At 29.7% G+C, this 72,089-nt stretch overlaps 4 protein-coding genes and 1 pseudogene across 8 annotated transcripts in view; 3 read left to right on the forward strand and 2 right to left on the reverse strand.

Moving 5' to 3' along the window:
• Window positions 1–7,055: 7,055 nt before the first annotated feature.
• TBL2 (trichome birefringence-like protein (DUF828)) lies at window positions 7,056–11,708 on the forward strand. The gene is made up of 5 exons (XM_028056308.2): window positions 7,056–8,378; window positions 10,091–10,283; window positions 10,368–10,558; window positions 10,822–10,980; window positions 11,176–11,708. The coding sequence occupies exons 1-5, from the start codon at window positions 7,708–7,710 to the stop codon at window positions 11,519–11,521; spliced, it is 1,560 nt and encodes a 519-aa protein (XP_027912109.1). The 5' UTR covers window positions 7,056–7,707; the 3' UTR covers window positions 11,522–11,708.
• Window positions 11,709–12,100: 392 nt separating this feature from the next.
• On the reverse strand, window positions 12,101–12,867 carry LOC146888480 (early nodulin-36A-like; annotated as a pseudogene).
• A 36,306-nt stretch (window positions 12,868–49,173) lies between these two features.
• Window positions 49,174–58,219, forward strand: LOC114171568 (homeobox protein knotted-1-like 6). 3 transcript variants are annotated; one of them, XM_028056514.2, is made up of 6 exons: window positions 49,174–49,696; window positions 49,816–49,935; window positions 50,048–50,183; window positions 57,231–57,469; window positions 57,573–57,735; window positions 58,011–58,219. In XM_028056514.2, the coding sequence occupies exons 1-5, from the start codon at window positions 49,415–49,417 to the stop codon at window positions 57,729–57,731; spliced, it is 936 nt and encodes a 311-aa protein (XP_027912315.1). In that variant the 5' UTR covers window positions 49,174–49,414; the 3' UTR covers window positions 57,732–57,735; window positions 58,011–58,219. The 3 variants fall into 3 exon arrangements, with proteins under 3 accessions (XP_027912315.1, XP_027912318.1, XP_085526065.1); XM_028056517.2 differs by having other exon boundaries at window positions 58,035–58,218; XM_085669939.1 differs by lacking the exon at window positions 58,011–58,219 and having other exon boundaries at window positions 49,176–49,696; window positions 57,573–57,922.
• Window positions 58,220–63,504: 5,285 nt separating this feature from the next.
• MENG (S-adenosyl-L-methionine-dependent methyltransferases superfamily protein) lies at window positions 63,505–67,573 on the forward strand. Its single transcript, XM_028057834.2, has 8 exons — window positions 63,505–63,729; window positions 63,809–63,873; window positions 63,975–64,065; window positions 64,923–65,011; window positions 65,230–65,363; window positions 65,449–65,510; window positions 65,852–65,951; window positions 67,277–67,573. The coding sequence occupies exons 1-8, from the start codon at window positions 63,625–63,627 to the stop codon at window positions 67,375–67,377; spliced, it is 747 nt and encodes a 248-aa protein (XP_027913635.1). The 5' UTR covers window positions 63,505–63,624; the 3' UTR covers window positions 67,378–67,573.
• A 261-nt stretch (window positions 67,574–67,834) lies between these two features.
• The window catches only part of LOC114173431 (cysteine-rich receptor-like protein kinase 2), a 5,218-nt gene continuing 963 nt past the window's right edge, over window positions 67,835–72,089 (reverse strand). The window contains exons 1-8 of one of the 3 annotated variants that reach the window (XM_028057833.2): window positions 71,364–71,487; window positions 70,221–71,034; window positions 69,973–70,086; window positions 69,461–69,600; window positions 69,178–69,388; window positions 68,821–69,055; window positions 68,549–68,699; window positions 67,835–68,417 (exon numbers count right to left, since the gene is read on the reverse strand). In XM_028057833.2, coding sequence (XP_027913634.1) covers window positions 68,082–68,417; window positions 68,549–68,699; window positions 68,821–69,055; window positions 69,178–69,388; window positions 69,461–69,600; window positions 69,973–70,086; window positions 70,221–70,980 — 1,947 coding nt within the window. In that variant the 5' untranslated portion in view covers window positions 70,981–71,034; window positions 71,364–71,487 and the 3' untranslated portion in view covers window positions 67,835–68,081. Of the gene's footprint in view, window positions 68,418–68,548; window positions 68,700–68,820; window positions 69,056–69,177; window positions 69,389–69,460; window positions 69,601–69,972; window positions 70,087–70,220; window positions 71,488–72,089 lie in introns of those variants that run through there. The other 2 variants (XM_028057832.2, XM_085669940.1) reach the window with 2 other exon arrangements.

The following is a 72,089-nucleotide window of genomic DNA, read 5'->3' on the forward strand; positions in this document are numbered from 1 at the left end:
TATCAAATTTTGTTTTAGGCTAATCATAAAAAATTTAAATTTTTGTTAATAAAAAAATTACTTCATAGATCACAATATGTGATATCCTAAAAATTTCATTATCTATAGGACATATAATAAGTATTTTATAGATCTCATTAATATAAACATATGATCCAACATAATAGTTAAAATCATTACAGAATAATAGTCATAAGGTTTAAGGTTTTTCATAAGACTCAGACTTGTTTAAGTTCATTCAATCCCAAAATCTAGAAATGCTCCTAATAAAAATAATACTATTTAGTCTTTAAAAATCCTGATCCAGTTCCAGAGCTATTAGTCCTATCTACACCTCCCACTGCTCACGTATATATGACCATTGTAGGAAAAATTCCAACACAATATAGCAACAAAAGTGAACTAATATATTTAAAAGAGGAGTAGGAAAAGAATAAATCATATCATAACATGTCTAAAAAAGTTTAAATGTCAAACATATAATAAAACAGTAATTTGAACAAAAGAAAATAGTTTTCATACGTGAAGACTTAAAAATTTTTGTACAATTCAATTTTGTGCAACTATAAAAATTGTACGTTCAAATTTGTACACAATTAGTTTTATTAGATGTTTTAGACTAGTGTATTGAATTGAGTCGTGAAACTCTACAACTATCATGTTTGATTTCAAACTCTGGAGTGATGTTCTATTACTTATGACCAATATTTCTAACCAAGATATGATAAGATTAACCCCACTCGTTCTCTAAGTATAATCTTTCTCATACCATATAATCTGTCATGTGGAGATTCATTCTACTCACATCACCTAAATGTCCTACTCTATATGAGTTAAATACTAGTTGAGACAGGATAGTCTCATCCCAAAGTTCTCTTCAACCACACATCATTAGAGGCAGGGCACCCAACAACATCCACTATCAATTTTAAAATAATTCCAGATATCAATACTATATAACTTGTTATAACATATCATATTCACCTAAATATATGTATCTACATTACATGCACACAACTCACTCTTATAAAATACTGCTATTTAGTATAAAGTTTCACGAAATTAACTTCTAAGCATTAGAAACACTACAACCCACATTTAAACTATACACATTATTTCTTATCATCACAAACTCTTTCTCAATTCTGCATAACTTATTTTCACTAAACAATCATTATAGATTCACATACAATATTCATAGATTTTATTTTTTTCTCGTAATCACCCACAATTTACCATATTTTCAATCTCATCGGTCAATCCTCCCATACCCACATTAAAACACACTTCAAAACACATAAACCCCAATTCTACTTTCAAAACAGAGACCCAATATTTCAAGAAGAAATTAACCATTCATTCAATTCAATGTTAAAAAAGAAAATTTTTAAATGATTAATTTTCCTTACAAAAACTTATCAATGTTCTCTTTGAACACCACCGCTATACCACTTAAATTTGACCTATACACACACTTCAGAATCCCTAATGATAGTCAACTTACGATTCCAAGACCACCATATAATAAGAGTGTGTCTAGAACATAAAATAGAGTGGTTCTTAGTAAAGAGATAGATTATACTTACCTAAATATAACTGCATAAACAGATTGTAAGACTTGTTGGAAGAGGACTTCTATTACTTCGATATTTGAAAAGGATGATGAACAATATTAGATTCGTGAATAAACATGGAATAAGAAAAAGGAAACTTTTTATGAACAATATGGGCAAGAGGATTTTGTCTGCCCATGCCCACATTCTCTTCTAGTGAAGACTATATTTTTAGAGTTTTTAACTTAAAATAAATAAAATAAAAATAGCATATCAATAATTTTTGTTTTGTTTTATTTTTATAGCTAGGTATATCTATATCTGGGTCTCAACTATTAAAAACACTACCTAAACTATTGTTAGGACAACAAATAAAACTAAAAAGAATAAAGAAGATATGTTAGAGACTGAATGCAAAACTTCACAATTTATCACAAATTAAAGACATATTTAAATATTTCATTTATTATTTAAAGTCCCCAAATCGATCATTTCTTGTATTAATGAAATCTTATATAGTAAGAATCAATAAATATATATTTTAATTTTTAAAACTTATCTTTAGTAGCAATATTGGCATCACAATTGTGGATCCATCCTCTCCCGTAATCATGTTGATAAATCCTTTGAATTTCATTTTATTCAAGTTTTATTGAACCATTAACTCCTTTTTAAATAATCATAAAACATGTGAACCTAACACAATCATGAATCATCAACATTGATGTACCATGATGTGATGATCTTCTTCCCTTATGCTAAACCAACTTCCACACTCAAATAATTACCTAACCCACAATCCATTGCTAAACTGTCATAATCAATAAAACAACATATTAACCATAAAACATGTCCATAGAACCTTATCACTCAACTTGAAACTATCATCCAAATCTCAAACACCATAATTGTAAAGGGAATCAAATTAATGATGGCTTATAGATGAGAATATGTGAGTGTGGGAAGAAAAGATTTTATCATAATAAAATATATTTTTTTGTGATCCAATTAATGGTATTAAATATATCTCTCACTCACCTTACAATAATATTTCAAACACATTTTTTCTGTATTAATAAAATTTATTAAAAATTGCAATTTTGTGGGTCTCGCTTCATTTTATTAATATATATCATGTTTTACCCTGTTCAATAGATCTTAATTAATAGAAATTGTGTTAATAAGGGTGTGTTATGAGGTTGTATGTCTATTTGTAATACTCTTAATCTTTACTAACTTAAACGATGAATAGAGGAAAACATTGAAAGGGAAGTTCAAATTGGAGTGTATGAGTGAATCTAAATCAAACTTAGATGACGAAGATATTGTTTTTGTTATGTATTTGTTTAAAAAAATAGATTGAAATTTTGGGTTTAAGTTTTTATCATTTGAATATAATTTAATTAAATATAATATTTAGACTTGAATTGAACCTATCAATAAACAATGAAAATACATATTAACGTATAACTGGGAAATTGTATAAAATTAGGATTAGAATGGATAACAAATCATATTCGGTCCACTATCACACTTTTTCTCCCTGCACCTCCAACACTTTCTTTTGCACTCCCAATGCTTTACATTAGTTATCATAATGTCCCATGAGTAAAGTAGTAGACAGTAATTAATATAATTATCGAGATTTATTAGTTTGTTGGTGTTTGTATGTTTTAAAGTGAACCCTTGCACTTCCTAATTCACTTTCTCAAAATCACGAAGCACGCTAGGCTCTACGGCGTTTTATTTTGGAACTACGTTTCAACTTGTGGTCCTAAATTCTTCAGCTTTTTTCGTTACTTTGTACTGTTTTGCACACTTCATTGAACCTTTTTTATTTTCAGGTACCAAGTTATACTTTCTTTTGCATTATATGGGTTTTATTTTTGATTATGATGCTAAGTATGTTGTTTTGTTGTGTTATGTTCGTGTTGTATATGATTTTGTTATATATGATTTTATTGTTGTGTTATGTTGGTTTTTTGATGGTTTTATTAGTTATGTGTTTCGGATTTTGACATTGATTTTTGTAATCGTCATATTTAGACATTTGGTAGTGGAAATCAGCGTATTTGGATATGAACGATATTTCAAAATTTGTTTTTGAAAGCACCGGATTATGACATCGGGTAAAGAAAAATAACGGATATCGACGTCTAGTGAAAAAAATTAACTGGATTTAGACATTTAGCAATAAGGTAAACCAGATTTTGACGTATGGTGAAGAGTTTAACAATATTTTGACATCCGGGCAATTGGAAACAAATTTCACTTTTGTATACCGAATGTCAAAATCCAATTAAGCTATTCTTTTTGGGTCTCATTCATTCATGGAGGTTCTACCCCTTTAGGTTGGAGAGGATGATGAGCTATAAAATTTGAGGCAAAAATGCGAGTAGGAGACGCAATTGGAGAATGAAACAGTTATCAAAAATCTTGGGAGAAGGATCACTTATACTCTATGGTTCCATTTCTATTTGTTGAGATTAGATGTAAAACACTGAAGACCTGTGTAAAATTATGTTGTTAATATGTATATATATTAGGGTGACAATGTGGGTTTGACCCAGCAGGCCGGCCAAAAAAACACGGAGCAGGTCAAGATATTAAGCCCCTGGCCCGCAAAAGCTCGACCCACATAATTTGTATCCCATGGCCCGTGCGGGTTGGCCCGTGGCGTGTACAGGTTGGCTCGTAAACTGCATAAAAAAATTTGCACTTGTGTATATTGCTTACTTTGTCTCTGAATTTTTTGCATGAATGTTCCAAAATCTTGTATGAGTAGAAAAAATAAGTGTTATGTATTTTTTAATATGCTAAAATTTGAAGAGTACATCGTATATGTCAAAGTACGAATTTGAATATGATGAAAATGTTGAATTATCAATTTATCATCAAACTCCCCAAAGTCTTTGTTTACTTTTTAAAGTTTCCTAATTTGTTGAACATTGAAAACTTTATCATAAGTATTAAAAGAAAAAAAGAAAAAGAAGCGGACTCGCACTATGTGAGATGGGCCGAACTTTTCAACACGCATTTTCAATGCGGGGCAGGCCAGCTCGACCCACATTTTGTTGGCCAAGTGCGAGGCGAGCCTAAACGGGTCAGACCGACCTGCATTGCCACCCCTAATATATTTCCAATTCAAGTTAGTATTTGATTTTCATGTTTAATGCTTGATGTGGATTGTTATCATGCTTGATTTGTGATTCTTGAGGTGTTGAAAAATATCTTTAGAATCTAAACTTGAAATTGTATACTTAATGGATGCTTGTATCTAGGAATAGAACTTAGTTCATTAGTAGTCTTAGACTCTTGAAATTTAATGATTTCATTTGTTGGGGATTCAAGGGATTAAAATTTCATGAGTTATTATAGGCTTAAAGTCATTAGAGATAAGATTTGAATATATTTATGAGTTTTATTTTACCATGAATATGGAATTGAGATGATTGATGATGCATCAAAATAAAGTCTAGTATTTTGTAAATACACTATTTTAAATTCTTGTTACACACTAATTGTTTGATAAAAATACAAAAAACAATTTATGATGTTTTTGTGATCTTTGTTGTTTAATTAAGTTGTGAATGAAAAAATTGTCATATATTACATAAGTTGTATGGAAGAGAAAGATAAAATACTTATTACTTATTAGGTTGCGATCGTTATCGTGTTGATTTTTTTAATTAACACCATAATGCTAGGGTAAAAGTGACTAGGGTGAGGGTTGTGAGGATTAAATAAGGAGGGAGGAGTGATTAATTTTAGTTGGTAAAAAGTGGTAAAAGGTTGTTTTCGGAATTTAAGAAATATATGGGGGTGCACAATAAAGTGTTGGAGGTGGAGGTAGAAGAGCCAGGAATAAGTTTTCCTATATATATGAAATATAAAATTTAAATATGGTTTTAATCTTTAAGATATCATATAAGATTCTAATTGAGTTAATTATATTTTAAAGATTTCTCGACTATATCGAAGGCAATTAATTTGTTCAAAATATGTAAATTATTTTTTTAATTATCATATTAAATTATGATGGAGAGACTTGATTGTAGATGAGAAAAAGTATAACTAAACCTAATTCAGATTAAATTTTTCTATTTAGGAAATTGCATAGGAAAACGTTTTGTTGATGATAAAATATATTAAGTAGGTAACTTAGGTTTCGAATTAATGCTTATGTAAAATTCCCATTAGTAAGGACTTTTCACTTTTGTATTTGATTTTATATTTCAATAAACGTATAGCCGCATAAAGATGTTATAGTTGTTCCCCAGATATAATTAAATTAAATTTTAACATTTTAGTTTTTAAAAACATTATAAGTTTTACTTCTCAAATTAGTTTTTTCTTTTAAACAAACTGTCATTAATTTAACCCCGAAAAATAAACTAAAAAAAGTAACTAAAACTAAACTATAAAAACGGAACTATTTTCATTGAAAAAAAAACCAAACTATTTTGACATTTTTGTTTTTTAAAACTGAAATACTAAAATAATAGTTTAATATAATTTTAACTGTTATGAAAGTTAAAATAAATTGTTTTATATAATCATCCATCACCCATTCTTGAAATTACTTTTATTATTTTAGATGAACGTTAAATTATATATATTTTTTCAATATATTGTATATAAATTGTAAATTTTATTTGTTATAAAATAAAATAAAATTTAATTGATATATTTTAACAACTTCACTTTGACTTTAACTTTATCCACCTTTACTTTTGAAGAATCTAAGAGATCAATGCCACTAATATATTAATATAATTCTTTTATTTAAAAATTACTTTATTCATCTCAATATAAAAAAGATCAAATCTTATAGTTCGTTTAATACGCAACTAAAGAAAAATATCGTACATTCAGATAAAAAGTAATTCAGTTAAAAACCTATTAAATACCTATTACAAATTATTTCTATATATGGCTATTCAAATGTGCCTATATTTATTCCTACTCATTCAAATCTCAATCTTTACGAAAATTACAAAAAAAGTTGACATATATTTTTATTACAATTATAACTTTTTGCAGATTCATATCATGTCTAACATAATGCACTTAATTTTATTTTTTTTAATGTATTTTAACCATTAAAAACAATAATAATAATATATTTGTTAAAAATAATATGTGAAAGACAAAAGGCTATGAGGAAAAAGTTGGCATGTGCGTCCATGTTAGTGTGTTCCTGCACCCATCCCTAAACCATAAATCTCCACGCTCAATGTCCAACATTTGCCACGTGTCGTCATCGCATTTCATGTTCTTTGTCGGTGCTACCGTTACCCATCACAAATTTTTGTAGCCTTTCGGTCACGCCACGTCTCATACACTTCGTGTTCGTCACCGTTATTTCTTATACCTATTTTGCCCTTTTCTCTCTGCATCCACCGAACTACCCTTCCCTTCAAATCTCAACCTCTTTCTACATTAATGCACCCTCCAACCTACCATTTTGGATCAAAACCACACAACTTATCAACTTATTCATAAATTTCATCAAAAAGTGTTAACTTCACCTGGGGCTAGGTTTCAATATGGCAAGTTATACCTTCCAAATTCACTTTCCCAAACCAATTTAGTATTTATTTTGTGTTTTTACAAAAATAATATATTAAAGGATTATAGAAAAAGCAACATCTTTTTACTAATTAGAGAGATACTTTCCTAAGATTTAGAACTAAATCTAGAGAATTTCAATTCATCACATTTTAATTTGAGTTTAATTGAGTCAACCTCATTGTCACATTTTTATTTTGGTGTTTAAGGTAAGTTAATGGTGCAATGTACTCCAAAGAACACACACAGAAAACCCAAAATGAGGAGCATAATGCACAATGATGAAGGGACACTTCACAGTTACTAGTAACAGCAATAGTAACACACTCTCAAACTTGGTTCATTCTTTCATGTACACACATTGCACCCTACAAAGGTGCACACTTTACAACCCTCTTTCTCTCTGTCTATGCTCACGTTCACTCTAACTCTCACACCCTTTTTCTCTTTTCACCGCTTCATTCAAAACCGCTTTGATCGGTGAACCACCAAGCACTTTTTGTCATTGTAGTTCTTGTTGGTGGTGTTGCTCTTTTTGTTCTATGCCTTGGCTTTGTTTTTTCTTGTTCCTGTTATCTCCACCATGGATGCTTCTAAGAGGCTTGCATTCTCGGAACCCATTATGTCTCAGAGAAGAAAGGTGGTTTCAGGTTTCAGTTTAGGCGTTGGAGTTTCTCTTATTTTTCTTACCGTTATCTTGCTCAACAACACTTCACTCACTGTTCCCAAGGTTCAACTGTTTCTCCAAGGATCCGATTCCAATTCTTCCTTTTCTTGGCGTTTTCCCTTCTCGGCCCGTTATTCCAATGGTTCCGCGAGTTCTCTGCATAGGGCTGAAGTGAACGTGTCGAGTGAGGGTTCGGAGAAGAAGACCCTTTTGGGGAATCTCACTGGGGATCAGAAAAATGCAAGCTTGCATGATGGCCATGAGGAACATGAAGATTGTTGTTCTTTGAAGAATGTTACTATTTCAGGGAAGGAAAATGGGCACGTGGGAAATTCGTCATGCAGTGTTGATGATGCTTTGGGAAAGTGTGAAGAAGGGTTGGTTAAGGCAAGTAATGTCAGTGTTGGTAGTTTGTTTGAGGAGTGTGATATCTTTGACGGGAAATGGGTGAGGGATGAGTCGAAACCTTACTATCCCTTGGGGTCTTGTCCTCTCATTGATAGGGATTTTGATTGCCATCTTAATGGGAGGCCTGATAATGAGTATGTGAAGTGGAGATGGCAGCCCAATGGGTGTGACATTCCAAGGTATGATGATGCTCTTGCTGTTCTTTTCATCAACAATAATTAAGAAATGTTGATTTAGAATGGGGGAATGCAATTTATATGTGTTAATGTGTGAGTGTGAATGTGGAGTGAGGTAGGTTCTATGCGATTGCAATATTGATAACTGAAAGATGAATGAATCTTGCCAGCTAACAGTTTGTATGAAGGATTGAAAACATAAACTTGGTCTTCCTTAATTTGAATGTTAGATGGAAAGCTTTTAAGATAGGAAAATGTAGAGGAAAGGGAAAAGGATAACATAAAGAAGAACGAATAGAACGGAAAAAGAGTTCATTTTCATCAGTATGAATCATAGGTCTCAGGATGTGAAATAGTACTTTGGTCCATGGAAATGTGCCTCATTACATTGATGTGACCAATTCTGTGTTTATGCTATAAAGTCATTTGCCATTTTCATGATGAGAGATAGTTGAAGGAGTAAGTTAAACAAGTTGAACATTTAAGGATTGAACCATACTATATGTTATATAAGAGACGAAATTGTCAGTGCATGGTCTAGGACCACAATGGTATTTTGGTAGTAGGAAATTACAATATAAGTAATCGTTATTTTAAAAAGTAATTAAGTAGGTGAATTTATGGGTAATATAAGACAATTTTAAATTGAAAGAAAAGCTGTCACATAACCACCATTTTGAAGGGGAATAAAAATTAGTCTAAAGGGAAATTTTTCCCATACACTGCCTTTCCAGTTTTAAAGTAAATGAGGGTAATTGTTCCTTGACCATCTTCTACCTCACCCTCAGTCTAAAACTCTACTTTTGGAGTACTAATAATGGTGAGTAGGGTTTGGATTATATTGTTTAACAGGATTAAGAGATACAGGCTGATATAATATGGAATAATCTGCAATTATAGTCTGTGAAACTCGGGCAAGCATGGGTGATTAGGCATCTTTATAACCTAGTTTATTTTTCTTATATTTAGTGAAGTTTAGTGTTTTAGCCTTAGTTTTGGTTTGTAGTTACTTCAATTATCAAACTAGTGACACCCATTTTAAACCACCCATTTTAAACCATACAATATATAAATGCTTATTGCTTAGGTTTGTTAATTATTGGTGTCACCTCAGTTTCAATGCAAAGGATTATGGGTGTCAAATTGTGAAATGGTACTTTTACCACTTGAAATGTGCCTCATTAGAGTAATGTGTGCAATTCTTTCTGCATATTATAAAGTCATTTTGGTTTACTCCAGACAAGAGATAGAAAAAGGAGCAAGCTAAACAAGTTTGAATATTTATACTTTATGTTAGACAAGGGACACAGTTGTGGGCAAGGTACATTGTCGACGACCACAATTCTTGTTTACTTGTGTGAAACTACAATATAATCTTTACAAAATACTTTATCTAGTGATCTACAGGCAATGTTGAACAATCTGCAACTTGAAACTAAGGCAGGGGAGGGAGATTGATTAGGGATCTTTAAACCAAGTTTATTTTCTTATTTTTGGGGTAGTTTAGTGTTTTTAACTTAATATCAAACCTAGGACAGCCATTTTAAACCATACTATTTCAAAATCTCATTACCTGCGTCAATTTTTGGAATGCAGTTTATGTATTTGTTGAAAAACTTCACTTAATGCCAATTGGTTATAAGTTGAAATCTGGCACATACTACATATCAATACTTGTGCTAATGTTTTTTAACTAACTATTGATGTCACCTCAGTTTGAATGCCACTGATTTTCTGGAAAAGTTGCGAGGACAGAGGCTGGTTTTTGTGGGGGACTCCCTGAACAGGAACATGTGGGAGTCCATGGTGTGTATCCTGCGTCAAAGTGTCAGGGACAAGAAGCGTGTTTTTGAAATTTCAGGAAAAACAGAATTTAAGAAGAAAGATGTCTACGCTTTTAGATTTGAGGTAAGTTTATGTATTATCCATGAGATTTTCCCGAGTATGCATCTTGTAATGATATCTCATTGAATTTTTTTCCCATATTTATAGGATTATAATTGTTCAGTAGATTTTGTTAGCTCACCTTTCATTGTTCAAGAGTCAACTTTCAAGGGCACAAATGGGTCCTCCGAGACATTAAGATTGGATTTGATGGATCAGACAACTACCACGTACCATGATGCTGACATCATAGTCTTCAATACAGGCCATTGGTGGACTCATGAGAAAACATCTAGGGGGTGAGTTCAGTCCACTAATTAACATTGCCTTCACATTGTATATGCCTCTGTATGGTTTTATCCTTCCTTGAAATCTGTAGATTAGGTGGTGTTACTTGATGATGTATAACAACAAAGTTTTAACACGATCTCTGATTCAACATTGTGCATAAACATGCCTTGTAGTGCTTACATTTATCATATATTTTCAGCCTCAAAGTGCTTACCGTATGTAATCCTCATAATCACTAAGTAAGGTTTTTGATTTTTACGGTATTTTACAGAGAGGACTATTATCAAGAAGGCAACCATATATACCCAAGACTCAAAGTTCTGGATGCATATACAAGGGCATTGACCACTTGGGCTAGATGGATTGACAACAATATTGATGCCAATCGAACTCAAGTTTTCTTCAGAGGATACTCGGTCACCCATTTCAGGTATTGATGTTAGGAGTCTGAACTTGCTACTGTTTGAAATACAACATGCAATAAATGACGCTATAGTGGGATAAACAAACACAAAAAGAATTGCTTCAACAAATGTTTTACTAGTTATTGTATGAATTACAACTCTTTTATCTATACTGATTCATATTCATCAAAGTATTCTTATACTGGCTGATATGGTTTCAGGGGTGGGCAATGGAATTCAGGAGGACAGTGCCACAAAGAAACTGAGCCAATATCTGATAGAAAGCACTTGCGCAAGTATCCTTCGAAAATGAGGGCTTTGGAGCATGTGGTCATCCCAAAGATGAAAACTTCCGTGATATATATGAACATTAGTAGACTTACAGATTACAGAAAAGATGGGCACCCCTCTATATACAGAATGGAGTACAAGACAGCAGAGGAACAAGCTTCTGCTGAACTACACCAAGATTGCAGTCATTGGTGTTTGCCTGGAGTACCTGATACTTGGAATGAATTACTCTATGCTTCTCTGTTGAAATATGGTAAAGGCCATTGGAAAAGTTGAGCCTAACTCCTCAAATTCGTTATGATTTCTCATCCATTATACATATTCTTCAACACATGTATATCATTCACTTGCACAATTGTCATAGTGAAAACCACGAAAGCTGTAAAATTTGTAGATTGAAGAAAGCTTCATTTCATTCGCTTTGACTAGTTAAAGAAATAGAAGGATCAAATTTGTTCCCCTATTGAACCACCAAAATTTCGCTTGTAAACGTATAACAATAAATGCGAGGGATACATAACAAGAAACGTGGACTTGGTTGAATTGAAATGATTTCTACCATTGACTTAAACTTCAACAATTTTTAATCAATCATACAAATATATTTACTCTTGACATTACTCACTTGTATGTATCAGGTGTCTGTGTAAACCATTCCTACCAAGATTTATTTTTCTTTTCTAGTACTTTTGGGACATAAATATCTGTTTGTTAGGGAAGCCTTTTTTTTATATAAAGAAGGATAAGCTAGTTACCATTGAGTTGAGTCCCTTGAACAACAAATATTAGAAACAGCAGAAAATGCAGCAGTATAAAGGGAAAAAGGGTGAGGTGAGGGGTCATGGGACATTATCATAAGAAAAAGTACTATGAAGCTTTTCTAGTAAAGTTCAATAAAATACAATCCTAAACTTTGAGGAACTAGAATTGTACTCTTGTTTTATTTCTGATAAGGTGATAACTAACAACACAAACAAGCATGGAAAAGGAAACACACAGAATGGGAGGGGACAGAAATGGAGTGAAGTGATGACAACTATCTCTACCTACTCATCTGCAGAAACTGAAGAGAGAAAGGAAATCTAATCAGCTGCAAATTGAGCAATTGGGACAGCAAAAGTTGGTACCTTCTGAAAGGAAGGTCAACTTTGTTTATTACATTCTACAGCAAAGAAGAACTACATAATGAGCAATACACAGCCATAGAGACCCCAATGGAGTCCATTGCCTTTTTGTGACTTGCCGGTTTGCCTGAGTGTAGCCAAAGCCTCTCCTCCTTTGGAGAATGCATATCTGCTCCTGCCACTCACAGAATGATGATCAGAGAAGCCAAAGCTAAGCACAAGCAAACTGTTGAAAGTGGGGGAGTGTGAAGGGTAAGGACCCTCTCACACTCCTTTCTCCCCATGTTCTTCTTTAAGAACCATGGATGGATGCTTGCCAACAAAGCTTCATTCTCACCAGATTCAGGATTTGATAGATTTTGGTGAAGAGGGTCCAAAGGGCTCTATAGAAAACTAGTGGAGAACTTAGTCTCTGACCATTGTTTTAAATAGTTGATGATTGAGAACTAAGACCTGTTATCATCACATCATCTTTTCATTATCCATTTGCTTCTTACTTTTCTATTTTAAAACCATCAAAAGTTGCAATATAGAAACTCATTAAAAAAACAAAAAAACAAAAAATAGAACAGAACTGTGGTCATTAAAAAACTTCTCTTTGGTTTATTGAATCTCAACCTTAACCTAATTTTCTAACTTTTTCTTGAATCTCAATCTAACACTAACCTGGATAGACCTGACCTAACTGTATTTTTTTTACCCTCTTTTTCTTCTACTGGTTTACAATGGAAGGAAGTTTTCATGGCCTAACCTAATTTCATTATCTCATTCTTTTTCTCTACTATTAAGTTGTACTTGGTTTATAATATGCTCAAATTGAATTTGAGATTTCCATTTTGTCTTTCACCAAATATGACATTTTAGGGAATTTAAAATTCAGTACTAAATAGTGTCCACAGAAGATATCTGATTGAAATACAAAGGATATGAATGTGAAAGAGTCAATATAAACTTTAAAACATGGGCACCCACTCTTTACTTTTTCATTCGTGCTTGACTTTTGATGGTAGGAGGCTTTTATTGAATCTCTGGATCCACTTAGGAGACTCAAACCCCACTTTGCTTCCAAAAATTAATTCTATATCTTCTTAATGAACCAGTTAAATAATCCTTTAAGTACTTGAATAAAATATTATTTAACACATGCTTTGGCCTCCAAGATATTAAACACGTTTGCACTTTGAAATAATTGGAAATTTGTTACCAGGACTTGTGATAAGAAGAATTCATCACTGTTTCAAATTCCTAACTCTCTCACCCAAACCACTCTGTTTTCTTGTTCTGTAATTATATTTCTTAAAGTTTCCAAATACCATGATTTTGATTTCAGAGCTAAAAATAATCTTGGCCGTGTATGTAGCCATGCTGCACTGTTCACATCTTAGTTGTTAATTGATCCCTATCATGTGTCTTCTTTTCATAATTTCTAGGGGCCAATTCAACTTTTGAAATTAGAGTGATTAGTGACCTCTAAGAAGTGAAGTTCTGTATTTTATAGTGAGAAAAAAAAAAGTAGCAGTGAAAACTTAGCTTGAACTTGTGTCCAAGAGTCATTTCTCTTTCTATAGCTGGCTTTATAGATAACCCAAAATTCTTGAAACAATGTTGATGAATGATACAAAAAATGGCAGTGATCTCCTTCTCAGATATGCATACAATGATAGCAGGTAGATAATCCATTGAAGCTTTTGGTTTGCCTCTTCTTCAAGCAAGAAAACAAAATTGTTATCGCTTTTAAGTCAGTCCCCTTTTGGAATCTTTCTATGCTTTTTATTTATTACCTCCGTAGCCACTTATATTTGTATTTGCCATCAACATTGCCTGTTACACTGAATGATATCGCAATTCACAGCTTCTTTTAGTGAACCTTTATTTGTGGCCATTGGTATCAAACAACAAACCCATTTAATTAACTTGGTCAAAGAAAAGTAAATTCAAAAATCAAATCTTGTATCATATTTAATCTTAGAAATCTAAACAGGAGTTGAAAGTTTAGCATTCAATAAAATAATAAAATTGGGTAACATATGTTTAAATATGAGTGAAAAATCCCACATCGAGTATTGTATAAAAAGAAAGTCCTACAAATTCTTGAAAATACAAATATAAGTTTAAGTTTCACCTTCGTTAAAGATAAAGAAGAAAAGTTAATTATCATATAAGGATAAAAACCTATAATTAAAAAGAATTGAGTATCATACAAGGACGAAGATTCATAAACTTATTATTTGAAAATTTTTTATTGAAAATGGTGTTAGTTCTTTATGTGGATTAAACTCATGTTTCATTGGTGTTATATATCTTTATTGAATCTCCTTGAAAAGACTCATCAGTAGTATCAAAGACAAAAGTTTGTCTCAACAACCAACTCAGATGAGGTATAACATGAGTGAAGAATTCTAGAGGTGAGAATTTTTATATCGAAAGTTTTCTTGATAAGGTTTTGAGACAAATAGTCTCACGTTGAATAGAAATGAAAAATTGATCGTATAAAGACTAAGAAGTATAAAATATTCATAGTTACCTTACACACAATATGTATTTACATTTTACATTCACAAATTTCTTATTAACATGTCTATCCATCAATTACACAATTTAAATTCATGGTAGCATGAACTTGATTCTTCCCAATTTAACCTATCTAGTGTTAAATGAATTCAATTTTTCGGAAAAGTAAGTTGGATTGTTGTTGTTCCCTCATAAATCATAATACACACTATCATTGTTGTCCACCACTTAAAATTAGACAAACCAAGCCCAATGGAAGATGATTAGTAGTATCTCTAAGCTGGTTCCAATTTTGCAATCAATTTTTGGGTCCCTTGTGATGCAAAATTTCCAAACTTTTACTGTGAGTTCAGTTTAATTTATGTTCAAACTTGAATGACTCATCAAGTGGCCATCATGGTAGTAATTATAGATGTTGCCATCCAATTTCCACATGGCATGGGAAGTTGTAGGACAAGTGACCTTTCCATGATGTGGTTTCAATTTGGAATCAAACTTATGGGCCCCTTCTCATTATTTTTGGTCCAAGATCAAAACTACTATGCCATGTACTTGTAAATTTCATAGTTTGATTTTCATCTACAATTTCTTGTTTGTGGACACACCCACCAAATGTTGGTCAAATGTAACCATTGTAGGTACTAGGTACCCTTCAATTTGGGAGGTGATGCTATTCCATTTTCCAACAGTGCAAAATCTATTGTCATAATCTTCATTGATTTTGTCTTTTGATATAACATTTATACTTTTTCTTGAGTGCCCCTTCATATATTACATGTGGTAAAGAGAAGATTCCCAAATTTCTGAAACTCAGTGGCTCTTATTTGTACCCTTAAGATCTCAAAAGAACAAAATAAATGTTTTAAAAAGAATGGTTTATGGTCATCACCCCACTACAAAACTTTTGGATGTAAATTCTAATCTTCTAAAATAATATTAAACTTGTTGAGTTCTGCATGGTTTTGTATTTAAAAGGTGTATTGGTAGTTGAAGAATAGATGACATTTAAAAACCGTTGTTGTCTTGATTATTAAATGATATAAAATCTTTAAATATGAAAAAGAAAATTATACTTATTCATGGAATTGATTTTCTTATCGGACATTCTTTCACTTGTATAAGGAATAACTATATGCCAATGGTAAAATCATGTTAGCAAATTGTCCCATTTGTGTTTTGAATTGTGAAACTTCACAAAATTAACATTATTATCAATAACTTATTTATAGTTTTTAGTGCCTGTGATTAGTATTATTAGGAATATAAATGAAAAAGGATAAGTAGCTTTATATTTAAAAAAGTACGAATTATGATTTGCTATTTATTGTTTTGAGCAATTAAGTGGTGTATTTTGTTTATTTTAACCTATATCTCTTTAGATTAAGGGTGGAAAGTGAAATAAAAAAGGAAGAAAAGAAAAATAAACATAATAAGAAGAGAGGTTGCTTATATTAAGAGAAAGAATATAGAAATCAATAAGAAATGAGTGATTTTTTTTAAAATAATTTGATTAATATAGTAAAATAAACAATAAATATTAATTTAATAATTTAAAAAATTGTTAAAGTACTCTTAAATTAATATTTAAAAAAAAATACAACTATAATACATGTTAAAGTAAAATAAAATTAAAATTTCATTATAACGTTAGCCACAAATCAAAAAGGAATATTTAGACCAAAGACATTTTAAATCTATCCTTCAACTCTAATATGATTGAAAAAAAAAGAAGTATAATGGGGTTTAGCACCTTTGATGTTGAGTTTTGGTGAGAAAAAAAGGGATTTTGATAAAGTGTTGTGGTTTTGAGTGGGTTGGAAGTTGGAAACTTGTTATATAAGTAAAATAAAAGTTGGAAATAGTTGGCAACTCAAGCAATCAATTTTTGGAAGGCTTGTGAATTATTTACACAATTAGAAGAAGCATTTAATGTAATAAGCCCAAACTGTGCATAGAGGTTTTCATCTCTTTTTCTTAAACAACAAAAACAAATCCCATGAATCTCACCATAAAAAGATACCACATTTTTCTTTGCATGACCCTCTTCACTACATTCCAAATTTGACAAATAAAGAAAATAAAGTATAAATTATTAGTGTTGGATGAAAAGTAATAGAAAAAATTACAACTATAATAAGAAGAGAGGTTGCTTATATTAAGAGAAAGAATATATTTTTTTGACAATAAATTCTATATTTTATACTAAATTTTTTTGACCATGTTTTGCAAATTTCATCACCTTTTATAAGAATTGAGTTAAATTTATTTAAGAGCATAAGTGACTTAAATAAGATGAAAGTTTAAATATTTTGTTCGCTAAAGTTGAAAAATTTATTAATAGAATATTTATCAATTTAAATTTTATTTAATAAAAAATACTATTTCCCTAACAATCTTTTCAGTGTTTTCTTTCTAGATTTTTTATACATTGGTTCTTTTTTTATAATTATTGATTTGGTCTCTTAATTTTTTGGTTTAGTTCAATTTTGTTCCCTTATTATTGGTTAGTTTAATTTAGTACCCTAATTATTTAAGATGGTTCAATTTGATCATCTTTGTTAAGTTGGAGTTAACACTGTATCCGTTAAGGACATGTGTCAAGCCGTAAAATTTTTAATTTCTTTTAATTTTTTAAAATTTTTTTTTCAACAATTAATAAACTGCCACATGTTAAGTTACTGCTTTACCACATGGCAATTTACAATCATAACATGTTAGTTCAATTTAGTACCTCAATTCTTTAAAACGATCCAATTTTGTCCTTTTTCAATTTGAGACCAAATTAGTAAATAAGTATAATTATAACTTTTATATATATATATATATATATATATATATATATATATATATATATATATATATATATGTGTGTGTGTGTGTGTGTGTGTGTGTGTGTGTGTGTGTGTGTGTTAAAATAATTATTTTGAATTTATACATCAAATCACTACACTTAAATCTTCAAATTTATACATCGTTTTAAAAAAAATAAAAATTTTACAGCTTGACACATGTCTTGTACGAATACGGTTTTAACTCTAACTTAACGGAGAAGACCAAATTGAACCATTCTAAATAATAGGAGTACTAAATTGAACCAACGAATAATAAGGAGACAAAATTAAACTAAACCAAAAAATTAGGAAATCAAATCAGTAATTATACCTTCTTTTTTTTTTTTAATCCAAGTTTTCCATAATGATGCCAGCCAAGAGGAGAACATAGTTTATAAATCATAATTTTGTATGGAATAAATTTTTATTTGTTTTTTCTTTTTTTGGAGTTTTGGATTGGTTGAATGTAGGATGATAATGGGTTGGGTTGGGTCGGGTCAAGTATAGATAGTGTCTATTCGTAACCAGATCTGTAACAAAAAAATTCACCTGTTACCCGTACGGATACCCGTTTAAAAAATGTCCACAAATATTTAAGGAAAAATATTTTAAAATATTTTAAAATAAAATTTAATTAAAATTTCAAAAAATATGAAATAAAATATAATTTTAATTTTAATTAAAATTGAAATTAATATAATAAAATATAAATTAAATTTTAACTTTAATTAAGTTTAACTTAATGAAATATATATTAATTTTAATTTTTTTGCATGTAATAGATACTCATGGTACAGATAGTATGATACCCACACTCGATCCGTTTATAAATATTTGTGGATACTAACTATACGTCGCAGATTTTATCTAAGAATACCCACAGATACAAATATTCTTGTCATCCCTGGTTACATGCCTAACAATGTTGTTTGCATGTTGTTTTATTAACAAAATGAATCCCTTATTAAGATTATAGTAGTACCTTTGATTTGATTGATTAGGATTTTCTAGGAATAAGTTTGGACAACTTTTATTAAATAAATACTATAAAAAAAATTTAAATAACAATCAATTTAAAGGCTAAAAATAAGATAGAAAAATTTAGATAATAATTTATTTGATAGTCAAAGCATCGGTAACTAATGTTAATGATCAATTTAGAGTTTAATTCATAAACTAGTTATAACTTTTTTTTATTCATGATAAAGACTATTTTAGATACTAATAGTTTTAATTTATAAACTTGGTATCTAAATTAATTACAATAGTGATTAATTATTTTTTATTTTTAACATTAATTATTATTTAAAGATTTTTTATAGTGCAAAACTTGTTCAATTATCTAGAATTTTAAGGGAAGTTAATTAAAATTTGATAGCACCTTACGCTAAAAAAAATATGAATTGTGTGTGTTTGATTTGGTCATAATGACGTTTTTGAAACGTAAAACTATATTAACATTAGAGTTATGAGATTTAAATGGTGAATCAGGGGTGATTTTTATTAAGTAAAAATCTCTCAAAAGAAAAAGATTATATACGATTCAAATTTTTCTTGGAGCAAGGAAGGTATTTCCTTAGGTGAAATTTTTTTAATTAAGTTAAAATGTCGAATAAAACCTATTTTAAAAGGTGTTTCTTTAGTTAAATGAATATAGTTGTTGTTGTGTGTGTGCATGTGTAGAAAATATTTAATTATCTTTAATTGGTTTGTTTGATATTATTACAAAAATTGTTATATAAAAAATGTAATTATGAATGATGATTTGTGAACCGTAAATTGATGTGATTTGAGGTTGATAATAGAATGTTGACATGATGTTTATCAAGGAGATTATTGTAAGTGGTGAACGTATTGAATTTAGGAATGTTAGGAATGTGTATAAAATAGAGATTATAAACAAATCCGTTTTTATGGATATTGTTTGAATTTGTTTATGTTTTGACGGGAATTTTGGTATTGACTAGGTATGGGATGAAGAATTTTCGATTTTTTCAATTGATTATTATGAGGATGGGTATGAGGATGTACATATCTCCGTCATAATACCCGTTTTCGTTTAAATTATTAAAATATTCACAATTAATTAAGAAATCTTATATATATAATTTCTATTTTGGTTAAATTACTCTTTTGGTTCTCTATTTGTCAAGTAATATCAATTTGATCCTCAAGTTTTTTCGTTGTCTCAATTTGGTTCTCATTTTCTTAAAAATGATTCAATTTGGTCCTTGCCATTAATTTTGATCAGACGATGTTAAAGTCAACGTCACGTGTCAATTTCTGTTTTTTTTTTATTTTTTTATATTTTTCAATTTCTTTTAATTTTTTTTTTAATTTTTTACATATATCACTTCATAGTTGTGTCACATGTCAAAATGATACAATTTGGTCCCTATAATTTTTTTTTAGTTTCAATTTAGTCTCAATTTTTTTACAAATGAAGCAATATTGTCCATTTTTAAATTGACACTCAATTTAATTTTTGTATACAACTTATAATGATATTCTTAATAAATTTGACATTTTTATTAAATATTTGTAGAATGACGAGTTAAAAGTGACTAAAAAAAAGGGTCAAAATATCATTATCCCTTTAAAAGCATCTAGAATAATCAGATATTGAACATCGTAGTCATTCAATTATCGATGATGTGAGTACATTTTGATTTTTTTTCATATTATTTATTTAACTTATATTTCATGGCAACAACTATTGTGACTAATATTTACATGACAACATGAGTATGTGAATGAATTTATTATCAACATAGGGAATGCTTAAATTTATGGTTTCATCGAGCCTCGGTCAACACAAAAGTTTGGAAATAAAGAGATGGAATATAATATCTACATTCACCGATAGATTCAATAATCTCTTTAAAGAAAATTTACATGGCGCATTTTTTCAAGGCATAACTAAAAATTACTAAATTTACATGTTATATATATAATATGTTAGGTCTTATTGACAATTGATGCTTATTTGTCCCACTTATAATATAGTGGTATGGTTTTGTTCATTATATAAAAAGACAACTGCAAATATGAAAGTTGTGGTAGAATGGTATCTTTTAATTCAAACGTGCATTGTAATTTTAGCTTAATATAATGCATTGTCTTAGACGGTCAATCCACTCCATCTTCACATAATCTATGTTGGATTACTCCTAAGGTATTTAGTACTTCAATCAAATTATTATAATATTTTTGTTTCGCTTTTCTAATCAATTAACTATGTTGAATTTCATATATTAGAACACTAGACAACATGAAAGTTATGAATGAGATTATTATGTCAAGCATTGAATGTGGATCATTTGTGTTAGTATTGTTGATTTTTAGGACGAGGTATTAAATCAATTTAAATAGTTAAATAAATTAGATGTTTCATATATGTATTACGAAAACTAATACTTATTTTGTATTTTAAATATTCTCAAAAGAAGATTTATTGGACATTGACATAGTTGAAGAAATTCGTTAAAAGTTGGCCAAGTATTTACTAATTAGAAATTAGTAATTATTATGATTTAGAATTTTTTGTGGTATTTAGAAATTGTGTTGTAGCTAGTTTATTTTGAATTAATAGTTATGGATACTATGGTTTTTAATTGATTTAAGTGTTCACTTTGTTTTTAGATAAGTTTTGGTATTTGTGTGGATATATAAACCGAAAATTAGTTTTATGGTGCACTATAATGTTTCTGATTGACGATTATAACTTCACATTGTTCCAAATTTAGTTGATTTATTAAAAAAAAAAAAAACTTATATTACATTGGTTTTGAACTTACGATGTAATAGTTATAGTTCCGCAGAAACTTAGTATGATCCGTATTTTATTATCTTGAAATTAAAAATAAGTATTTTTCAATTTAATTTTTAATCAGCCGTATTTTTTTAAAATTTTCATTTTTATAACTATACTATTTATTTTCAAATTAAATTATATTTTATTTTCATTTTATATTGATTTGATTCATCGAAAATATAATAAAATGATTTGATTTATATGATAAAATTATCATATCTAAAAAGTATTTATCCCCATACTTAAAGAGTTGTATTAGCATTTCAAGTATTGTTCTAATAAAAGCTTTTTCATATTTCACGTGATGATAAAATCGTTCTAATTTCTCTGTAATTCATTTTAGTCGTCCTAAATTTCATCAACTAATTTTATTTTAAATCATGTTTTTTTAAATGAAAGTTATCACTCTTGTTAAAATGAAAAAAAAAATGTCCCTATATTTTTAGTGAAACATTAGTAATTTATTTTTTATATTAAATTTACTGAGACGTTTTCTCATCATGACACATTACCATTTATGTATAATCGTTTACACATGTTACACTAATTTAATCCTTAACAAAACGATATTACACTATATAAACTCATTCGTATCCGATAAATACGTTAAAAAATATAAAATAACGACGGAAAAATATGCTTACTGACATTTAAAAAATGTAATTTTAAGTAGTTTAAATATGATTCAAACAAATGGACACTTAGACTTTTCCAACACCCTCATAGAGGTCCAGGAAGAAACCATGGATTGCAAAAAGTAATCTCTTGCATGTGTTTGGAGTATAAATAGAAGTTGCAAATGGTGAAATTAATGGCCCATAGTAGCCTTTGGGCCCAAATTTAGGTACCTTTCATACAAATTCGGACTCTGCCCTCAAATGAGGCCTGAATCTTACCAAGGTGATTCTTCAATTTAATTTCTTTGGTACCATTTACCCTTCAATTTATTTTGGACCCGTCTCTTTTATTTCCTAATGGGAATTTTAATATTTTGGAATATTTATTTATTTTGAAACAAGAGAAAATGAACAACAAAATTTAAAGGATGTGAAAAAATTAGGATTAAATATGTTTTTGTCCCTAAAGTTTCAGTGAAATTTAAAATTGGTCCCTCTTCGAAACTTTTGACCAATTTAGTCGTTCATCTTTAGAAATGTATGCATTTAGTCACTTTAACCCAATTTTGTTAAGTTTATCTAACGTTTCAAGCGCATTTCATGATAATATTTAAATTATTTACATCGTTTGACATATTTTCTCTTAAATGTTAACTCAAATATTATCATAAAATATGCGTTTGAAACTTCAAATAAACTTAACAAAAATAGATTAAAAGTACTAAATTCACGCATTAAAGATAAATGACTAAATTGGTCAAAAATTTCGATGAGAGACTAATTTCAAATTTTACTAAATTTTGGGAGACCAACAACATATTTAACCCAAAAAAATTAACGCATACGTGATTGACAAAAAAGGTCTAACCAAGGATTTTTGAACCCTCACATATGAGTGTTCCACCATGAGTGGTTAATAACATAGAAATGAAGACAATGCTTAATGATCTGCTATATTCTTCGTATATCATTGTACGATTGACCCTAAAATTAGACCCATGAATGGACTCTGCCCTCAAATATGCTATATTTTTATACGAACTCTTCGTATGTAACTTTCATATAAAATAAAAAAAAAAATTATTTTATAATTTAATTTCAAAAAAAACAATTTTTTTTATAATTGTTGAAGAATGAAGATGATATTTAAACCGAAAGAATGAAAAAAAAAGGCTCTTGGTTAGGGTGTTTGCAAGAAAACTAGAGTGTATAGAGATTATTAGGGCAACATAAAACCCTTATAACTGTTGTGTGAGAGCACTTTAGGTATTGAAATGACCTTACACATACACTTACGCTACGAATTGATTTTCGTTGTAGTGAAGAAAGTGAGAGTATAAAAGAAGATTAAGATTTGAAGATCTTCATCACGTCAACCACTTACCACTATTCCATGCTTTTTCTTTCACAAACCAAAAAGAAAATAAACATACCCATAATTCATCCATGACAAACATTTGACATTTCTCTCGATTGCACTATGATTCTCATTAAGTTGTATCCAGTTGTACCATTCATATCATTAAAAATATTTGTACCCTTTCACTTGTCCTTTATCCTAACAAATTATAAATCTTATGTAAAAAAATTTGTTATTTGTTGTGTCTATATTGTTATCGTTATGGGACCACCATTATCACCTACTAATGTATAGTCTCACACTCAAGATATATATGTTTCGACATAAAAGGTATTAAAGATTCTATATCGACTAAAGATAAGACGAGTTTACAGTATATAAGTAGATGCAAACTTCACTTTACAATCCAGTTTTATAATCTTAACAAATTCTCGTACAAATAATATCATCCGATACAATGTTTTAGAGGTGGTGATGATTTTGTTAGAATTCCTTTTTGACGAGCAAGAGGAGAATGAAGAATAATTTAGAAAAGCATGAAGCATGCATCTTCTTCTTGTTGTGCTTTAGTTGGACAAAGTTGTAAACGAATCGATTAAATTAAGTAACAGAAAGTTGGAGAAGTTCATAGGCTAGTACCCTAAACAATCGTTTTCGAAAAGTCAAGAACAATGTTTGGAAGTTTGATAATGTGCAATAGGGATAGTTACTGAACACACTTGTAGAACTATGAAGCTACGACCTAGAGTTCCCATTAATTGAATTAGTGGGCTAAAATGCCAAACGCAGCTTATCATGTCAAGTTGTTTAACCAATTAATGCTATGCACCACAAGCACCCTTGTCGGCTCTTATTTATATGCTCTACATCTTCTTCATAACCCACATTAATTCAATTTTTTCAATGCATATTCATTGTGCTATCAGCATCTTTATTATAAACAAACTTCTCTAAAGCAACTAATAACAAACATTTACACCTCGTTTTCATTGCTAGCTTCTCTTTTTTCGAACACACCACCTAGTTCTTTTTTTCATTTTTTTTGCTTTTGAGTTTGACTTATGATCATGATAACTTTCTTTACTCACTCACTAACTCACACTGTTTCGGGTTATGGTTTATGAATCTTTTTTTCTTTTGACCAATCTCTTCCTACGTTTTTTTTAATATCTACTAATCACAAAGATCATGGTTTTGAATAAACAAAGAAATTAGAAAGATCATGATATTGAATAATCTTTGACCAATAATTGGGGTATTGTTGCATAAACACGTGTCACCACTATTAAACCTGAAAAGGCTCGATCATTCTTACACTCGTGTATATTATATTAGGTTAAATTAGTAGTCGGATGGTATCACTTTCATTTAAATGTGTCAGTTTGTTACCTGCTTTTAAAAAGGTATCAACTAAATCCTAACTTTTTAAGAAATGTCTTAATTGGTCCTTTTTCAGCAAAAAATTATTACTACCGTTAATTATACTGATATTTAAAATGACTACAATGACTTACAAAATTAAGTATTGATATTTATATTAAAATTTAGTGGTAAAAGTTATGAATTAAGTTAACAACTTTAGTAATTTTTGTCTGTAAGAAACCTGATTAAAACACTTTTTCAAAAGTTGGGACTAGATTGACACATTTTTAAAAACGGGTACCAAACTGACACATCTGAACAAAAGTGAGCATTATCCGACTAATTAAGTAATTATATTATATATGCTAGTCATTTAATTTAGTTATGAATTAATTTTCTTTTCTGTGTAGAGTTGTAGATATCAAATAATGTTTTTAAATATTGAAAATGAAAAGAATAAATAGTTATCAGTTGGAGGAGTTTTATTAACTGATAATTATCTTGTTTTAAGGTACATCACAAACATATATCTAAATTGACTTGCAAATTATGTATCATTATTTAAGCTATCCTAAAAGGGAATAAAGCAAAGGTGAATAAATTAAAAAGTGAATAGAAAGTAAGAACAAATCATACGTAAAGAGATTATCCAAAAGGGACGAAATTAATACTTAAACATGCCAAAAGATTTATCTTTTGTACATATGAAGACAAAAATCTACAATTCAACACATTTTTTAGCCTTTAGATATCGGGGAATGAGGAGCTTGGATTTGGACCACATTATATGAAAATATACACTTACATCAACAAAAAGAGTTAATGTGTTAACATCTTGTCTTTTTCTACGATGTTACTCTCATGCTCTTCTTTTTCTAATGGAAAAAAAGAATATAGACGGAAAATTCAATTAGAATTTTTCTTGTCCTTTTTTTTATGAAACAAAATATATAGAGATAGTGTAAATTAAAAGAAGGGTGTGCGAATTTTCTTAAAAAGGTACAATCAATAAATGCGACACTTACATTTAACTTAACAACCAAAAGCTAGAGAGAAAAAAACATATGTAAGAACAAAAAAGAAACTATTTATAAATTTAAATTATAAAAATAATGTTATTAATTTTCTTGATATATCTAAGACATCGTATGTTTTAGAACGTGTGCTTTGTTATCATTTTATCTTTAAAAGACATCTCATAGAATGGAATGATAGATGGGTATTTAAACTGTTATAGACATCAACATCTAACCTATATGAGACTATTGAACATGGTAGAAATATATATAAAAAATAAATTAGCTTTTACCCATAGTTCTATTTTTTTTAAAAAAAGTGCCGACTTATGGTTAGTGATGATCAAGGACATGTAACATAAAAAACTATGAAGTCAACAATTTATAGTCATTACTTGATAACATCAATACTCAAAATGTTATACATGTCTATGTAGATAAAATTTAAAGACTATTACATTCCTTTAAGATTGTATTTCAAAATAACATTTTTTAAACATCTAAAAGTATTTCAAAATATGAGAAATAGGTTTGACATAGTTTTCCAAAAGAAAAATAAAGACAAGTGTTCTATACATAAGGAAAATAAACATTTTTTTTCTTTCAACAGCACCATATTAAATTTATAGGGAAATTAGCTTCCATAAGGAATTCTTCTATACATCTCTTTTTATATTTAATTCTAGCCTAAAGCCTCAACCCTCTCAATACCATTTCAATTATGTCTTAACATGTTCTCAAAACACATCACATAAATTTTATTCAACAATTTCTTACATGCTAACAATTCAAAGGCTTCATCCCCATACAATCATACAATACACCAAAAACAAAAACATGTTTGTACCAAAAACAACATAGAGCATAAAAACCAAAACCACAAAGTTACGTTGAATTAGACTCCCAAATGATTTCAATATTTTGTAGGTTATAAACTCTCAATTTCAATTTAAAACATTTTAAATGTTTACCTTTGATTATCGGTTTGATGACCTACTATAATAGTTTTAGTACAGTCCACAATTTAGAGGTCCATTTGACCATTGGTCATACATTTCAACTAATAGGACCATATAAACTCTAATTTGTGCATAAAAACATTATGTGCAACCAAGAGAAGTCACATGCACTCATATCAGATTGAAGCTCAAAGGAATGGAAAAATTGACTTACCTAAATAAAAAAAATTGATCGGGAACTTTCATAGTATTCGTCATTGTCAAAAGAAGTACTTCTACGGTTTTTAATCTTCAGAAAAATGAAAAATAATCAAGCAAATTGAATTGAAGAGATAAGTAAAGTAAAGTAAAGAAAAAAAATAGGAAAATAGTTTAAGAGATGGTTGTTGTTTTAAGAAATGAGAAGTCTAACTTCTTTTTTATATAATGTTTTTATAACTTAAACTTCTAAACATATATTGTTCTGGGTTCTCACGTACCAGAATGTTGATATCTAACAAGACTTTAAAATTAAAATTAGTCCCAATTTTTTTCAACTAATTGAAAAACCAGTGAGTTTCTATCATAGCAAATTGTTATATACACTACTGTGAGAAACTACTAAGTTTGTACTTTGTAACATTTGTTATACACTAACATACTCCATTAATAATTTGCAGGCTAATAAAATCAAGTGGTTGTCTATTTATGAATAAAAAACAAAAAGGTTGGAAAAAATTATGGGCGATGAAAGGGAAACTATGCACGTGCACTCCGAAACTGCACACAAGAAAGCTGAACTTTTTTTCTTTTTAGATATTATTGAACACATGAAAATCAGAAAAAGTAGAGTTTAGCCAAAAAAATGTTATATTGTTTTTACTCAATTTTCATTTTTTTTTCACCATATTACTCGTGTTATTTTCATTTCACTTTTTATTTTCTTCTTATAACAAAATGAATATTAAAAACTCATTTGAGCATAGTTTTGTCAACGAAAATTATGCTTCCATGATAAGTTTTATACACTATATTGATAGTATTCGCCAACACCAACAAAATTAGTTTCGTTGTGATGGTGAAAAGCATCAAAACATTTTGATAACAATTTTTTTTTTTCCTTTATGCACTACCTTTTCTCACTATTTGATTATTATTTTCTTATAAAACATCTTCTTACTTTATTTTGTATAGTGTTACAATATGATTTTTTCATATGGTGATGAAATGGATGATCATGTATCAAAATTGTATATTTAAATCTTTCACGCATCCACAATTATGAAAACTGACATTATAAAAGAAAAATATTTTTCTAAGTGGGATCTAGTTAAGAGAGCATAAAAAGGATAAAATTTAAATAAAAATATTTATATATTTCATATTATTTTGTTATAAGAATAAAACTTCATTTATGTAATTCAAACAGGATAAATTGACATAAAATTATCATTCGTTATCATCGAATTAAGGCTTTAATTTTAATCTAAGAAAAAACTACGGTTTGCTCATTCTTATAATATATTCATATTCATATTTCTTTTTTTTATTCTTAAATATATTAATGTTTTATTTTTTTATTCTTAAAAAAAAATTCATTGACATGAAGTTTTACAAATAAAATATTTTTCATTGACATAAAGTTTTACAAATAAAATAATTTTCATTTACATAAAGTTTTATAAAAAAAATTATTTCATATTTGATATAATGACTCTAACATGATCTTAGACAAAAACTTTCATTAAATAAGTAATAACACGACTAAGTGAAGAAAGGGAGTTAAGACAATACACAAGTATATAAACTATGCTTATATACGTAAAATTCCATCAAAAAATATTATAAATAAGAAAATATATACACATATGCATTCTTTATTTGTAATCCACACAAAAAAAAAAATCTCAAATAACATGATTGTAATATAATAAAAGATAATATATAATCTTATAAGGTTATTCTTATCTCAATTAAACTTCACAGCTTCATTTTATAAAAAAATTATAATAGAAAATAATTCTTACGAAAATTTTTAGTTAGTTTAATTGTTATAATTGTTTTTATAATAAATAGAACCTCTAAAGTTGTCTTTATGAATACATATAGTATCTAGTGATGGAAAACGTAGAGTGAAAGTGATAAGGAAGTGCACTTTGAAAAAGGTTTGATGGTGAAGAGAAATGAGGTATTTAGATTCTCTAAATTTCGGGATAATTTAAAAAATGGGGATCCTCGTTTTGTGGAATTTGGCACCAACATTATGCCTATATTCCACCGCCCCAAAAATCCTTTGTTCAATTCATCTCCAAGTTAACTAACTACCCTGTTTCTTTTATTTTATATTATATCATTTTTGTAATTTTACTTATCTAAAAAATATTTTAGTCTTTCTATCCATAAATTTTATATTAAAGTGTTATCAAAATTTAAACATGTGATTACATATTTTAATATGAAAGTACGAAATTGAAGTTATCGTATAAAACATGTAATTAACAGTTATATACGTGATTTCTTCGGTCTTCATACTTTTTTTTAATCAATTTCACAAAATTGTTTTTTAGTTATTCAATATTTTTAAAATTTTAAATCACCTAAAATGTTTTTTTAATCTCTTATTACCCACTTTTATTCGGATGTGTTAGTTTGATACTCACTTTTAAAAATGTGTCAATTATGTTCTAATTTTTGAAAAAATATTTTAATAAGGTCCTTTTCAAAAAACAAATAATTGACAGTTAGGAATGTCAAAAAATTTCGTACCCACGGGTATCTGCGAATAAAACTCGTAACAGATAGAAGGTGGATATTGTAAATAGATACCCGCGAGTAACGGATACGAATATTTTTTATACCCGCATGTTAACAGGACGGGTATCATAGTATCTGTATCCGTGGATATCCGTATCCGCTATACTCTAATTTAAATTAAATTAGAAGAAATAAAAAATAGAAATATTTGTGTGTGTGTGTGTATGTGTGTTACTTAATAGACTATTAGTATTTTGATAATTTAAACGGAGACGAGGATAGAGCAAATATGAGTATTATGGCGGGTATGGGAATAAGGTGGATATGTACATCCCCATCCTCGTTCCCATTTCCCATACTCAATGGAAAAAACCCGATATTTCTCATACTCATATTTAGTCAATGCGACGATTTCCCATCAAACAGGGACGGTTCGGACTATACCTACCAGAACAGGTTCATTTGTCATCCCTAACGAAATACTAGTTGAGTCACGATAATCTCACTCCTGTAATCCCTCTTCAATACACTTCGACTACATAAAGAGTAGTATTTTCTCTTGAAAATAGTCATTGAGAACCAAACTTATCATTTCCAAACTAAATCAAACATAAATAATTTAAACAGAATATCATACCCAACCTATATGTTCTTTCAACCTCTCAATTTTGCACTCTTCAACAATTTCACATCCCATTTATATCACAATCAGTCATAATGAACACAAAAAACCCATAACAGCTTAACATAATAGTTTTTGTTTGTTTTTTTTTTCAGCTCAATGTCTCTCATTCTATAACAAAAAATTGATGCACCTATCCCTTTCACCAAGAATCATTTTCTTCAATATATGTTAGTTCCAAATTTATTTATTTATATTTTTTTTCAAAATTGTGAATGGAGTTTAAGGGCTCAAAGTGAATTTTTTTTCAGTTAAGATTGTTATGATATGTTTTATTGTTGATTTTTGTTAAATTGATTTTTTTTTAGCTGAATTGATTTGGTTCAGATAGTCTAATTTGATTTATTTGATTATTATTTTGAACTAAAATAAGGTATTTAAACTATAAAAAAAAACTAAAGTGGCATAAATAATAAAATTAGAGTGTTCATTCAAATCAGTTTAGAAATTATTTTTTTCTCCAAAATTTACTGTTATTTAAATTTTTTCTTAAAGTGTATCCCGCCTTTAAAAAATCACTTTAAAAACTTGTCCGTATTCAATAAAGAGTAGAGTCCCAAATTTATAAACAATGAGATCTACCGAAGGAAATAAAACGGATAATGACATTTGAAAAACAAATAAAGAATGACTCACTAAAATTAGAGGTAATTATAAAAAATAATTTAATTTAAGCCAAATTTAATTGTACTAACTAACTTTTAATTAATAATGTCATGTAGAAAAATATGAAGTAAAATAAATAAAATTCACTAAATTATTGAATCGATTTAATAAGATGTTGAATCGTATTTCTCTTGTATAGAACCAAATTATGACAGTTCTGGAAAACCCTAAATCAAAACCACACAGTTAACAAAACAATTATCTGTGTTGCTGCATCATCATCAAGTAACCTGTATAAAGAAACATAGATCCCCTCAGACTCTTCCGAGACAACCTCAGTGAAGAAACTATGTTCAATTATTCAATTTTTCATGTGTGTGAAGCTTTTCATTTTCTCATATTTCTCTCACCAAATTGTCTCACCTGTTTGTAACATCCCACAAAACAAAGGTTTTGCAAGTAGCTTGTGAACAGAAGCAGCTATATTAGTTTCATGTGTAGACATTAGGAAGAACTACATAGAATTTGAGGCATGCCATGCACGGCAACACCAACCAAATTAACCACAAACTCATCGTATATATGCAGTACTTCTTGTCCCCTTCACAGCTACGTACACTGCACTTTCATAGTTTGGCTCACTTTTTTATCGTCTTCTTCACTTTGATGCAAACCTTTCTCTTTATTTCTCTATATGTGTGCTGTATGGATTTTTATAAATTGTAGATGTGGTTTATATTTGAAATAAATACATGCATGCATGGAAAATATATGTTTCATTCACTCAATAATGAGACCTACAAGCAAAAACACACACTTTTCGTTGAGTAAAGTTGGTTTAAATCTGAAAAAGTATGAGTTAGATGTAGATAAACACAAAATTACTATACAATAAACTTTACAAACAAAAATAAACTATGTACACTTTAGGGTAATGTTTAGATTTGTAAAATAATATAATTCTAGTTTCTGAAAGCAATGCTATGAGATTACGAACAAATAACGATTCATTCAAGATATCTATCTGCTTATATTTGGTTAAATATATTTTTTGTCTATTCACTTTAAGTGAAAATTAGAATTAGTTTATATTCGAAACTTTGACCTAATTTTGTCTTCTAACTTAATATATGCGTGAATTTAGTCTTTATAACTAAATTTTGTTAAATTTATTTGACTTTTTAAACTCGTTTCTCAGCTAATATTGAAGCGAAAATGTTATAATGAAACTTATTTGAAACATCAAATAAACTTAACAATATCTGGTTATAAAACACTACTAAAAAAACTCATATTTCCTGCCAATTTTGTTTTAAAATTTTTTTTCGTAGGAAATACTTACAAATTTTGTTGTGAAAAAAAAAATTGCAAGAAATTGCTACCAATTTTCTTGCAAAATATTTTGTATAAACACTTTTCGCAACAAATTTTGTAGGAAATACTTGAAAATTTTATAATTTTGTAGAAAATGATTATCCGCGAAGGAATTACCTACCAATTAAAATTCTACCGAAAAAAGTTTTTTCTTACAAATTTTTTTAACAAATTTACAAGAAAAAACTTATGTAATATGAGAATTTTTAGTAATGAAAGGACTAAATTCACGCAATTATAAAATTGAAAAACTAAATTAGATCAAAATTAAAAAAAAAATTAATTTCAATTTTCACAAGGGATAAAAAATATTTAAGTCTAACCTTTTTAATACATTACTATTATATTAATTAGATTAATTGAGCATGTTACCGATCAGGAATTTAAAATAAGTCTGAAATTTTACTTTAGATAAAAATAGTAAAAAAACTGATATATAAGTATAATCACTCATAAATTTATTATTTTAAAATTTTAAATTAAAAATGGTATCATATAATATCTTACATAAACTTATTTAGAACTCATCAAAACAAAATCTCCAGCCCATTATTCATCCTATGACAGTCCTTGTTGAAGAAGGTCTGCATTTTGTTTGGTAAAACTTAAAATTGTTAATAATTAAAAAGATTTTGAAGTAAAGGCAACCGTGTTTTTCTTCTTTTTGCATATAAAAGAACCAAATACCATTATAAATAGGAATTTTGGTTTTTAAATGAAAACACTTTTTTAATTTTAATTTTTCTTTTTGTTACATTTCAAAACAGTTTTATCTTTATCTGATCTTATAGTGTCATTTAGTTTAAATTATAAATGTTCATATCATATTAAATTAAATATATTTTTCTACGCTACATAAATTAAAGTTTTAATTAATTATAATCCGAATTCATTTAAAAAATGAATCTTTGAAACATTATATAAAAGAGTATGCATTTTAATTTTAAAGTAATGTAAAAGTGTTATCTTTTTAATTTATTTTTATATAGTGTAATAAAATATTTATTCTTAATAAAAACTATATTTAAATTTTGTTTAATTTTAAAATTTTCGATACAACAAAAGAAGGATTTTAACATTGCCTTTGACGCCTTGTTTTCTAAACTTAAACATTACTATAAACTAAAGTTGATAGTAAAAGCTTTACAAATCAGTATATAAATTTTCAATTTATTACACATACAGGATTACGTTGGTATATTTTTTATTTAAAAATATATCATAAAATATCTTTGAATAGAAATTGTATATTTCTAAATTTTATAAAATTAATATATTATGATTGGATTTACCCATTCTAATGAAATTTTAATTAGGTCAAATTCATAGGAAACTCCATTTAGAATTTCAATAAAACATACGTAACAAAATAGAAATAAAACCCAAATACTCAAAGTAAGCTCATTTCATATTTTACTTTTAATAAAAGTGATATTATTAATCTTAACTAATATTCGTTGAACATCATTAGCATGATTATTAACTGAAAATCACTTGATATTTTCACTACAAGAAAATATTTTATTAGTAATCAATTTTAGTGATTAAAAATTGTTAATCACTATAGTGACAAATTTAGATATCAATTTACAAAATTAGAATTTATTAGTTATTAAAATAGTCACTAATATAAATAAAAAATTATAATTGGTTACTAAATTTGTCACTAATTAATTAGAGAGCAATTTAGTAACTAAGTTATTTTGGTAGCCAAAACTTAGGTAGCTAAATTTTAGTAACCAGTTTTTTTTGGTAGCCAAAACTATGGTAGCTAATCCTAAAAACCAATTTAGTGACCAATTATAATTTTTTATTTATAATAGTAACTATTTTAGTAACCAATAATTTTTTTACTTTGTAAACTTGTATTTAAATTAGTAATTATAGTAACTAACAACTTTTGATCATTAAAATTGATTACTGATAAACTATTTTTTTGTAGTGTTTATTTTGAATCTACGTTGATAAAAGAAAGTGAAATGAAAAATGATTTTATTATTATTATTATTATACTTGAATTACGCATACATGTGATGATGGAGAAGAAAGAAGAATGCAGTGAGTCGTGAGGCATAAAGAGTGAAAGGAAAGGAGATGGAGTGAAGCATCGTATCATCATCCATCCATCCATCCATCAATCAATCAAAATTGAAAACTGAAAACTGAAAAGAAAGAACGAAACAGTAGGTTTGAAGCATAGCATGCAGTGGGTTTGGGTACCTGTAAAAGCAACACCAACTCAACACACAAAATTTTATATTATACATTTTTTCATTTTATTATTTAATTTATTTCTAATTAAATGACGTATTACTATTTTATATTTTTCCTCCGCTCTAACTTTCATTTCCTACCGCAACCCCAACACCAGTGGTAAAGCTTTGCACAACTTGCGAACCGCTGCGTGGACTCCACACACAGTGAGTCACACGTGTAAGTCTTTGTCGCACAGTAATAATTATACTCAATCTTGAATTGTTTTAGGAGACAGTTGAGGAAAAATAATCGATTTTTATTAGTTCATTAATACATAATTTATAGTTTATATTTAATATATTTTACTTAATTTAACAATGGTTGCGATAATAACAGTTATCTTTTTCCAAACTTTTTAATAACAGTTTGTAATCATCGTAATTTTGTTTAATATTTGAAAACAACTAAACAACTAAAATAATAACGATTGTCAGATCAAATTTAACCGTCATGAAAAGTCTTTAATACAAAAATGTTATATACTAATATTTGTATATAATATTATTTAGTAAATGTTTTAGTTCAATTAGAAATAACAATGAAAACATATATCAGTAACGGAAACATTATAATTTAGAAGTAATTTTTTTTCTTAAATTTTGTTAAAAATATATTTAAAGTTTAATAGATTTGGTTGACGTGATATTAAGTTCTTTACTCACGTGAGACTTGTTGATAATAAAAATAAAATCCCAAAATAAGTATCTTTTAAATTAATGACAAATTTATTTTTATCAACAAAATTCGTGAGCATTACAAATTATATTTTTTTACAGAACTTTTTATTAATAATTATAAATTTTAAAATTCGTCGATAATTTAAAATACTTATAATATGTGAATTTGTCCATTCATAAATCTGTTAATAAAAAAAATGACAAATTTCCAGTCAAAATTTGGATATATTACAAACTAAACTTAAACTTAAACTCTAGAAGATGATTTCTTCTTTCTTTGATTTCGTCCATGTTAGAGCCAATCCTCCGTTCACGCAATCCACCGTCAAAGAGTTGCCCTCATCCTTGCTAAAGATTCCACCTTCACTCAAGGTTGTCGTTGACAACACTGATCATTACGGGAGGCATCACAAACATCATTATCCTTCCTTATCCCAAAACGCAGACTGACGCACCACCATGTTCGTGAGCGAAGATGACTATATGGAAATGGGTGTTGGTAGCGATAGGTGATTGGAATTGGACAGGAGAGATAAAACAGAGAGGAAGAAGATGAAAGTGGAGAGTGATAGGTTCTGAATCTGTTTATATTTTGATGGTAAAAATGATGGTGATAGAAGCAAAAAATATAGGTTAAAGATGGTGATCCAATAAAGATGGTGGAGTTGGAATGGGCAACGAAGAATGACGAAGAAATGGGGGTTTTAGAGGTTGAATGGTGATGGTGTTTGATGGGTGGAGAAAATTGTATTCGAGTGGAATCAAAACACAAGTTCACCACTATTGTAAATGGATATCAATGAAAAAGAAGAAGAATAATGAAGGAGGAGGAGGAAGATGGATCAGATCACAATATTTATCGACGAAATCTTATGTCAATAATTATCGACAAAATTTATCGACTAAAAAATTTGTTGATAAACCTACAAATATTATTGACGAAATTCTTGTTTTGTCGGTAGAAGTTAATTGATGAGATATTTAAAGCATTATTGATGAATTTTGACTATCATTAATATTAATTTTTCTTGTAGTGTATGAGTTGAATCTAATTGTTGTAAACCATATAAACTATTGACATTAAGAGTGACATTTTCCTCATAAGACATATCAGTCAAGAAATAAAATTTCATTAGCTCACCACCATCTAAATTCTTAACAAGTGAAAATATATTTACAACACAAATATTACCATGATTAACCATCATTGGCTCGGGCTAAAACTAAGTAATAAGTTGTACCACAACTAGTTGCACCATAAATGATTGAACCTCAAGCTCTACTACGTGAGTTAAAGAAGCTGTAATCCTATCTTGTACGACCTTACGACGATATTGTTGTTATATTTTTGGACCAATTGTTTTCTTCCCACCAAAAATATTATTGGCATCTTGTTGTAACTTTCAACAATTAGATAGATCGTGACTAATTATTTTACAATTTGAACAAAATAGAAACAATTTCTCATATTTCATATCAATAATAAACGCAAATCGTGATCTTTCTACCAAAATTTGATTAAGATAACAAATTAACATCAACTTAGACACATGCAAAGAAGCATCAAGACTTATTCTTGGTAAAGTCATATAAAATAAAGGTGTATCAATTCCACGTGCTATTGAGAAAATCACTTTCGATTATTAATACTCTAAAGGAAGACCATGAATGCAAAACCCAACATTAAATTTTTGTGAGTATTGTGAAAGTCAGAACAAAGTATTTTGTCCAAAAAAAAAACATGAAGAATTTCAAGAGATAAATTCAAAGTTCCAACCATCAAAAACCTTCACATGTATTTTAAAGAAGAAAAGACAAATTTATAGAATGGTATGCCCAGTGGAATTATCTTCCCTTTACCTAAATGCTTCTAAACCACATTAAGTTTTTTTTATAAAGATCTGAATATGTAAACGGTTTATCCTCATGTTGAGAAAGAGAAAAAAAAAGGATTAGTATCGAGCGTGAAAAATAACTAACCAACCACACAAGACATAATTACATTCAAACAGGTTGCGGACTGGTATGCTATAACACATCAGGTTATTAACAAAAATGCACTAGACTACAACAAGTATGCGGGATGAAAATCTTATCCCGATCCTTGTTCAATTATTTTTTGGATTTCAATTTACTTTTTTATATTACGTGTTTTATTTTTATTCTTGTATTATATATTGAAATATTTTCAACTAAGTTTAAAATAAAGTTAACCGGTATATTAATATGTAATACTTAAAATATCTGGACGTTTAATTTAAAACTAATATAATAATTAATGTCATAATTGAAAAAGTTACATTAAAAAAAGAAAAAGGAAAATTTTAACTCGTCTAGAGAAAAAGGTAAGACGGTAATTTATTACAAACCTTTTAAGAGTGAAAAGGAAAATCAATGGACAGAAAACATCGCAACAAATGAAAGAATATAAGAACATGACATCAACGTACTTTTAAAATCTATCCATATTTGGAAGCAATGAATACAAAAAGTGAATTTAAATAATAAAAAGACTAAAATATCCATGTGTTTTTGCTTCTTCTTTTTTTTCGTTAGTGATAATTATAGTATATTGTTTATAATTGGCGAGAATGGTTACTTTCAAATTTAAGAATACGTAAGATAGACATATTTATGACTAAATTGAAGGAGGGAATATGACTTTTATATATAAAAAGAACTGCAATCAGATTCCTAACCAATCTTCATGTATGACGCAAAAGTTCTAATTAAGATTTGATTCAATTTTATATACATGATAAATTATATATTTTTAATAGATATTTTAATTAAGATTTTATTAAGAAAGTTAATTTTACTGAATACTTAAAATATTTTGTATTTTCACGTTAGTAACTTGTTCAAGTTGAAAAATGATATTAAATTGATATAATGTATAATATGTATATATATTATTCTCCTAATAAATATATTATAATATATCATACAAATATTATACTATAAAATGTAATTATGAGTAAAATATGTGAGAAATCTGATTAAATTTAATTATATATATATATATATATATATATAATCAATAAATTAAATAGAATATAATTTACCAAAAAATAATATTATTAGCCATATTTGTCAATTATATATATATATATATATATATATATATATATATATATATATATATATATATATATATTTATGCTTTTACTGACATCAACGTCAGCGAATATTTTTTAAGTGGATCGTCTGCTAATTTTATTTGTATATCAATGATTCAGTCTTTTTATGTTATCTTGAAGGATCCACCATCTTTTCCGGTAAAACTATTATTAATAAGACAATGTGAGATTTTTTTTCATTCAAATCTATAAATTATTGGAAAAACATTTTTTTTTATGTTAGAATTAGGATCTTGAAAAATAAAAATTTGAACTTTGTTATTTTGTGCAATTAGTTTTTTTCCCAACAATGTCTTTCTCCTTTAGTTTTTAATGGAAAAAAAAAGAAAATTAAAAATTCATTCAAAATCCAATTACACCAAATTATGGATTATTTTTGAACCCGTTATATTTCTAAATATAGTCCAAAATTTGACTTTCTAAAAACTAAATTTTAATATGAGGAAAACAACTTATTTACGTAAGTATTAGGCATATATTATGATGAATGATTGTTTAGTTTAAGATCGTTTTCTTAAAAAATTTTTATAGTGAAAATTAAAATTAGTTTTTATTTAAAATTTTAGACGAGACTAATTTAGTTCTCTATTTTTAAAGATATTAGATTTAGTTTTTTTAATTAAATTTTGATAAGTTTATTTAAGTTTGATAAATTTTGATAAGTTTATTTTTAAACACGTTTCGCAACTAATTAAAGCAAAAATATATCAAACAATATAAACAATTCAAATGATATCATAAAACGTGTTTGAAATGTCAAATAAACTTTAATAAAATTTGATTAAAATGAATAAATACAAATAATTTGAATGATTATATTATGTCAAAATTTCAAAAATTAACTAATTTCAATTTCAAAGTTAAAGGATAAAAAGGTACTTGATCCTTTAGTTTATATTCAAGTGAAAAAAATCATGACGTCATTATTAGTTTATTATTTTTAACTCATTGATGGATTTCTTTAAATTATTTTCAGTCTTTAATAATTTATTAATCATATCATATTTTCTCTTTCAAAATAAGATGAGTTATAAAGTAAAAGAAACTAAAAATAAGATAAGTTGATCGCGAAATTAAAGATAAGAAGTTAAAAATACTATATCATTCTAACATTAAACAGCAGAATATTTCAACAAAAATAAAAGAAATTAATCATTTAATAATTTTTTAGTTATGTAAAACTTTGATTAAGCTTTTACATAATGAAGGTTCGCTTGATGATTTAACTATATAAAGAGACACTCGAAACCCTAAGAAAAACAGTTAGTGAATTTAATTGGAAGCAATAATGCAGACAAATTTTGCAATATCTAGAAACCATATTATCCCAAAAGATAATGTTATGCAAGTAATAAAAGTTTGAGATTTGAAATGAATAATAATAAATAAATAAAAACGAGCTTAGGGGTGCAAATGTTGGAAAGAGGCTTGCAGGGTTTACCTGCTGCTTTGTAGCCTCTGGTTTTGGCATCTTGGAAATGTACTTACATTACTTTCAGGTCCTTCCGCACGTGAACTTGTCCCACCATTTTTTTCTTCTCTTTCACTCTTCTTACACACACTCAATTATTGTCAATCATAAACCCATTTTTCATTCAATCAAAAATTATATATTTTTTCTCGTACACGTATAAATTCTGTATATTACTTTCTTTATTCTCCTTTCAAATTAATAAAACTCTAACTTTTATATTTATATCGAAAGTGTCTTATATCTTTGACAAGATAATTTTATAATATATAAATAAATATAAATATTATTTTATAAATTGATTTTGTAAAATTAAGTCAGATTTAAAATTCATTTTTAATATAATATTAAAATTATGATTTAAGAAAATCAATACATTTGATATTGAAAATGACGGATTATCAATTAGTAAATTAGATATTCTAAACATCTTTATAATTTTCACATTTCAATTATCAATTACATAAAAATTTATTAAAAAATAAAATACAAAACATAATAACAAAATCTAAATATAAAATGAAACTAAACTACTTATATTATTTTTCTATAAATAAAATTAAATTAAAGTTAACTTATCGTGACAATAATTTCAACATTAACTAATAAAAGTAATAATAACTTACTTTCATAATACCATGGATGTGCCTCTTTAATTTCTTTTTTGTGATAGATCAGTCCGTGATTAATAATGCTTCACGGGTAAACCGCACATGAGATGCTCCACTTTAGAATCCACCATTGTTCAAAATAAGAGTAGTAATAATAATGAAAGCAGATACTCGTCAAATAGCAAAAGCGCAAAATTATCAGATTGAAAAGTTAATATCAGAAAACGGATTATCACAATGATAATTAATGACCTAACAGAGATTGAATTTTCTTGAGAGTGATCATTCTATATTATAATTTAGGTTTTCTTTTTCGAAATTAAAAAATCACGTGTAATTTCATTGATTTTTTTTGAGCGGTTAAAATGGGTTGTAATCCGCGAGTCTATCCGGTATGGGTTTGGGCGGGATTAGTTTGAAAATTTTTTACAAAATTTCAATACGAGTTAATTTTTAACCCGATCCACCTTGAACTCGGCTCACCCGGTTGAACTCATGGTGAGCCGGGTTGGTGAGCCAACCTGCAAATAAAAGGTCATACAAATATTTTTTGTTAAGTTCAACTTTGCATTTGGGTCAAGTTAAGTGATTCTTTTAGCCAACACATAAATAACTTGTATTTTTGTGATTTTAGTTTGTATTTTGATTATATTAAAGTTTACTTACATTTTAATTAAAATTATAATTTAGTTTTGACGGAAAAAAATGTATTTTTTTTAATTAAGTGAGTCTGTGTGCCAACCCGTTTAACTTACCAACCTGTGATGGGCTAGACTGGATTCAAATTTTTTTGGCTTACCAATAAATGAACTGGGTTGAGTTGACTCACTATATGATCAACATGTGGTGGGTCGAGTCGGGCCGGACCAGATTATCCGTTTTGATAATTCCAATTTTTTTTAGTTACATTTAATTGAATCGGTTAAAATTTTTTATAATTTTTTTAGTTACATTTAATTGAATCGGTTAAAATTTTTTATAATTTTTTTAGTATTTTTATTTTATCTTTAATCTTGTAAATTTTTCAATACCCTCTCCTGTACTAAACGTGCAAATTTAAAGAATTTGAACAATGAGTAGCAGGGTAGGATAAATTTCACATATGATAAACTTCGAGTGATATTAACACTATACAATGAAATTTAGATCAAATTTAATTTTACTATGCAGAATTATCTCCATTTATATATTATATATTTTGACATAATCTCTAAAATAACATTTAAAATAATGTCGATCTAAAAATTTAATATTTTAAGTTATTTCTATTATAAGTCAAAATTTGTTTCATGGAAAATAAACTTAACAGTGAGAGAAAAATGTTGTCTAACTATAATTAGAGAACCATCTTCGGTTGATTATCTTCAACATAACTTGGTGTGGTGAGAGTTATGATACATTGTATGATTAATTTGTTTTGTGCAAGCAAAACATCACTATCTTTCACGGCATAGATTCTTTTCTTTGTCACTATTATTCAATGCTTTTGTATTGTGAACAAAGATTATGATCTTGTCATCTCGAAAATTTCTATTCTCCTTAGATTTGATGCAAAATAAAATGGTGAATCAATAGATAAGCATATATATAATTAAGTTCTATTTGTTGAATTAGTGAATCTATTAACCAACTTGTGACATCGTCACCTACATCATGTCGACCACAATTTGAAAAGGCATGGCCTTTTAAGTTTTATACACTATCTTCAATGATTTATCAAATATTTTAATATTAAAAAATCTCCACACTTCATTCCCTTAACGGCAAGATAATGGAAGTGCTTTGCTTTATTGTACAAGTATGTATTTGGATAGAATATAAATTATTCCACCACACTCATCAAACTTTTCTTTGAGTTTATAATTATTATTTAGGAAAATTTTTATAATTTTAGAAAAGGTAGAACACGTGCAAGCTTATTTTTCAAGTAAAAATTATAATATCTTTTAAAAAGATATATAATAATAAATTTGAACAATTTTCTTTATAGGATACTAGCGAATACGGTTGTTTGTTTTCGCATTTTATTAATTTTTATAAGAATTTGAGTTGAGATAAATAAGAAATATATAATTAAATATAAAATTTGAAAAATAAAATATGTACACAGAAGAAATTTTGAACATAACGGTCAAAGACAAAAGAGGTTTTAAAATAATAATTAATTTTAAAAATAATAATTAATAGTAAAATAAGAATATCAAAATGTGGACACAAAAGAAGATATTTTCTCTATATATTGTTATAGATTTAAACATTATAAAATTGGATTTTAAGAAAAATATGTTTTTATTTATATTTATTTATAACTATGTATAAAAGAAGATTATCTTCTTTTGTGTCCACGTTTCATAATTCAAATTTTAACTTTTACAATATAATTATTTGTTAAATTTTTAAAAATTAACAGTTACTTCTACATATTTTTTATAAAATTGTTTATTTTTTTTCTATTTATCAACAATTATTTTTTACATCTTTTCTCTATTCATTTTATTTTGTTTTTATTAAATATAAATTTATTTTGTATATTAACTTATTAACATTATAATATCATCACCTACTAATATAATATCATACATATTTAAAAAATACGTACGAATAGTCATTATGATAACATTTGTATTTACGCTAGTAATTTATACTTTGGTTACATTTTTAAGTAAGTGTTAACTTTTTAATTAATAATTTCATGTCGAAATTAAACGTTCCAAATGTTTTTCCGAATAATTTTAATACCATCTTTATTGAGATATTTTTTAAATAATATAATAGATAAAAAAAATTATTAAAAAATCATATTTAAAATAAATTTAAGTTTAAATTAATTTCTAAGATTTAAATTAAGAGATAATTTTTGAATTTTATAGTTTGATTATATTTGTAATCATTATAGGTTTTTTAATATACTCCTTAAAACATGAAATAATATAGTTTTAAAGATTGATTAAATAAGTCTAACTTCTGTCTTTTTTTTAGGCATTTTTCATTCCAATTTGTTTGCTTAAAAAAACATAATTAGGAGTGCTAATGTTCGAATGAGTGAATAGAATCCTTTTATGGACAACTAAGAAAGTATTCCTCTAATTTATTCACAAAATAAATTAACGAAGAAATCTAAGATTCGTTTAAATTAATTAATACGGGAATTTGAATTCAAATTTATGGGATGCTTAGTTTTAAGGTAAGCATACTTAAAAAAGTAAGATACTAATAAAGTTAATTATTCTTTCAATTATCTATTTATTCAAAATTCTATTTCTGACTTCATTTATTATGTTTGGTTTTGTCTTTAATCGTCTCTCCTTTTACCAATTTTTTAAGATGGTGCTTTATTTAGATACCAAACTTTTGAGTATTTATTAGAGGTTTGACTGTAAGTAGTAAAAGTTTGACTAACTTGTTCTAATCTGTTGCTTATTATGAGTTTTTTTAGGGTTAAAATATGTATTTAGTTTTGATATGTCCTTAGCATAATTTCTGATTTTAAAATCTACTAAATAACAAACGGAACCTGTTGGGGCGTTTGCTATGACCAATTCAAAAAATAATTTTACAGTGTGTTTTGAATCATTGGGTTATATAAATAGGAGTTTCGTAAAAATAAAACTCAAATTGCAAATTAAATTTTGGGGATACTTAATTATATAACTAGTACAATATTAATCTGACCCTTATCAAGAGTAAAATCATCTGGTTTATAGTGCACTTATACTATATGGATTTCAATTGAGTTTCTCTCTTTATTTTAACTATTGATTCAACTAATTCAATAGATATTATATGTCTTATAGTTTTTTTTTTATTATGAAAATTTTATGTTATACATTTAGGTATTTCTTGTTTATAGCAATGATTTTTTTCTTCTTCTTGGTGATACGTAACATTTATTCTTAGTAGATACATTATACATATATGCATAGATAGACAACATTCTTCAATCTACCGTTGTTTAAGAATACTTTCATCTAAAACATTCTCTATTATCGTGTAACACAATTATCATAGTTGAAAACAAACACAAATAAAAGTAGTCTTAAAATATTTTATATTAAAAATAAAAAACACTTACACAACCACACACAATTCCTCACCTCATCCATTCATCTATTAAATATTAATCGTAAATATTCAAATTCACAATCATTGACAACAGAAACCAAGTGTCTACATATATCAGTTCAAGTGACTACCTTCAATGTCATCAAGTATTTACATCACATCATTACATACACCTTATTATACTTTTAGAAGATTTATGCTTTAAATTAGATTCAGAAGTTCTGCATTTGTCATATTATCTTCACTCAATGAAAATAACTACATTCACATCACATAAATATCAATTTAATAACTCATAATAGATTGTCTCTAAGCCCCCTAGTTTTACTTAACTAAACCCAACCACACACCAATACATTATTATTTTCACAATCAATTTAATTCAACATTACAAGAATAATTCATCAATTTTATCCCTTCCCACAACTCAACATATTTACATACAAACTTAAAGTTTCAACAACTTATTTTCATATTCAAAATCTTCCCATCTCCCTTAACAAGTAAACAAGTTCACTCAATGAAACAACTCTACAAGATTCTAAAACTGTAGTTCATTTAGCAAGCATTCTCACTAACTTAATGAGACTTCACCTACTTAACGACAAATCACTTATGAGCTCTCTAGATTATAATTAAAAGAATTTCACTTAGTGATATAATCGATTCATCCAATGACCAAGCATTGCAAGTTCTTATCACAATAATTCGCTTGGTGAGACCATATTTCTTCAATGACCCAACCATTGTGAGCTCTCTAAATTAAAAATAAAAAAGAATTTGGTCAATGACCCAAACACTTGGGAGCCTTTCTCAAATGCTCGTCCAACAAATAAAATGACATAAACTTTATAAATTTTAAAACTTTAATTTCCTAGTAAATAGATGATTTGTCCAACAATATATATATATATATATATATATATATATATATATATATATATATATATATATATATATATATATATATATATATATATATATATATATATATATCACTTGGTCAAATCGAGAAACTTCTACTTATTCTTATTTTAAAAAGACATTTTGTTCTAAGTGATTTTAGACAAGACCAAATTAATATATCTCAATAATTCAAAACTCAAAATATGCAAAAGGTATGTTTTTATGCTAATCAATGTTTCCAAAATTAATTAATACATTACATTTCTCACATTAAGGAAATTGATGATGTCACCTATACCACCTGATCATTTAAACTAAGGTACTAATAGAAAACAATTAGTTTCCCTTTCTTAGACTAAGCCTCTTAACTTTGAAAGAGCTTTCATTCTCACATAACATAATACATGTAAAAAAAAAACTAAGATTAATTATATGAACACATTCTAACAATCTTGTACCAACGAATGTTCATTTTGAACCACATGCAACAACTTTCTACTCTTGCATGATGAGCTTTTAAAAACATTGACTAAAAAGGTATAAAAATAAACATACTGAAACAAAAGATTCTAATTGGCTTAGATTGCTTTACTATATGTCTTAATCCATATGATGCTCTGATATGAAGAAAATAAATTAACATGTTGATCAAAATCATAAAGAGAAGTTGGAAAAATAAAAAAATAATTACCGAGAGATAATAATCTTTGTAAAAAACTTCAATAATCAATATTTTTTTTCTATATAAGTTCAACATTTGAATAATAAAATATTCAAATTTCAAGAAACTAGTTATGCTCTTAATTATTTTCTCGGTCATTTGACATTTAAAATGACATCTAAAATGTTAACTACTTGATAATGTTTTGAAACAATCTTTTTATATTTTAGAATTTTAACTTTTGTTCCTTAGTCTAAAATGCTTATATTTTAAACTACCTTGAATAATCGGTATACGAAGATAAATTTAAAGTTGGATATATTAACCGATTTGAAATTTTCAAATATTATCGGCCAGCGTTTTTGTTTTAATATTTTAAGGCTGATTTCTTTATTTTTCCAAAACTCTAAACATGACGTAGAGAAAGTGCTTTTAATAATCTTATTAATTAACAATTTCGTGATATGATTATGTATATTAATTTAGGGTAGTTTAGTTTTAATGTTTTTATCATATCTATATATTTTTTATATTTTTAGATTTGCTATTAGGATTAATGATCATAAACTTCATTCATCTTTTTTTCTTTTCACGTGAATTCATCTTTTTGTATTATTATTATCCATGCCCATCGCATATATAATTTGCCAAGCTTGATTTTTTTTTTGTACTTGCTTAGTCATATGGTTAAAGTTAGTATTAGATATGACCCCTCTCTTTAGATCTATATATTAGGAGACTTTATTTAGCTTGAGTGGAATCAAATTATTGTGATTTTTTTTTTTAAGATTTAGCGGGATATGTTGCTAAAATGGATATAGAAGTGACTTTTGTTGACAAAATTTGAAGGAGTGATGATATCTATGTCTATGTTTAACTATACTTTTTAGTTTTTAGAGTTTGATCTAATTTTGGTTTTGAACCTACAAATTAAAAAAAACGTAGGCTTTTAAAATAGTAAAGGTATATATTTAATTTTTCAACAAGAAATTTGTAGATTAAATATAATTTTAATTCTTACGTCTTAAATCTTAAAAAAAATTAACTTAAACTCTGAAAAATAAATGCAACTCGACAATATAGTATTATCAAGAGATTAACTTTTTTTAGTGGCAAAATGCTTCATCTTATTATAACCTTTTAGTTGTGTTATTTATGTTATTCAATTTGGTCTTATAATAAAAATGTTGAATTGAAATTATATTAATAAAGGGAACAATTCGTACAAAATAAATAATTAATTAAAAAATTAATTAAATAGAAAATAAGATATAAGACTAATATTATAATCAATCTAATTTTAACGTTTAACATAGTAATTAAATTCAATATGTAAAGCCGTCAACTTAGTTTGGTTTTCAGTGTTTGGTCTTGATTCATGTGGATTGGGGTCAAAAAACTTATAAAACAAAAAAACTCCTATTAAAAAGGTCTATATGATTAAAAAACACATAAAAGCCTTGTGGGTTAGGATTAGTACTATCCATTTCGTCAATCGATCCGACTCGGCAAATATCGGTCGTCGGATCGATCGATCACGGTGGTCGACCCAGCCCGATTCGTCTCGATCGTCAGCACGACTTGTCATGGTAGTTAATATGGTCTGACCTGTCTTGGACGTGGGCTCGGGTTGACTGTCTTGGTCGTCGGTCTGAGACTACCGACATGTCCATCGGGCGGAACCATTTTGTTCGTTGACACGGGTCGATCCTTTATCGACAATGGACCCTGGCTGAACTGACTCGACCGTGGGTTGTGGTCGGCCATGAACCTGAGCCGTCAGTCCGGTTCGGCCCGTCTCTAGCGTAGGCACATGATGGCTCATTTCGGCTTTCGACACGGTGCGACCTGTCTCAATCTTTGGTCCAACCTTACCTGATTGTCTAGTCTCGACCTTCGATTTTAGTAGGTTCGAGACAGTTTGACTCCAACTTTGATTTAGACTCAAAATACTATTTTTAAGAATTTGTTAAAATATTTTAGTGGATCACATACACGCTAACCCTTACCCTAATTCACTTAAGGCATGAAATTTTCTTCTGATCCCTTTATTTAAGAGTCCCTAAAAAAGGTTCAGTAAGGACTTGAACCGGCTCTTAAACCATTGGGTAAATTAACGCCTATAGCTGGATGTATTATTATGTGTGGATAGTTTCAGCCATTTTGACTATTAGGTAAATTCTGTGCCTTGCCTTGCTGAACGGGTAAAATCAATCTGACCACACATTTTTTAGGCATAAAGATTTCTCAAGCTTTTTCAACGTTGGAAATGAATTTGAATAAACATGCTAACATAGCATATTTAATATTTTATATATACGCATCGACGTACGAAGTTGATTTAGAGAAATAATAAAATAATTTGGTGACATATTTCTACTTTCACAAAGGTCTCACATAGAAAGCAGGCATTACTGTGACTCAAAATCTTGAAATTCTTGATCTAACAACATAAGTTTACTTTTGGCCACTAGCACACTGGGCAGGAGCAATTATTAGTTAAAGTTGACCAACAGTGTTGGTTACTCATTATTTTACTTTTAATGTAATCTCTATTATTTGTTCTTTTATCTGTAGTTATCCTTTAGCCATGAATAGAGAATAGGGTAAGAAAAAAAAATGTAATAGATATATAGCATTTTGAGGTTTGAAAGTGTGTAATTGTTAGTATATGAAAATATGCATTTAGACATTTAATTCTGAAAGCATGGGACAGGTGATGAAAAGTGACCATTCATAGAGAAAAGAAGGGAGGGGGTGAGGTCTAGAGACTAGTATGTTGTAATATTGGTTGGCCTAGACAAACCAACCCAAAACCCAAACCATGTTTCTATCATTTCCCAAAGTCTCCTAAAGCCCCACGCACCTCATCATTTTAAATTATTATTTCTCTCATTATCATTATCCAAAAATGTTCAAAAAGGAAGATAAGGTGAATGAATCTGATTTCAAATTTATTGACTCGATTCAAATGTTAAAAATACTTTAAAGAATTATATAAGAAGGGAGTATTTAAATTGGCGGAACACCATCCAAAGAAAGGTCTTGACCTTTGATTTCAAGAGTCCAAACTATATAGTACAAATCTCATTTCATATGATTATTGTAAGTAATAATAAATAATAATTTGGATATTTTGCAATGTGGTAGTATGTGATCTTTGATAGGATGATGTGAGGGAGTGAGTGCGGCGAGTGGTTTATTTTTGAGAGATAAAATAATAATTAATGGTAATAAAAAAAAAGAAAAATGTTAAATGTATTATTTCTGTGTTCCTTATTTCCTTCTCCTTGAAGACTAGCTGTCTCTGGCACTGGCAGCAGAAGCAGAAAAGTTCCAGAAATTCTGGTAAGGAACGAGGCAAAGGAACGCAGCGTTTCGTTTCGTGTCGCCATCATGGATGAAATGTACGGAGTGCCGGACTACGCCGACAAGCCACTCATGACTCCGGAGAATCTGATTTTCCCTCCGGACTACCCCGCCTTCCTCACAGCCGCCCGGATTCCCATCTTCGGATCCGACGACATCTTCTCCGGCGAGCCTTCCGCCGCTTCCGCCTCTCCGGCCGGAATTCCGCGCCACCAGGACGATGACGTCGCAACCACTGTCATGAAGGCAAAAATCGCCTCCCACCCTCACTACCCTCGCCTCCTCCAAGCTTACATCGATTGCCAGAAGGTGAGAAAAGAAAACCGAGTCGCCACAATCGTAACCGTTTCTTGGAGGAAGGGAAAACGGTTATAACAAACTACGCAACTACTTTCCGCTAACGGTTGATACTGCTGCTGCTGCTGCAGGTTGGGGCGCCTCCGGAAATCGCGCGTCTGTTGGAGGAAATCCGGCGAGAAAACGACCTGTGCAAGAGCGACGTTGTTTCCACGTGCTTTGGAGCCGATCCCGAGCTCGACGAGTTCATGGTCCCCCCCTTCTTTCTCTCTGCGCACGCACGCACGCACACATATAATTATTTATTACAACTTTTCTCACAGATTGTGATTGTGTCTCCGATTATGCGTTTTTCGTTTTCAGGAAACCTACTGCGACATGCTCGTGAAGTATAAATCCGACTTGGCTCGCCCCTTTGACGAAGCAACCACTTTCCTCAACAAGATCGAAATGCAGCTCAGCCATCTCTGCACTGGCGCTTCTGTTTCCACCGTTTCTGGTTTGTTTTTCTTCCCTCTCTCTCTTTCTCTCCCTCTCTCATACTTCAGTATCTTACTAGCTGTAGCGCTTGCTCACTGCTAGTGCTATTATAATTTCTGAACTCGATGTTCGTTTTTGATATCTGCGCTGCTTTTTTTATGGAGAAAAGAAACGAAGAACTAGTTTTAATAAACGTTGTGGGGTTTTTGTAGTCATAGGACCCTTAGCTGGCACATCTATAGCGCAGGATCAACTGAGAAGAAATTATTTCTGTCTAACAGTGATCTTAAATGAGTTTAGGTATACGCTTCTCGAGTTATGGGTCTTAAGCAGTAACAGTACCCTTAGCTGGCACATTGATGGCGGATGACACATGTATCAACCGATAAGAGGTTGTTTCAGTTTAACTAGTGGTGTTAATTTTAAACGCTGGGTTTGAGATTACCTAGTGGAATAAGTGTCCTTAGTTGGCTTATGGAGCAACAGTCATTGTTTATGTTTTGTTGCTTTGTTTGATTTGCCAGATCCTTATCCCCTTGGCTGTTTAACCATTGGTTGAAAACATGAATACACCTCGCAGAATAGTCTTTATAAGTTAGCAGCAAATATGTGTTTGCAAGAATGAGATTGGGACATGACGCACAGCTTTTTTTCGAAGGGGCGCGAGAAAAAGGAAAGGGAAACCCTAACACTTCTCTCTCTTTCTCTGGATTAGTGTTTATGCATGACTGTGCTGAATCTCGCTGCTCGCTGTTAATGTATGTGACTTTCTTTGTGTGCTTTCACTGTTAGACTGTGATCCATGCTTCTTTCGTCATATGAGGAAGAAAAAAGTTTTGTTGTTCGGTCATTCCGGGATAGTAATGCTGTTTGAACCTTTCACCTTTTCAGTTTCTTCTTTATACGGGTATTCGAATTAATTGCTAGCTCCTATGGACTTGTGTGGTTTGTTTTGTTTGGTCTTGGAGTTGTTCTCCCCGCACGCTTTTTTTCCTTATTTTTAAATTCTATTTTTTTATGCTTTCCTCCTCTTGAATGTCAAATTTGACGAGCAAGGGTCTTCTGCATTTGGCTCTCCAATTTTGACATTGAGGATGTTCTCAATGACATCATAAATAGTGGCCTCGATTTAAGACACTGAGCAAACCATAGATAATTCTTTTCAAACACCCAGAAGTTGTTTTTCGTACTACGCCTTCCAGCTCATCCATTTGTATTGGTTTATTAGCGCATGCTTACTTTGAACAAGTTGTGTTGAAAAACTTCAGCGCAAAATTCTTTTCAGTAATGCTATGCCTGCTTGTGGATGCTAAACAAGTTATCAACTGTGATTGATATGCCCGCAGTCGACTGACAACGGTCGACTTATGCATTGGTTAGCTAATTGTTAGAGAACAATTCTTCTGTAATAATAACTTTGTTTTCTTTTACTTAAGCCAGTCCAAAAAACAAATGTAAGCAGCGAGTATTTTGAAGCCATAGTTTTACTTGCTTTGCCTCCTAAATTTTATTCCTATTTTTTATTTTTAATATATCATATTCTAATCCTTATCTGGTTATAATGTGTCTAACTTTTGACTTAAATTAGAGGTTGAGAAGGTAGACGCCAAGGCCTAAATTATATTATATCTCTGCAAGAATATAGCTGAAATGGTATCTAAGATTTGTAGTATAACGTGTGATTCATGTATGTTTAAGTTATTTTATCGCGGTGGAAGGTTGTAGCAGAAATGCTGTCTAAAATTTATGGCAGTGGGCGGTAGAAAATGTTATTTATCTAAAATGGCATTCATCAATCTGAACAACGCGTTTCCCATATACTAGTAATAACTTAATACTTCTAAGATTCATCAGTTGTGATGAACTACCTTCTTTCTTCCAGCACACATGAAGCTTATATGTTAAAGACTTATTATGAGAATAACGTTATTTAAATATTATAACCTTCTAGGAGTAATGCACTAGTACCCATTTTGGATTAGATGGACACAGCATGATCTGACAGTAATGGCATGCAATGATTCTGCTTTCATACTTTATTAATTTATGTATCGAGTTCCAATAGTGCACAGGTGATGCATGTTGTTGGGAGATAAAAAAAATGCTCATTGGGAATTGTCTAAGGGGCTGATAGTCTGTCTGGAGCTAAAGTACTCTCTGATTTTTCTAAAATAAATGGAGTTAAGTTGCTTTGGGTTATCCTGTTGTTAGTAAAATTAGAAAGAGGAATGAGCTCAGCATTATTGAAGTTAGATTATCCTAGTGTGTGCTTTCGTTCCAGAAAATTAAATTTGCGAGTTTACTGTGGGGTAAGGTTTTCAATCTAGAAGACTCGGCTGATTATAACTTGATCTTTTATGATGCCCTTTCATTTCTTTAAGATCGTGTTCTCTCATTGTCTGTTCAATCCGTGATCACTGATTATGTTTCTCAATATAATATTTCACCCCTCGTTGCGCATACGCATAGTTATCCTGAATCAGTGCAAATGTATGTTTTGGGGTTTTCAACTTTATATCATTTGTGAATTTTTTTTTTTTGGTTACTGAAAATTTTCTACGCCAGAAGATCAGTTACAATTCCCATACTGTTTTTGATAATTGTGGAGGCTGGAATACAGTGGATTTTCTGCTGCTATTTTTTTATTTTTTTAAATTTATAAAAGGGTAGTCATGATCAGGTGGGTTATGGTTGGCAAATATTATTTTTAATACCTGAAAGTACAGATTACCTTTTCAGTTGTGATGTTTTAATTGGTAAGTGGCTTTGTGTTGCATCCTTAATTTGATGGATTCTCCTTCTTCGTGCTTTTTTGCCAACCTATATTCCTTTAGCGATTGCCTCAAAAGCAAAGTTGACAGGATGTGAAATTCTTTGTTTCTAAATTTATTCTTTCTAGTTTTTTCTTGTTCTTGTACTGAAATCACTGTCAAATTGGAGCTTGTATTTGTTAGAAGCATGTCTTAAGGTTATTGGATTGACATCAACTTTATATGTGGCAAATTCGTAGCATATTAGTGCAGCATGGTTGCCTTTATTTTCAGTCAAAATCTTATTGGAAAGGAATAGAAAAGGTACTCCCACCTATTGATAAATAGAATGTCGACATTGGCAATATGAACAATGAAGTATCTCCAGAATAAATTTCCAATGAGATAATTAACAACAGTATATGACCTCCTAGCCTGAGAAAATAAGTTAGTTGGTTTAAATATAGACCCCAACGATAAAGAAGCACCTGAAACTTTTTGACTTTATTCAACTCCAGCTTCTAAATTTAATTAGTTCCATTGTTCCAAACAATAGCACAGTTCTTGTAGATAGTTTAATTCCTATTTAGTTGAATAGAACAAATGCAGGAGAACTATAATTGCCAGCAGTGTTCTAAGTTCTTTGTTGACATTTATCGTGATTGATTATGCTGTACTTTTTTTATGTATGTGATTTTCAGATCGTCCCAAACTATTTGAATATTTAGTGTGATTCCTAGGTAATTTAATTTTTACGAAGTAAAATAGACCAAATGTAGGAGAACCATAGGATTGCCAGCAATGTTTCAAGTTCTTTCTTCGTTGTTGACATTTGTCATGGTTGATGCCGGTAAAAAAATCATGATTGATCACGCTATGCTTTTTTAATGCATTTCATTTCCAGATCGTCCCAGACGACTTGAATATCTAGTGTGATTTATAGACGATCCCTTAAAATAAAAGTTTACTCAATTATGCTTCTAAATGGGCTTGAACATTGTAATATTCTGCACTCTGATTTGTGTTGTTTGGGCAAAAGCTTGATGGATGGATGTGTTGCTCATAGCATAACGTCTTGCTGCATAATGTTGTTCAAGTCTGTATTTAACTTAATTTATTTCATGACTAAAAGGCATTAGTTACATGCTAAAAGGTCTCCACGATAGACAAATTCTTCCTTTAGATAAATAATTAGATGTGGACGAAAATAATGGGTTGACATTAAAAGGAATGAAAAACATATAGTTTTTTACTCATGACCTCCGTCTTATTCTATAATCTTTTGGAAATCACATGACCAATATGTAACATGTTATATTATTAATAATAATATAATAAAGGTAAAATTACTTGGGACATGTTGATCAGGAAATAGGAGTATTGAGATCCTAATATCACACTCGAAGAATCATTTATCAACACATTATACTGTTAAATAAATTTTACGTAGGACATGTTGATTAGGAAATAAGACTTGCATGACTTAGTGAATCTAACATGAAATTTTCACCCAGGCACTGTGCAGTTTGGAAGCTTTTTGAAATAAAAGGATTTTAATTTCACATTTGCTAATTATCTTCTAACTACCATCAAAAACAACCAGAGTGCTCTCTCGAACTATGTACCTATATTGTTGTCTTCATCGGCTTGGATGTTGTGACGTTGTTTTGGTAGCGTCTCCCTGTTTCAGTGTGATGTCCGTTAGTTTGCTTAGTATGTTAACCTCTATTTATTACTGAGTATTTAAGTTGAGTAATTGGTTAAACCCTAGGACATGCTTCTTGGCGGGAGCATAAATTAAAGTAGAAATGACAACAAAAAATACGATGTCCCTGGATAAGTGATAATGATTACACGAAGGGTCAATTTTCATCGAAAATAGAAAAAGAAAATGATAGCTTTTTATTGTTTGGATATACTCGGCATGGGATACATTTTGGTATGGTTTGGTGGTGAAGTTTCTCGAATCTCCAAAATAATTTGGACTTTTCAGAAGTCGGTAATTGGGTCGTTCCTTGTGTGTTAGGAATTTGATAAATACATAAGCATGGAGAATGTGAGGGGAAGGGTTGTAGCGCACAGAGATATTATAATATAGGTGGTGATTCTGATGAACTTAATTAGGACCTTTTAGGAAAATCCCGTATGCAGCGGGTGATCTAGGGGTTATTTATATCTTTCACATGCACTCCCGCAGATGTCGCTGTGATCTTATTCAGTTTTTTTTTTTTTTTTTTCTTCTGATGAGAGAACGTTTTATTCGATGTCAATTTCATGTATGCATATACCTTCCCCACTGCCCTGGCCTCTGCCTGCTGGTTTTAGTGCTTGTCATTGCCATTTTCCGATATTTTGTTCTCTTGTGCCCCATTGTGGGCCTCTGTCATTGACCCTTAGGTCATTGCTTGATGCGTAACACTTGTCGATCCCAAAATGATGCTTCTTTTTATAAACCGGTCCCTCGTCCTCCCTCTTCGTGAAGAAAGCAATCGTATAATTAAATGTCATGTTTTGGACCCCGAAATTGTATATTCAATTAATTAAAGTAGCTATTGTAGTTTTCCAATATTTTATTTTACAATTTTGAATATATAGCGCCCTTAAACACACAGTGTATTGTTGTTATTATCTACAATAAATTATTCAGTTAATGAATTGTTATATCTCGACAAATAGACACAAGTGTGATCTTTTATCTTATAAAAAGACGGAAGAGGTTTGACGGGGGTTGATTTTCCGTACAAAAGCCACTACGAGAATTTTAAGGTGTTTAATTTGTGATGGATACAACGGAAGGATTAGATCTGGGGTTAGGAAATGAGTGATTAAGAATGACTAGAGCTGTGAGATGGGGTTTTGATAATGCCGTACCGTGTGCCTCGTTGGAAACTTTGAGTCTCTCTCTGGTTTGGGTCACAGTGAGTGACAATGGATGGAACCAGGCACTGACACTGATATTTTCATTTTCTTTACTTTCTTTACTTTCTTTCCAACCTAGGTCTGCTCTGATCTGGTCTGGTGTGTACAGTGTACTCTCATGCGATGGTCAAATCCTTGTCGGATTGAGTGGGTGTCAGAAGCAATTTGTGGGTGCTCGTGGCCTCCTAGGCCTCTGTACTCAAACATTATTCGCCTTTGAGATAAGCTGGTCAGAAATGATGATTGTCAAAAGTTTCTCTCAAGATTAATTTATATATGTTCAGGTGAAGTGGCACTAAGCATGAAAATTGGAAAATGATGGATCCAATAGGTTAAGTTTTATGAGCTTTAAACTAGGTTATTTTAAGGTTTTTATATGGTTTGATTTGAACACTTTTTAATAATCTAGGTTTTTAAATGTCTAATTAAAAAACACTAGGTATTTCTTTAACTAAATAGTTACAAACTGACTTTTAAGTGGGAAAGTAAATGTAAATTTATTGGTAAATCGTTTGACTTGATTAATGCATTATATAAATTCAAAATACTGTGGCAATAAGTCATTATTATAATAATAATATTTTTATTTCTTTGAATATGTCAATTCCTTAATCCACTTCTTACTGTCTTGAATGTTTAATTGTACCCTCAAAACAATAAATTTTTCCTTGGTTACATTTGTATAAATGGTTTTTTTCTGATTTAAACCCTAATATAACCAAAGCTTCCGGGTAACTAGTATTCTTTAATTTGAACCAACGGACCTTCTTTTGAAAGTTTTCTGTTTAAAACTACATTAAATACTAGTTTAAGGTTTGAGTTATTCTTGAAGAATGTCCATAGATTTTCCAATTTACCCATTATTAACTGTAGTCTATTCACATTAGCGTAAAATAAAACCTAGTATTTTTTGTAGTATTTAATTTTAAACTTGTATGTTGTTAGTATTTATTAATTTATCGGTATTTTACTGAAAATAACATTGATTTTGTATTGTTGTAAGTTTTATTTGTAGTCAAATGTATACTTTCTTATCATGAAAAAATGAAGGTAATAATAGATCTGAGAAAATGAATAGAAAATAGGTAAATTTCTATAGTCTTTGTTTTCAAGTAAATAGAATCAAAAGTAAAAGTTGAGTTTTCTCTGTGGTCCTCTGGTTGGGTAATTACGTGGGTAAAAAATCTTAGAATTATAATTTGAATGGTTGTAGGATTTTTGTCTAGTTTGTTGTTATCTTTTCCATCAAGGTAATTTTATTTTGGAGTGCGACTCAGACGTTGTTTACTCTATTATGTAACCAATCATAATGAAATTACTTTTTTCTTTATCTCATTTATTTTGAAACAACGAAAGTGTTGATGATTTTGCTATGGCTATTGCTGTTACTTGACTAGATGATGGTGGTGTGTCTTCGGACGAAGATTTGAGTACAGGAGATGGAGATGGTCAAGATGGACAATCAAAGGGTGAAGACCGTGAACTGAAGGATAGACTTTTACGTAAGTTTGGGAGCCACATTGGTACTTTGAAACTTGAGTTTTCAAAAAAGAAAAAGAAAGGTAAACTTCCGAAGGAAGCAAGACAAACATTGCTTCAGTGGTGGAATGTTCACTACAAATGGCCTTACCCCACGGTAATTAATGGTTCATGCTTGTGATTTTATTTTCCTCTCGCACACACGCAAACACATGATACATCAGCTATTAATGTCTGTGTTACTTGATCATCATGTATAGGAAGCTGATAAGATTGAACTGGCTAAGTCAACAGGGCTAGATCAGAAGCAAATTAACAATTGGTTTATTAACCAAAGAAAACGTCATTGGAAACCATCGGAGAATATGCAGTTTTCCATGATGGAAAATCTTAACGGACGGTTCCTTGGTGATGAATGATGAGGTGCGTGTACATGTATTATTCTCAAATGTATATCCTGATTAATTAATTATTGCTTGTATTTTCTTTTGTAAATTCTAAATTAAAAGCAGATTGCTGACAGTAAAATGCGTACTTTCCCATGAAGAGAAAAGGGAAATGATCATAGTATTCTTGATAAATAACTACCGACATTGTGCATCAATGCTCATACCTTGCGTTTATTCATACATCAAATTAGTTTTTGGTTAATTGGGTATATATATTAATATTGGTATCTTTTAATGTTTGGAAAACAGTGTTAAAGAACATTTGTGTTGCAGCTATGAAATTCATACGCCGGAAAACGCTGTCGCAGTACATTTGTAGAAAGAAAATCTTCAGATAAGTTGGACCTAATATATAACTTTGAAAGTATGGAAATTGAAAATTTCTCAAAATTTGGTAAAAGTAATCAGTAGTAGGAATTATGTGTAATGTAAAACTCTTGTAAATTTTTGAAAATATTATTAGCTACTATGAGAAAAGTATTTTGTATCCAATCCAATTATTCAAGCTGACATTGGTAGAAAGAAAAGTAGTAGTCTCCCACTGAAAGCATTATAAAAACAAGCATAATCCACAGTCATTGTACTTGGTATTAGCTACCAATAAAGAGGCCCTAGTAAGGAATGTCCAACTAATTATATTTTAGATAATTAGGAATTCGATTCCATATTTACTGTGGAAATTAGAATTGTAGTAAACCAATTGATGACGGAAGATTAGCAACTGTTTTAACTCAATTTAAATATATATATATATATATATATATATATATTTCTATAAAATATTATCCACATTATTTATTTCTAAAAGCGTAAGAAGATTGATTTTATTATGAGTTAGAATACTAAATTAATGATATTATTTTTAATCAGTCTGGAAATTTCATTTTAAATTTCATTTAGAGTTGGACGTTCCATTCCATAGTAGCCCTGATAGCAACGTTGACTATGTATTATCTTTTGATTAATTTTTCGAATGAAACGGGTTTGTATTTGAAATATTGATTAAGAACTTTTGACAAAGTTTATTTTTTAATATATATTAAACATTTTTGTTCTATTTTCAGATCACATTAAAAAACTTATATATATATATATATTTTGAGGTGTTATCACGTATATATATATATATGATGGTGAAAATTTTGTCAACAAAATTTTGCTAAAAACGATTTTTTTTTTGAAATATTTGATTGACATAAAGACACTTTTAACCATTTATTGTGTCAAAATGATAATTAAATTTATGGATATTTTTTTCTTAATTACATGATTTTTTTTTTAACTTGATCCCTTTAACTTTTATGTCACGGAACTTAATTACATTAAATGCAGTTGAAGGTTTTTGTTTAGTCGGTATGAAAGTTTTTTAATCAGTCATTATATATTTAAATTATTAATACGCAGGACTATCTTTTTGTTTACGTACATGTTTTCTTATTTGCATTCATAAGTATTTTTTCAACAATATTAAGTGGCAAATATAACAAACACAAATTGAAATAAGCCATTAAATATCTTACATGTTTTTATTTTCAACAATATATCTCTCCTTTCTCTATCTTTGTACGGTAAATAATCAATTGGGTTATCAGATTTAAGAATTTGATTTTAAATAAACAATTTAAAAAGTATGAATACTTTAGTTTTTTGAAACCGTAATATTTTTTCATCCGAAAGACGTGAATAATTATGAAGTAAAAAAATTCTGGGAGTACTGCTAGAAATATTGGGGTGCAGGAAAGAAAAAATCCGAAAATATCCCTCGTGCGATTACAAATATGGAAGCAAAAGATATAAAAAAGTTTACGGTGACCCGATAACATGTAGGGTTGGTAACAGAGATTCGAATATCTCCTAAAAATCTGGAACATACTAAGAAAATAGTAATTATAATTTTAGATATATTAATTAGATAATAATACATATATATAGTATATTTAGGATCATCATACTTAAAAATTATATTTAATTATTCTTTTAGTTTCTTATTTTGTCTTTGTCTAAAAATGTCACGTTGTTCTTTCATATTTTCTAATCTCAATTTGGTCACGATTTTTAAAAAATTGATGTAATTTGATTTTTTTGTTAAATTCTTTAAACGAAATAAGAATTTTTCATCAAAATTGACTGGAGGATTATGTTAATTACACCAACCAAAACAAACCATCTCTGTTAACAACTTCAATCTTGACGAAAAATCCTTGACTAGTTTAAAAATATTTAACGAAAAAGATCAAATTGCATCAACTTTTTAAAAATAAGAATTAAATTGAAACTAAAGAAAATTAGGGATTAATTTCACATTTTTTAAACGGGGGATTAAAAGAGTAATTAAATCCTAAAAATTAAAAATATTAATGTGATTTAACAATATTAATACAAATCGACCACCTATTTTAGCAGCTCTCCAATATTATATCTATTTCTAAAAACTTTATCAATAGAATAATACTTTTTTGGCTAAGGATAAATAAATTAAAATCAATGTTTAACATTCATTGAAACAATTTAATTTGTTTTTTAAATTTATAAATATGTGATATACTAAGGAGAAATACCATTGAGTTTCTCCAAACATTAAGATATTTATTGTTATAAGTTTTTATTAACTTGAACATTAAACAAGTTCATATTTCATTTCAAAAGAATAAGCTCAATTTCTTGTGTATCATTCTTTTTATTTCGGAAGTACAATATGTTTTTATGTTAAAAATATTTAACGTCTAAGATCATGACACCAATGCACTAACATATACACATAAAGGACTAATAATCATGACTTTATGTCATAAAAGTAATCTTATGAATATCAATTTCTTGCGTATCCCATAACTTATGCCAAAGTGCAATCATGTTAGCATGTATGAAATTTATATCCTCAAATTGTTGAATTGTTGTATATATATCCTACAACCTCAACCCTTCTCTTTAGATGCCACATTCAACTCTATATCTTAATATAATAGATTTATGGACTCTATGTTATCTATCTTACTCATTTTTAACCATAAAACTTTCAAATTACCTTAAATTTCTAATAATATCCCTTTCAAATACAACTTTCTTCCACATTGAGACACTTTATTCTCAAACATAAATATCTTAGCGATGATAATTCCTTTGTATTATTTTTTTATTGTGGGAGACACTTTCTTGAAATAAAATACTTTCTATATAAGGAATCTTAACTTTTACGATTATTCACTTATTTTATATTATACTTTTTAAATCGTTACCAAGGTAACTTGACTGATATTCGTGTTAGGTTTTTCGTGGAAACACTATTTATATTCGATACCAACGAGTCATGGATGAATCCATGAGAGAATTATTCAACCAAAAAACCTTAATATAACATATTTATAAGTTCTTCTGCTTATATAGTTTTCATCTTTTTTCATTTCAAACTAATGTAGAACTTTGAGCCTACGTTAAAATTCTAACATCCCTTCCCCATTTTGACCCATGTAAAAGGTGTGGGTATCACCAAAATACAGGCCTCCCAACAAATGTGCATTAGAAGGTACACAACATAATAAAAGAGCTTGTTCGAACTAGTTCTTTGACTCAATTTGTACAGACTGATAAAAAGAGGTCATGACAGGAGGGTGGTGAAGAGGTTGAGGTTGCATGTGTTGTGGTGTTTTTTAAGAAAAACAACTATAGAACCTCAACCAAAACCTGACAGAGTTAGAGGAATAATCAATACTATTGAAGATGACTTTGTTGGCTAGGGAAGTTCCCATTCAGCAAGAAAGAGACATCTTTATAGTATCAATTTCATCTGACCACGATCGCTCCCATTTGTTACCTTTTCATACGAAGACTTATGCATCAATGACCTTGGACAACATAATTGAATTGTTGTTACAACTACTATAGTTAACTGAAAGGTTATAAAAATGTTCATCAGCTGAGGAATATCAATTGATTTGTTATATTGGTCCACATAACAAGTTAAATTTAATGTTTTCAAGTTTTACTCACTCGCATATGAGAAATTTGGACATATAATCATATACTCATATTTAAATACAATTGACAATATTATTGTCCAATATTCGAACAACATGAATAACTAACTAATAAATGCATATCATTATTGTTCCAACCAAAGAAATTGTGTCCTTTATCAAAGACAAAAAATATAAAGAATTCTTCTTTACCTAAAGTAAAAGAGAGCGCTCAAGCTAAAAATCATTCGTCCTTTGACTGTGGGAGTAAATATAATATCTATAGAAAGAAGATAATTACAATTTGTTCGTTAACGTTTTGTGATTTATAGTTAACGTTCTCAATGCCTTGCATAACAACGCCTCAATATTTAGATCCTTACCTTATTAAAACCCATTTTTCAAGAAGAGGAAAAGAGCGTCAAATTTATTTTATGTAAATTTCAAATTGGGAAAACATTTTGAAATTAAACTCAACTAAAATAAAATCGAAGACTCACAATATTCCAAGTCCTCAGAATTTCTCACCCATCTAGAATTTTCAGCTCTTAAACTCCTCCCCACACTTCCTTTAAGAGATATGGTCTTGGCCATCCAGGGGAAAACATATTCAAAACGAACAACCAAACTACTAAATTCAGAAAAGAGATACAATATTATTGAATTACTTATAAAACTAACTATATCTTTATGTTACCAAACCTTTATTTTAAAGGTCTAAAAGTGTATAGATATATGATAATGCCACAAAAAATACTTATTAATTTTTTTCTAGACATGTCAAAGTGAGTCGATTTGGCTCACACGGGTTGGTTCACCATGAGCCGAGTTGAAAATGAGTGAACCCAACTCGGCTCACTTTATGGTGAGTCAGAAATTTTACAACCCGGCTCAACCCATCACGGGTTGGTGGGTTAAGTGGGTTGGCTCACCAACCCACATAGAAAAATTTATTTATGTATTTATTTTTAAGTATTCAAATATTTAAATAATTTTGTAAGCAACCCATGACATGATAATCACAGTAAAATTCAGGATCAATGTCTTCATCATGGTTACCACCAATATAATGAATTGTTTCCAAGAAAATGTTTCACATAGTCCAAAAAAATATGGCTAATATTACACATTTTTTGTTATGCTATTCAACAAAATATAAGTAAAAAAACTACACATTTTTATCATGCTAATTTAGAAGAAAAAAAATGTTTATAAGACAATTGCTTGAGTAATTTATATAAAGATTATAGTTAAAAATTAAAGTATCAATATATATAACTTTACAATCAAATTAATTAAACATTTAAACTATTCAACTATTATTGAGCAACATTCTAATATTTAAAAATATGAAATTGTGAACCTATATGATTGGAGATAGTAAATAATTATTAAAAAATTAAAAAAATTGTAAAAAAATGTTGGTGGGTTAAATGGGTCAACCCACCCTCAATCCGACTCAAACGCATGATGAGTCGGATTGACTCCCGAGTTGAAATCCATTTTCACATCTCTAATTTTTTCTACTCAGTACGTTGATATTTTTTTATAAAACTCTAACATAAATGTTGGAATTTTTTCTAGAAGTGAATCTATGCTTAGTCTTCTCCATTTTTTAGAAAAATCAACTCAATTTCTCAAAAGCATCATTCTTGCTGGCGTCATAAGTATGACATTCCTTTCCAATAGTAACTTAAGAGATAAAATGTGGTGGCATTGTCACCATGAATTATATTACTCTCAAAAAACCAAAACCAAAAGATTGGTTAGACATCGTGAAAGACAAGTTTTGGGCCATGGGTCGGCCCACGAAGCGTGGTACGCTGTTGTGTAAACGCAAAATGTTACAAACGTGCGTAGATAAAATGTTTCGGATGTGGATGTGAATGTGAATTCGAATTCGGAAGTATATGGCTACGTTAGTTCCTTTTTCTTCCATTTTCCGACCAACGTTGATTCGGTGCACCAACGAGCGCCGGGCGTTGTTTAACCGCATTGCTCCTGTCTATGATAACGTGCGCCACTATTCTTTTCTTCCTTTCTTCTGTTAGCTCTTTTATAACTTACGCCGTTTCTCTGTGTGTTTTTGGACAGCTGAATGACTTGCTGAGCCTTGGGCAACACCGGGTTTGGAAGCGAATGGCGGTGTCATGGACTGGGTATTCCTCTTTCTTCCATTTTTGCCTTCGCATTTTTCTTCAAAATATTGTAACCGTTGTATTTTCGTTTCTTAGTTGAGTGTTTGTTTGAATTTACACAGCGCAAAATTGGGTGATCGTGTGTTGGATGTGTGCTGCGGAAGTGGGGATTTGTCATTTCTCTTGTCCGACAAAGTAGGCTGTGATGGCAAGGTGTTTGATTTTAGTTTCTCATATTTCAATTGCTTTCCTATGAATAGCAAGCCCCCTTTGGACTCCTAAGAGAGAGAGGAAAAACATGAAAAAATAAAAGGAAATTGATTTCTTTATAAAATCATAAACTAAGTTGAAATAAAAATTTGGAAAAGATATATGGAAGACTGCATATACTTGCAGAAGTTTTTTTTTTTTTCTTATTTTATACACACACTCTTCTAAATTAACAATTTTGGTCTCCCAAGTTCTCATTGTGTCCTAATTTGGTTATATGTTTTCAACATGCGATTGTAGTTTCTTAGACACGTCAGTAAATTAAACTTTTAACAAATCCTAAATTTCCATTGATAGACGAACTAAAATCACATCTTTACTATAGGGGAGAGACTAAAAGTGCATTTAAGCTTTAAATTTATTATTAATGTACTTTAAATGAGTGAAGAGGGATTTTACAGTTTCATCTAATTTTTTACTTTCATCTAATTAAATATTATCATGTATGATAAACTTATTGACTTTTGTAATATCTATATTAAGAATTGTCCATGTCTCGTATGATTTCTCATTGCTAATAGGATATTGGACATTAATTAAATTCATGTATTACTATCATTATTATTAGGCCTAAGTATTTCTTTTAATGAATCCGGAATTCTTCTAATTCTATCTTTTAAGCTTTAAGGTAATTATTATAGACATGATTGCACCTGCTATAAATGACGATATATGATTGAAGGAGACTTTAAAAAAACATTTCATTGTAAGTATACGTGTATTTTAATTAATTGTTCTTATTGTTATAGTATTTGAATTTTATAGTGAAGTTAGGGTACATCGAATGTTTTGTGGTGCAGGTCATTGGTCTTGATTTCTCGAAGGATCAGTTATCGATTGCTTCATCCCGGCAGCAATTGCTTTCAAAGAAGTGCTTCACGAATATTGAGTGAGCATGGGTAAATTTTGCAGTATGCAGACATTAATTATAACCTGGGGATTTTTTTAATACAATTTTAAACTCTTTCTATTTTTGAGACTTAAAAAGAACTTTTCGTCTAGAATAAAGATATTAGCAGTGTGTATAGTAGAGTTCTTATTATGTTTGTGCTGTATATTAGTATCATTGATGCTGTGGGAAGGTAGTAATGGTTTGTTGCATCGTAGGTGGGTTGAAGGTGATGCACTTGATTTGCCATTTATGGATGGTTGGTTTGATGCTATCACTATGGGCTATGGTCTTCGAAATGTGGTTGATAAACATAAGGCCATGCAGGAAATTTTCCGTGTCCTAAGAGCTGGTAGGTTTTGTATCTCTATCCATTAACTTGATAATTGATGTTTATATGAAATTTGATGCATTTTATGGTTTCTTTTGCTTTCCAGGCTCTACAGTGTCTATACTGGACTTTAATAAAAGCAATGAGTCACTAACTTCTGCAATTACGGTATATCTCAGCCTCACTTGTTGCTTTATACAAGATCTAATGATAATCAGCACACCAATGCTCCTTTATTTTAGACTAGTATAGTTACCCTTCTGATCTTTTCAGTGAATTAAAAGGTTTGGCTTAAGACTAAAAATCAAGATATGTGAAAGAAAAATGCATTCATTCTTTTCAGCAATGCTTTTGAGTGAGTTCATCAGTTTGACAGACAGGACTGATGAAAATCATCTTTGGTACTGCTAAGTTTAGGGAAAAATTTACAGTCCACTTGTCTAAACGAATATTACCACTTTTTATTCCTGGATGCACTGAAGGTAACCCCACGTATTTACTTATGATAGGAATGGATGATTGACAATGTTGTTGTCCCTGTTGCCTCTGGTTATGGTCTTTCAGAGGAATACAGATACCTTAAAAGTTCAATAAGAGAATTTTTAACAGGTTTGTTTCCAAGTGAATTTTTTTATCAGATCAGACTTTTTATAGGATTTTTACGTTGTGTTGTCTCACCTGTTTCTTCTCTGTACTTGAGATATATTGAGAGACTTACTTTGTGTTGCTCAGTGGCTATAGAATGACATAAGTGTGGCTGTGACTTGGGTTTTTAATCGTATGACTTACCTTTTTTTCTGTGAATATTATATGGGTTGGGATCTATCATACTTATTGGATTGAGCGAATTCCTTGAATAAAATTAGGCCTGGCATATTTCCTAAAATATAATATTTTTTATATTTTTAAGGGCTAACTTTTGCTAACAATCTGACTTCTTGAAAGCATATCCAAAAGCCTATTTTATAGCAGGGCCTTTTCAAAGGTCAATAACAAACTTTTAAATAGACTAATGGCGCAAGGCATTGTGTAGAACAAGAGCTGAAGTCTATAAATATATATTTTCATAATGTTATAGTTCAATAAAATAATAATACTATTATTTATTATATTATTTGTATTTGCTTAAATAGGTTGGTCTATTAGTCTAATCTAAATGGATTTTGTAATGACTTAAAGTCTTGACCCTTTCTTGCCAAATAAGCTTTCAAAAAGGCTATGCCTAACTTATTTAACAAATGGACATAGCCTGAGCTTGCCTAATGTGGACAAAGGTCATATGCCCCAATGAATTACCTGGTTTATTCCCATTCTTTATTGGCCAACTGAATAACCTCACTAAGGATTATAAGGTTGATTTGATGGTAAAATTCTAATGGAGGGAGGAGGGATAGGTCATGGGTTAAAGTTTTCTTACTAACAAAAAAATAAACATATTAACATAGGCAGGCTAGGGATGCAATGCTGCCGAAGTCCTCTAAGCTCAATCTATGGCTTGTGCAAAAAGTTTCAGTTTTATTGATCCTCACATTGAAATGGTTACTTAGGGTTATGGATGCTTGTTTAGTAAAATGTCCTAAGCACCAGCACAAAAGTTTCTTTTGTTCATTTACATAACATGAGCACATTTGTATGTTTTTATATTATACTTGATACTATATTATTTGTGAGTGAGTGGTGGGGTGCTTTAGTCATCAATTTTTGCACCTATGTCTATTTAACATGTAATCCTCTATCCATCTTGAGCATTTTTTTGCAGGTTTTCATTAGGTTGGGGGTACAATTACCATTCCTAGTTGATAATCATGCAGTTTGTAATTGTGTATAATAATTGAAAATGATTAGCAAACAAATGAGACATAAATTATGTTCATTGATGGTAGAACTTTGATAAGATTGATTTCCTAATTTATGAATCTTCCTGTGATGCACAGGGAAGGAATTGGAGAAACTTGCCTTCGAAGTAGGATTTTCTGATGCCAGACATTACGAGATTGGTGGAGGCCTCATGGGGTGTTTGGTAGCTAAGCGTTAGACATGGGATTTATGTTTTTTTTTTTTTTTCACCTTTTTCTATAAATAGATTTACCGCAGCTTGTGGATGATTCTGTTGTATTCTGGTTGTAAAAAACATAAATTATGCTGTTAATTCATATGCATCACTATTGAATTAACAGTAGATAAGCTCTCGCCTAGCATTTTATTAATTTTATTTACAGAGTTAAATGTTCCATGGAAATGCTTCAATCACATTTTCATATTTTTTTTCATCTGATATTTCTCAAAGCTTCTATCATGATGATACAAATCTCCTCTGTTCCTCTTGACGACGTTCCGAATATATGCCAGTGCTTTATCATTTTGTCTCACTGGAATTGGACTCATTAAATATCAATATACCAAAGCTTACAATCTTTGCTTTATTCATTTCCCCATTGAAAACTATTCTTACGCAAATGGAATAAATAATAGTTGTATCCAAGAGTGTAGTATTTATGAGCTGTCACGTAAATCAAATTGATATATAATTCTATAATATGAAACTGTACAGTATGCATTGTTTGCTTCCCATAACCGAATTGGACATTTGGCTTAAAATCTCCTCTTGTCTGAAGTACGCATTCTAAATAGCAAACCACTGGATGCTTGGTGAGCAACCTTAAGTGTCGTAGGTCTGAGGCAGACCAAGTTATTTGCCAATCACAAGCAGTGCTGCAGGGATTCTCTGCATTCTTGTGGTCACCTGGGATAGAAAGAGCTATGGGACATGGTAGCCATTGAATGAGCTGCATGAAGATGATAAAATGGGTCAACACTTGTGTCATGAAGTTCCATGGTACTCTCATCTAGGAAGGGTGGATTAGAGGGAGCAATTAGATTCTCCTCCTTCTTTGTTAGCATCTGTAATGTCTTTGACATGATTGGTCGTAAAGAAGGGACCTCTTGGGTGCATAGAAGTCCTATGTGAACCACTCTTAAAATATCATCCTTAACCTCGCGGTTGTTGTCTTCCTGTAACTCTAGATTTGGATCGAATAATTGGTCAGCAGTCCCTGCCTGAAAATGCTTCCATGCCTGATCTTGCCAGAATATTTTTGGTAAAAGGAAGAACAGAATTGTTTCATCAGTTATTTATTTTGTTAACCACAATCAATGTACAGAGAAACAACAACCAGAAGAAAACAACCAAAGAATCTGCTACTTACCACTGTAACTAAACTGTCTGAATATTCCAATACTATGCTCCTGTTGTTCTGTCTACCAGTGACCATCTCTAGCAGCAACACTCCAAAACTATACACGTCTGCCTTTTCTGTTAACTGACCATGAGCTAGGTACTCAGGAGCCATATACCCCCTGCAGGACCATGGTTATCTCAGATACAATATTGCTTCAGTTTCCTGCAACAGCACCAGGGTCTTTCCCTCGTACTATTCTTTGTTCAAAAGTAGCAAGTGATTTATGAAAAGATACTTACAAAGTTCCTGCAATAGCTGTACTTATGTGGCTCTTGTCCTCTTGAAAGGATCTGGCCAAACCAAAATCTGCAATTTTAGCGCGAAACTTTGCATCCAATAGGATGTTGCTGGCTTTTATATCTCTGTGAATTATCTTTGTTTTAGAGTTCTCGTGCAGATAAACTAATCCTTCGGCTGTCCCGATGATAATTTCAAATCTCTTTTCCCAGTTCAATTCTTTGCCCTTGTTTTTATCTGTCATGTGTAAATTGACAAATATTAAATTTAGTTCAAGTCATGATAAATTTATAATCACTTTGTGATCAAAATGAGGTGAAAAGAGTAGTCAAGCCCTACTGCATGAGTTCCGCAATTACCAAAAATGAAGCGATCAAGACTTTTATTGGGCAGAAATTCATAAACAAGCAGACTTTCAGGTCCTGAACAGCTGCATCCTAAGAGTCTGACCAGATTCTTGTGTTCCACACTACTAATTATGTTCACTTCGTTGTAGAAATCTGCTGCTCTATGCCTGTTGTTGAAATATAACCTCTTGATAGCAATCTCTCTTCCATCAGCTAGAACTCCCTGCAATAGCAAACTGTAAGAGTGTGTTGATTGTACAATGGACAGATATTTGTCTTCAGAGAAGAGAAATACTTTATAAACTGTTCCAAATCCTCCTTGCCCTAACTTGTTATTTTCATGAAAAGATCCAGTAGCCTTGTCCAATGTAGAGTACTTGAAGTTCAAGCTTTTGTTCTGAAGTGATTTTGCTAACCTTTCTGCATCATTTGAACCTGGAAACCAGAATGAACATTGAAATAGGTAAATATCCTTCACATAGTTGAGTGTATCTAGTGATGTTTCATCAATTTGTTTATAGACAAGGTGAAGAATCCCTTCAAAGATAAAAAAATTCATACACAATTTATGTTTGAGAGGAGAAGGAAACAACCAATATCTGGTAGTCTAAGTGACAAGATACTAAATTGTTCCTAAGCAAGGCTCAAGGTTTGAAATTTTTGAATGAAGAAAGTAATCACTGAGAAAACCTTAGCTCAGCTCGAATTGGTTTGTCTCAATACAGCTTTTTAAAATGATTATAAAATTTTGGCTTTCTCATTCTCAAGCTAATAAATATAAATATACTTATCAAATAAGAGAACTACCTCTTCGCTTCTTCTGAATGTATCTTTGTTTCCATATATAAACTCCAATAGTTACTCCAACCACCGAAACAATCACCGAACTAACTACTGCAACCACTATTACTACCACATTACCTGCACAAGTCATCAAAATGAACTATACTCAACATTCACCATTACTCTCTAAAAATATTTGAATGCAGGATTCTGCATCCAAGCACAGATTGTTGGTCAATTATGAATTATGAAGACATCAACAATTTATTTACCTCTTGAACTCCCATTTTCCTGCTCCTTGTTAAGAAAATCTGTGTCTGAGTACCTCATGAAGCAGCCGGTGTTGAGTGCTCGTCCTTCTGACCAGGGCAAGCATCCCTGTAAGGAAACATTTGCTTTCTCAAGACATGCTTTGCAAGACCTTTGGTCCAAAGTCCTCCAACAATCAGCCAGAACATAAACAGATTGGTTAGTTGTTCCTGCGACAGCAACATTCCCTCTAGCATGTCCTTTGTTGTTGGGTGCATCTTGAACTGCTCTTAAAACTGCTTGCTTTGCCGCTGCTTGAAAACTTGAATTCTTCTTGGTCGTGTTCCCACATACAGCTCTGTCTCCTGCTCCTGTGTACTCATTAAAGAAACTATAATTCTCAGCCCTCATGAAGCACCCATCAAGGAAAATGCGACCAGAATTATAAGGGTAGCACTGGGGAAGAACAGTGCGTGCCTCAGCATAGCACAATACACAGTCAAGCAATGAAAGATCCCCATAACACTGGGCCAGGCCATAGTTAGCATCAGGTCCTGTCCCTACAACTGCTGTGCCAAAGCCAGTTTTCCGCATCTCATCACTGATCTTCTCCATAGTTGCAACAAAATTGGGAACAAATATAGTACTATTGTGCTCTCGTACATTGCCACATGTTACTAGGACTGTCTTGGCCCTTGGTTCTGCTGTAACAGTCTTTGATAGCAGCAGTAACTTCATCAGCACAAGGTAGCATAAAGAGGTGACAGAGACTACTTTCTTCATTTTTAGGACGATCCAATCAAAATAGATTCCTCTGGTGGGCTATTCACTTACAAACTGTGGAATAAAAGGGAGGGTTTAGAATAATTGTGTAGCTATGTCCGATAAAAAAAGTCATTCCATGTTCTAATTTTACGATTTCTTTTAGTGAATCAGAAACAAGCATGGAGTTTGTCTAACAGGCGCAACTGATAGTTAATGCTTAAGCTAAAATGTTCACATGTTTCAACAACTACTATATCACAAATTTCATGGCACATGATGTTTGAGGTTGAATTCCAAAAACTTATCTGTTCCTGAGAAGAAAGGCAAGTTGAAGATCAAGAGGGTCTTTGGAAGAAAAAAATCGTAAAGAAAGCGAAGAAGGCAGAATCTCAAGTTCGTACTTTCCTTTTCTGTGCATCCTCGAATTCTCAAAGAATGAAAGAAAGTACTGCTACTTTGGCAATCATCATTGGAAAGGTAGATTTTGGTTCTTTTTCCATGTTTATCACAGAGGTGTAAAAAAAAAAAAAAAAACTAAAGTTTTAAACTTGCTCTCACTTACATGACGTATGAATGATGGTGATGAATATTAAGTATCGGACCAACAGTTTGAAAAATGAGGAGCAGAATAGAAGCCACTCCACCCCAAGACCCCACTTTGAATTAATAGTAATAATTTATTAACAATCGTTTTTTAATCAACTTTTAAAAAATGCAGCTAAATGAAATAAAATAAAATTGTTATGACAGTTGGTGGAGGTGGTGTGAAACACAAACAGAGTACGAAAATGAAGGTGATGAAAATAGGAAAAGAATATGAAAAAACTTATGTTAGCTGTTTATGTTTTTTAAGACTGTTGTTTAGCCTTTTTTTTTTCGAATTTAATAAATTTCAAGGAGAAATTCATTAATGAATCGCGTAAAATTGATTTTCAAGTTAGAAAAAAAAAGTGAGAAGATATATGTGTGTGTATTAATTTAAAACTGATACCTTAAACTTTCTCCATAATTATATCTTAAACTTAACCAATATGATTCTAATAAATTAGGAAATAGTAAATTATGTTTGTTCAATTAGATCTTGATACTAATTTGACTTCTGAAAAAAAAAGTGTATTAAAAATGGT

The sequence above is a fragment of the Vigna unguiculata genome, chromosome 2, assembly GCF_037176805.1.
Source record: "Vigna unguiculata cultivar grain cowpea cultivar isolate G323 ecotype 2 chromosome 2, ASM3717680v1, whole genome shotgun sequence".
Lineage (NCBI taxonomy): Eukaryota > Viridiplantae > Streptophyta > Magnoliopsida > Fabales > Fabaceae > Vigna > Vigna unguiculata.

What these genes read in the sequence shown, in the direction of transcription:
- TBL2 (XM_028056308.2), top strand. Translation starts at nt 7,708, where the DNA reads ATGGATGCTTCTAAGAGGCTTGCATTCTCGGAACCCATTATGTCTCAG. An exon ending in TCTACGCTTTTAGATTTGAG is followed by an intron (nt 10,284 to 10,367) that starts GTAAGTTTATGT and finishes CCATATTTATAG; the next exon opens with GATTATAATTGTTCAGTAGA. An exon ending in TACTCGGTCACCCATTTCAG is followed by an intron (nt 10,981 to 11,175) that starts GTATTGATGTTA and finishes ATATGGTTTCAG; the next exon opens with GGGTGGGCAATGGAATTCAG.
- LOC114171568 (XM_028056514.2), top strand. Translation starts at nt 49,415, where the DNA reads ATGGATGAAATGTACGGAGTGCCGGACTACGCCGACAAGCCACTCATG. An exon ending in CCGAGCTCGACGAGTTCATG is followed by an intron (nt 49,936 to 50,047) that starts GTCCCCCCCTTC and finishes TTTCGTTTTCAG; the next exon opens with GAAACCTACTGCGACATGCT. An exon ending in ACAAATGGCCTTACCCCACG is followed by an intron (nt 57,470 to 57,572) that starts GTAATTAATGGT and finishes CATCATGTATAG; the next exon opens with GAAGCTGATAAGATTGAACT.
- MENG (XM_028057834.2), top strand. Translation starts at nt 63,625, where the DNA reads ATGGCTACGTTAGTTCCTTTTTCTTCCATTTTCCGACCAACGTTGATT. An exon ending in ATGGCGGTGTCATGGACTGG is followed by an intron (nt 63,874 to 63,974) that starts GTATTCCTCTTT and finishes GAATTTACACAG; the next exon opens with CGCAAAATTGGGTGATCGTG. An exon ending in CACTAACTTCTGCAATTACG is followed by an intron (nt 65,511 to 65,851) that starts GTATATCTCAGC and finishes TACTTATGATAG; the next exon opens with GAATGGATGATTGACAATGT.